This window comes from Panthera onca, chromosome D1 (genome assembly GCF_046562875.1).
Source record: "Panthera onca isolate mPanOnc1 chromosome D1, mPanOnc1 haplotype 2, whole genome shotgun sequence".
NCBI lineage: Eukaryota > Metazoa > Chordata > Mammalia > Carnivora > Felidae > Panthera > Panthera onca.
The window spans coordinates 12,075,151-12,138,006 of NC_138348.1; the positions used below are offsets into that span (position 1 = coordinate 12,075,151).

Consider the following 62,856-nt stretch of genomic DNA (forward strand, 5'->3'; position numbering starts at 1 on the left):
TACTCGTTAAGTGGCAACTCCCCATTTCAACCCTTCCCCCCAGCCCCTGGCAACCACCATTCTACTCAATTTCTATGAGTTTTACTATTTTAGATACCGTATGTAAGTGGAATTATGCAGTATTTGTCTTGTGACTGGCTTATTTCACTTAACATAATGTCCTCCAAGTTCTTTCATGTTGTTATACATGGTAGGAATTTCATTCTTTTTTGAGGCTCAATAATACCCCCTTGTATGTATATACCGCATTTTCTTTTTTTTTAAACTAAATTCTAGTTAGTTAATGTATAGTGTAATGTTGGTTTCAGGAGTAGAATTGAATGATTCGTCACCTAAATATAACATCCAGTGCCCATCGAAACAAGTGCCCTCCTTAATACCCATCCCTCACCCACCTCCCTCCATCAACCCTCAGATTGTTCTCTATAGCTAAGACTCTCTTATGGTTGGCTTCCCTCTCTTTTTTCCCCCTTACTCTGTGTTCATCGATTTGTTTCTTAAATTCTACATATAAGTGAAATCATATGGTGTTTGTCTTTCTCTGACTTATTTTCTTAGCATAATATACTCTAGCTCCATCCAGTCATTATAAATGGCAAGATTTCATTCTTTTTTGATGGCTGAGTAATATTTCATTATATATATGTATATATATATATGTGTATATGTATATATGTGTATGTGTGTGTATATATATATATATATATATATACACACACACACAACTTTTTCTTCTTTGTCCATTCATCAGCTGATAGACATTTGGGCTGTTTCCATAATTTGGCTATCATAGATAATGCTGCTATAAACATCAGGGTACACGTGCCCCCCTCAAATCAGTACTTTTGTATCCTTTGGATAAATACCCAGTAAGACAATTACTGGGTTGTAGGGTAGTTCTGTTTTTAACTTTTTGGGGAAACCCAATACTCTTTTCCAGAGTGGCTGCACCAGTTTGCATTCCCACCAGCATTTTCTTTATCATTCATCTGTTGGTGGGCACTTATGTTTTTTCAGTATCTTGGCTACTGTGAGCAACGAGGAAATGAACATGGGAGTGTAGATATCTTGAGATCCTAGTTTCAATTCCTCTAATTATATACCCAGAAAAATGGATTGCTTGATCATATGGTAGTTTTAATTTTAATTTTTTTAAAAGAAATTCCATATAGTTTTCCATAGTGGCTGCACCATTCTATATTCCCACCAACAGTGTATTAGGATTCCAATTTCTCCACATCCTTACCAATACTTCGTATCGTGTGTGTGTGTGTGTGTGTGTGTGTGTGTGTTTTCTTTTTTAATCATCCTAACATATATGGTTTTGATCTGCATTTCCTTGCTGATTAGTGATGTTGCATAAAGCTGGTGGCCATTTGTATGTTTTCTTTGGAGGAAAGTCTATTCATGTCTTTGCCCATTTATAAATCTAGTTATTTGTGTGTGTTTTTGCTATGGTGTTGTAGGTTTTATATATTTTGGCTATTAACCTCTTTTTAGATGTTTGCAAATATTTTCTCCCATTCCATTGGATGCCTTTTCAATTTTTTTTTTATTGTTTCCTTTGCTGTGCAGGAGCTTTTTAGTTTGATACAGTCCCATGTGTCTATTTTTTCTTGTTTTGTTGCCTATGCTTTTGATGACAAATCCAAGAAATTATATCCCAGACTAATATCAAGAAGTTTTCCCTTTATGTTTTCTGCAAGGAATTTGGAAACTGGGAATAGAATAGTGATTACCAGTGACTGGGAGAAGGGCAGGTGGCAAATGGGAAATTTCTTTCTTTCTTTCTCTTTCTTTCTTTCTTTCTTTCTTTCTTTCATTTATTTATTTTGAGAGAGAGAGAGATAGAGAGAGAGAGAGTATGTGATCATGGGAGAGGCAGAGAGAGGGAGAGAATCCCAAGCAGGCTTCACGCTGTCAGCTCGGAGCCCAATGTGAGGTTCACACTCACAAACGGTGAGATCTTGACCTGAGCCGAAATCAAGAGTCATATGCTCAACTGACTGAGCCACCCAGGAGCCCCACAAATTGCTTTTCAATAGGTACAAAGTTTCTTTTATGCAAGATGAGTAAGTTCTAAAGATCTGCTCTACAACGTAGTACCTGTAGTTAGCAGGATGCTATTGTGCACCTTAAAATCTAAGAGAAAAGATCTCATCTTAAGTATTCTTCAAATGAAACAAAACAAGACAAACTACAAAAGAACACAAGAACATTTTTGGAAGTGATGAATGTATTTAGTACCTTAGCTGTAGTGAAGTTATCATGGGTGTTTGCAATGTTCAAACTCCTCAAGAGGTACACATTCAATGCGTACAGCATTCGTATCTCAATTCCATCTGATCTTAAAAAAGATCAGGGAAGGAACCTCACATTTGTCGAGTATTGCCTCCTACTAGGCATCACTCTTGGTGCTTTACATTTTTTGTTTCATTTGATTTTCAGAAAATCTCTATCAAACGTACGCTATAATTCCTATTGTATGAATGGGCAAAATAAGATTTAAAGGCACTAAATGACTTGCTAAGCAGCTGGTAGAGGCAGAGCCAGCATTCACACTAGCTGTCTGACCCCAAAGCTTGTGTTCCTTGAAAAGCATATTCTTCGTTTCTTCTGAATGGCCCCTGCCAGATGAAGGTGTATGTTCCTTGGCATTGGGGAGCTGTTCAATCTATCTCTGCAGCTCTAGCATCTAGCCCCGATGAAGGAGATGGTCGGGAAGTGCTGTAATGAATAGTGCAGTCACATGCCAGTCTGGAAAATATCCATTTTCTGTTGAAATGCTACGGAGCGTTCCCTTTGCCTGTTGTCCCGATCTGTAAATTTCTTCCAAGACATGTATTTGTGACTGTGTCTGCTGGCATATTTTTATAGTAGAAATAAACCTCAATTTAGAAAATGCCTGGGAGATGAAGAAAACTCCACCAGTATTTGTTAGCTGTTGGCTTTTTCTTCCTCTGGACGTCATGGATAAACTTCATGGGACTATCATAACTGCCCGGCTGAGTGGATCTTGTGTTAAGATATTTCTTTTCAGGTCTACTCTCTGACTTATGTTGGGCTGACTTAGTTCATTGTAGGGGGAAAAAAGTTGCTGCTTCTGCCTTTTCTGTCATCTGAGTTAGACTCTGCAAATCATTCCATCTTTTTTTTTTTTCTGAGAGAGACAGAAATGCTTTTTACTCAAAGAATTATATTGTGTGGGTGCTCGTGTATTAAGTGTCAAACATTGTGGTACAAAAGTACGCACTGAACAACTTTTGATGGTAAATATCACCATTGATTGCTTGTCTTTTTCACGTTCAGCAGCGTAATGACAATTCACAGATGAAGCTAATCTAGGAGACGGTGCAATTGAAGTGGTCTTCTACATGGGCTCCTTTTTTGTGGGAATGGGGGAAGTAGGTTCATAAATTTGAGTTAATCCTCCTCCCCAGTTCATCGCAATCTGTCTTAACTGGTCTTTGCAAATCCCTCTATCCTATTATTTTACTACCTTCCTCCTTAATTTCCACCTTTCCCCCCCATTATCTTTACAGCAAAGGCACTAACACTAATGTATTTAGATATACGCCTTTTCTTGAAAATGGTGTAATGTTATTGTACCCGTACGCTTTAACTATACAAAAGGGGTATGCTAGAGATCTCATTTTTCATAGTTAAAAAAATTGATATATCATTGGCATACAACATTGTGTAAGTTCAAGGTGTACAAAGTGCTGATTTGACATATGTACTTATTGCAATATTATTACAATTGTAGTGTTAGCCAATACCTCTATCACAGCACATAGTTATCATTTCCTTTTTTGTGATTAAAACAATTTAGACTTTGTCTCTTAGCAACTTTGATGTTTATAATATAGTACGAAGAAGAAGAAGGAGGAGGAGGAGGAGGAGGAGGAGGAGGGGGAGTTGACTGGGATTGGATTGGAGTACTTCTCTCCACCTGTTTGGTAACCTGTATGAGATTTCAGCCTCCCTTACAATCAGACTGATAAATGTTCTGATGCTTACTTTTGGATTGTGGCAGAGACCAAGTGCATGCTTGCTATATAATTGTTCTTTTCAGGCACAGAGAAATTCCCTTGCAAATACGCTAGGATGTATGGATTGGTTCCAACTGGTATGCACATCCCATGCTTTTATATCCACATCTCTTTTCTCACATACAGAAACCTTTGGAGTCACTTGTGGAAGAGGCCAGTATTACCAGGTGTAAGAAGTCTTGTTCTCTCTTTACTACTTAGGAATGAACAGCTTGGAAAGCCACACAGCCTACATGTAATTGTAAGAAGGCCAAGAAATAAAATTTCACTTGAAGTTGTGCAACATGCATAAAAGGAAATAAAGATTAGTATTTGTGGACAATAAAGTTGGGATACCAGCCATTTGCTAGATTTTTGTCCCAGTATGTGATGTGGCTTCAGAAGTCGAGTAGTGTAATAGACACAGGGATATTTACTGCCAAAGGGAAAGAGCGGAAGAAAAATCTCCACATGACTTATGGAAGCATGGTTATCAGAAGTCATGAGTGGTTGAGTGCCCCCAGCCTCTGTGTCTTTTCCTGCTCTGATGTCCACAACATCTGCCAAGAACGTTGATGGCCCCTTTTTCTTTATTTCCGAGAACAGATGAGTATATTAGAGAAGAAATAACAGCTCACACACCCATGACTTTCCTTAGCAAGTTCCCTCATATCTTGGTCCCTACAGGCAAGATTTTAATTAAAATGTTCAGTACCTGAGGCATGGACACGTGGGTATACTCACGGGAGAACTTGATCACTAGGGGCTCCACGTCGGTATAATCCCCTTCAACACATCAGTCACTAGATCCTTCAGTCCCAATCTGGCTTTGGAAGTCCCAATCTGCTCTTCTGGGGGTGTTGTCCCCTGGGGTTTCCATGAGTGTAGAACTCCTTCCTGGTTCCCAGCCTTAAATCCAGCAAGCCATGAAAACAGACGGAGGAATGCATTTGGAAAAAGCTACATACTGTCTGATTCTGGCTGTACGATCTTCTGGAAAAGGCACAGCTATGGCTACTACTATGTTTTCCAGGAGTTGGCTGGAGGGAGGGACGAGTAGATGGAGCACAGAGAATTTTAGGGCAATAAAAATGGGCCGTATGATATTACAATGATGGATTATAATGATGGATACATAACATTATACTTTTATCCAAATCCATAGAATGCATAACATCAAGAGTGAGTTCTTTACTTAAGTTTATTTTTGAAAGAGACAGAGACAGAGCAAGTAGGGGAAGGGCAGAGAGAGAGAGAGAGAGAGAGAGAGAGAATCCCAAGCAGGCTCCATGCTGCCAGTTCAGAGACTGATGTGGGGCTTGAATTCACAAAACTGCAAGATCATGACCTGAGCCGAAACCAGAGTCAGACGCTTAACCAACTGAGCCACCCAGGTGCCCCAATGTGAATCCTAATGTAAACTATGCACTTTGGGTGATCATGATGTGTCAGTGTAAGCTGATCATTTGTAACAAATGTACTACTCTGGCGAGGGACTTGATGGTGGGGGAAGCTATGCATGTGTGAGGCTGGGGGTAAGGGGAACTCTCTGTACCTTCCTCTTAATATTACTGTGAACCTAAAACTGCTCTAAAAAATAAAATCTATTAAAAAATTCAAGTCAGAGATACACAAAATGTTCATGTAACATATATGTTCCATGAATTTTATCTATATACACACATAAGGTTATATATATAACAATATACATATTAATTTGTAAGTTATGTATACTATCTCTGTGTATGTATATATGTATACTTTTGTGTATGTATGAAAAACCTTGTCTATAAATTCATAAGCATGTATATAGCCTATATGTGTATATATAGTCTCTATAAATGTGTATATATATATATATATATATAGTCTCTCTCTCTCTCTCTCTCTCTATATATATATATATATAGTCTTTATGTGTGTGTGTGTGTGTGTGTGTGTGTGTGTGTATGTAGAGAACTACCAGAAATAGAATGACAATAGTGCATTAATATCAAAACTCTCCCTGATTCCATCATGCTTCTTCACCATGAAGTAAATACTACTTATAATTACCTGCCTAGTCTATACATAATTACATATATGTCGCATTTCATTCTACATGCAGTTCTATGCTTCTTAGAGTGTTCACTCATTTAGTGTCTGTCTTCTTCATTAGACTTAAGCACCATGAGTGTAGGAATGATGCTTATTTTGCATAGGTCTGTATTCCCATGGCTCATCATTATGGCAGAAACACATTTGGGATCAATGAACAGTTGAATCCATTGATATTTCTTCTCAATGGTACAAATATTTATGGTGAATGGATTCCTGGGGTCCATTTTTCTTGTTTAGTGACATTGTCTCTATCCTCCAATATTTATGTAAATTGCAGCCTTGGAGGTCATGGTATGACTTGATTTCTGCATTATTGAAGAGAATTACTGAAAATAATGTGAATACACTGATGATCTCCCTCAGCAAGCAGAGCTGGGTCTCCGTAGATGCTTTAATCGCTTGTTCCCTAGTTAGGTGAGATAAAGAGTTTTGGAGCCTCAGAGGGTATTTTTTCCCTGAGAGTTCCATGATTATATAACTCCTTCCTGGTTCTCATTATTTAAACTTTCAAGTTCCCACATGACTCCATCTGGCTTCGTTTCAAAGGGAGCAGCCCCAGATCCAGACTTACTTTGGCCCTTCATTTCTTCATCTGATTTCTTTTTTTTTTTAATTTTTTTTTAACGTTTATTTATTTTTGAGACAGAGAGAGACAGAGCATGAGCAGGGGAGGGTCAGAGAGAGAGGGAGACACAGAATCTGAAACAGGCTCCAGGCTCTGAGCTGTCAGCACAGAGCCCGACGCGGGGCTCGAACTCACGGACCGTGAGATCATGACCTGAGCCGAAGTGGGCCGCTCAACCGACTGAGCCACCCAGGCGCCCCTCTTCATCTGATTTCTTGATAGTTGTCTAGCAGCAACAGTGACCTTGCCCCGGACTGGTCTTACTAACAGCATGTGGCAACGTCCAGGGAAAACAAACCCAGATAATAATGATGTTCGCTGTGATTGTGATGATCACCCCTTAAAAGTATAAGGCATTTTGGAGATTGTCTTATTTTCTTATCATAGCAGAAGTCTTCAGGGAGAATGGCATTGGGGCTACCACCATGTAATAAGTGAAGATATCAAAGCTCAAAGAGGTTAAGTGATTTATTTATCTAAGAAGTGTGAGCATCAGATCCAGAACTAGAATTCTTGCCAGCTTATTCCAAGGCCAGTAGCATTTTTGTCTTCACTGGTTCTCCCTGCCTGTAGACAAATTTAAACATTTTGGCCAAACATTAAAGAAAAATATTGCAAGAAGGTGTTCACTCAGCCCGAGTTTCTGATTTGAGATCCACTCACATACGAAGGCTCCGGACTCGCATGTTCAGGGAATAAGGTAAACCTATAAATCTACTAGATCAAATCTACTGTCTGCACAAATTTGCATGCATAGAAGTAAACAGGAAAATGCATAAAGGAAGTGATTTCTCCTTTGATTTATTCAGAGCTTGGGCTTGAATGTTGCGAATATTTCTTGTATCTGCTTCGCACCATCAGGGATTATATGTCTAAACACTACAGAGGTCCTATTGAACACGTATATTTATCATGTGACAAGAAGACTAATCATAAGCTTGTTCAACTTTGAACACATTATTTAAAGTATTTTAATCTTAGTTTTCTCTTTCAGGAAATATAATATTAGTTACTTCGACTAATTTCAGAGTTGTTAAGAGGATCAAATGAGTATCAATATAAAATGTTATTGTCTTCTGGGAGCTCATATGATATCTAAGAAGAGAAAGAGAATGAATGTAGGATAATAATGAAGGAAAAATCAGGGTTATTACCAGCCACAAAATCCACCAAAACGGAGATGTGTAAAATCACGCAAGACATATTATGGACATAAATAGATCTAATCTCAAATTCTAATTCTGCCACTAAAGACTTCTCTGGTGTTGGGCACTCAGTGTGTTAACTGTTACATGGATTGACTGATGACTGTAGTGTAAACAAGGTCAGCCACCATCACAGAGTTCTGAGCAAATGAGAAAACAGTGCTCCTTCTTGGGGTGGAGAAAGAGAACAGCCCATCATATTCATCAGTTTATATATGTGTCTCAGAGCACTAGGTATCCTGAGGTCAGGGAATGTGTCTTGTTCATCACTGGAAGCCTGGAAATTAGCACACACCCTGGTGCACCATATGGGCTTGTATAGAGAATGAAGGAATGAATAGCATCCAGCACTCCATGTGGCTTATTGGTTGGTATTAGTAAAGAGTCACGCTCCTTCTTAGTGATGTGAGTTCTTGAGGGGTTGAAGTAGGTCGCAAACATTTGTGGGTCCATTTCTTGTTATTCAGTTAAGATCCAGAAAGGCAGGGTATTTGCCCAAAGTTCACACAAACTGGTAGATATATTTGATTCCCAAGTTTGTGCTTTTTAATGATCCCCATTGACTTCCAATGATAGACTTAATCACTCAACCAGCCAGTCATCAGCCAGTCAACTCAATGTGTCACTTTGTGCCCAGTTTGGGTTAAGTGTTAAAAAATTAAAAGACTATCTCATCATGATAAAGAGCTAAAATTTTGATTCAGAATAACTTGGCTCCAAGTCCCAGCCCTGCTAACTTTCTCCAGCTGCAAGCAAATAACTGGATGTTAGAATTCTTCAGCTTCCACGCCTGTGGAGTGGGGATAATCTCTCCATGATGTGTGAGCATTAAATGAGGTAAAAAGTAGCACTTGGTGATGGGAACATAGCAGATGATCGATAAACCATATCTGTAACAGTGTAAGTCATTATGAATCATGACTTCCACTTATACAAAATGATAAATTATGATAAAAATAAAAATATTTTTAGGGTAACAAAGTAATGAATTCTGATCATAGTGACATAGTCGTGTCTGAAGAGGAAGGAGCTGGGGAACACTTCAGCGAAGCTTTGGAACTTGTGTTATTCTTTAAAGACTACATGAGATTTTATATTGGGGGTGGGACGCTTTGTCAGGATGATTGCATTCTTTCAGTTTGTACTGAGCACCAGCTATATAATGATCCATTCCATCAGAAGTTTCCATCTGTGGAGCAAAGAATGACAATAGGTCAACAAACGCCTCAAAGAAGCATTGTAGTTCTTAATTTCTTTCCAATACAATACAACCAGGTTTAGCTTTCTTTTTCCTCCAGAAATATGTTGGATTAAAACCTAAAATTTCACATGTAGAAAAGAACGTTAGTAAAAAGTTTTGAAATGATTCCTTAGCATACTGTTGTTTTTCCAGAATTTGGGAAATCTGTATCTGCGCTAATGATTCAAGTGAGTGTTTTTTTTAATGTTTTATTTATTTTTGAGAGACTACAAGTGGGGGAGGGGGAGAGAGAGAGGGGGGGACAGAGGATCTGAAGTGGGCTCTTCACTGACAGCAGTGAGCCTGATGTGGGGCTGGAACTCATGGACCACGAGATCATGACCTGAGCTGAAGTCAGACGCTCAACTGACTGAGCCACCCAGGTGCCCCCAAGTGAGCAGTTTTTTAAGGAACCAAGAAGATATCCTGTTACCCTGCTCTGTATAAGTGGCCCTGTCACCATTAGTAGCGGGAGCGAACTCTGCCTGTCTTGACTCTGACCTGTCAAAATCACCTTTTTGGGGGTGCCTGGGTGGCTTAGTGGGTTGAGTGTCCAACTTTGGTTTCAGCTTAGGTCATGGGATTGAGCCCTGCATCGGGCTCATGCTGACAGTGTGGAGTCTGCTTGGGATTCTCTCTGACCTCTCTCTGTTCCTTCCTTACTTGCACCTGCTCTCTCTCTCAAAATAAATAAATAAGCTTAAAAAAAAAGTCTTCCCAACCCCTTCCCTACCTGGAGAACCATCGGACGAATCTCATTATTTTATTTAGCCATGTCACTGATCACAAAGCTGAGGATTGTCATATAAGCCCTCAATTCCTACAAAATAATGTCCATACATCTCTGCATATCCCCTTGGCTCACACTCCTGCCCAACTCCTGAAATCATTACACTGTGCCCTCTGGCATTTATAGTCAGTCTTCAACACAACTCAATACATTCTTAACCTCTCTCCTGAAAGTCTCTTTGCCTACTTGGTCTGACCAAAACCAGTGTCCCGGGGCAGTTGTTTTCTCTCCCATATCCCCTTTACCACTGAATCTCACAATCTTTTCAACCTTGTAAACATTATAACACTCTAATTTCTGTCTGTCTAGACTCTTTTCTTTGATGGTGTGCACTTAACATCTGCGTGTTGAACCATTACAGATTATCAGCATCGTTCAAATTAATATAATCTGAGACAGCCAGTCTCTCCTCTAAGCTCGGATTACATATCCAATTATTTATGCAACACTCTACTTGGATGGCCAAAAGTATTTCAGACTCAATGAAATTATCTATTTCCCTCTTTCCCCAAACACGCGTTTCCTTTACCCTATTTTGTGTATCACTATACAAAACTTGGGAGTCAACGTTGACCCCTCTCTTTCTCTCATGTCCCTTTCTCAATTTATCAGGAAATTCAGTCAGCTGTACTTTTGAAATATAGGCCAAAGTGGATAATTTCTCATTATCTCTTTCACTACCATCTTGGTCCAGACAAATCATCATCTTTTACCTATGATATTACAATGGCCTCCTAATTTTTCCAGCACCTTTCATCCTTATCCTGCTAAATTCAATTACCAACAGGTCTACTAGAGTGACCTTTTTAAAAAAGAAGTCAGATTATGCCTCCCGTTTCTCTAAATCCTGTAATGTTTTCCAATCTCACTCAAAATAAAAGCTTAATAACTTAATGCATTGTATGAGGTCATTATGGCTCCTCCCCACTGTACTTCTCTCACCCCAAATTTCCTTCCCACTGCAACCTTATTGGTTTTGTTGCTGCCCCTGGAACAATCTTGGCATGTTCAATTCTTCATACATGTATTTGCAACAGCAAATGTTAATGCTTTTTCCCCAAATATACTCAGGACTTGCTCCCCCGCTTCCTTCAATGTATTTGCTCAAAGATATCATTTTATGGGTGAGGATCTCTCAGACCATCATATTTAAAATTGTACCCTCCTATTTCTAACTTTACCTATCCTCTACTCCATTTTTTTGATTCCACACCTATATATTTTCCCCTATTCATTTTATTTTTTATCTGCCTCACTTTCCAAAATAGAAATTGCTATTTTCACATTTATTTCCAGTATTTTTGACAGTCTCTTGCTTACAGAAGCCATTCAACAAAAATTATTGAATAAAATGTATCACTGGATCAAATATCTAATTGCTGCAATAAGAATTAATCTCTTAAGGATTTTTCATCTCTAAACTCTTTCGCTGAAATTTTTGAATGGGTGAAATTTTCAGACTCCATTTTGGAAGGATTCTGGATTTAGAAAAATAAGCGGAGATTCAAGTATTAGATTTTATGTGGGCTTCAGAATGCACTTTCACAGTTCATAAAGGTGACAATGTATCAAGATTTGTATTGTTCTTATTGGTGATGGCTGCCTCCAAGCGTTTTCAGGTGGTGAGAAGGGAACAAAAGGAAAATTCACCTACACCTTGAATTTTCCAAGAATGGCTACATTTATTGAATGCTTATTAAGTGGCAGGCAATATTAGCCCTATTTTATAGATGGGGAAACTAAGACCTGGACACATTAGTTAATACTCAAGGTGACTCAGGAAATAAGTAGATTCTTACTGGAACAGCTGGAATGGCCACTCGTAAATAGAGAGATATCTTGGCGTGAAAAATTGGAGGTGGGTATATGACAGGAGAATAGAAGGAGTTTGGGAGGAAAACAAATGACCTAAGTAATTATATCAAGCTTTTGATTTCACCCTTCTGTGTAAGCCCCATATTATATTATCTACCTCTCCATACAGACATAAGATCAAGCACTCTGTCCAAATCAGAATATCTAACAACTTACATTGTTCCATTTTGCATTATCAGCCCATTTTGATAACCAATATCCAGTGATGTTGTACACTATCCAAGTCCATAAATTCTCCACATGGTAGAGGTGGGATTTGCAACCTTTTAGCATGGTCTTAACATGGCCCCATATCAGGGATATCTGAACACAAAAGTTAAAAACATTATTAATGTAACGAAAGTTAAAAACTTATTTTCTAGATGTTTTTAATGCTATTTATTTATTTATTTATTTATTTTAGAGACAGAGAGAGAGAGAGCGTGAGCAGGAAAGGGGCTGAGGGAGAGAAAATCTTAAGTAGGCTCTATGCCCAGCACAGAGCTTGATGCGGTGCTTGATCTCACTACCACGAGATCATGACCTGAGCCAAAATCAAGAATTGGACACTCAACCGATTGAGCCACCCAGGTGCTCCTAGATGTTTTTAATTCCTTGTACATAAATTTTGACTCTCTTTCCACCACGTGGTGAATTATACATAATGTGTACTATACTGTACGAAGACCATTTTCGACTAAGGGTATGTTTTATTGAACTATCTTTTACTATCATATCACAGTGTTCTTGACCCAATGGACAAGACAAAAAAAGTTATTTGAAGTAAAATTAACTCAATTTCACATTAATTTTCTTAAGCTATTCTAGTTTAATACAAAGAATAATTTGTGTTTGTTTTGTAAGCTTTGACTTGGGAGTCTGTGTTGTTCCATTTAGCAATAAATCCGGTGGCATTGTATATGCCCTTTCTTTTCTTCTTTTTACCTTAATTCAGTTCTCTACGAAGAGAATGGGATGCGTTATCTCCAAATCCTTTCTCTGACATCTTGTATAATAATTTAAGATTGCATTTTGGGGGCGCCTGGGTGGCTCAGTTGGTTAAGCGACCGATTTCAGCTCAGGTCATGATGTCACGGTTTGTGGGTTCGAGCCCCACATAGGGCTCTGTGCTGACAGCTCAGAGCCTGGAGCCTGCTTCTGATTCTGTGTCTCCCTCGCTCTCTCTGCCCCTCCCCCGCTCATGCGCTCTCTCTCTCTCTCTCTCTCTCTCTCTCTCTCAAAAATAAATGTTAAAAAATTGAAAAAAAAAGATTGCATTTTGTTGTCACAACCACGCTTTAGTTTTAGAGAGTCTTGGAAGCAAGTTCTTGCAATACTGAAATAAGGCACAGAGTGAACATGCTGACTGATTTCATCGGAGTCCTCTCCATTTATAATTCTGATTCGATTTTTCTCCTTGCTACAGGGCAGCCATATAATTCCCAACTGATCCCCATGGAGAACAGCACTGAGGTGACTGAGTTCATTCTTGTGGGGTTAACCAATGACCCGAAACTGCAGATTCCTCTCTTCTTAATCTTCGCCCTCATTTATCTTGTCACTCTGATCGGGAACCTGGGGATGATGGTGCTGATTCTCTTGGACTCTCGTCTCCACACTCCCATGTACCTTTTCCTCAGTCACCTGTCTCTGGTGGACTTTGGTTACTCTACTGCTATCACTCCCAAGGTCATGGCTGGATCACTTACAGGAGACGGGGTCATCTCCTATGATGCTTGTGTCACCCAGTTCTTTTTCTTTGTAGCCTTTATCACTGTAGAAAGTTTCCTCTTGGCCTCAATGGCCTATGACCGCTACGTAGCAGTGTGCAGACCCCTGCATTACACCACCACCATGACGACAGTTATGTGTGCTAGTCTGGTCATGGGCTGCTACATTTGTGGTTTCCTGAATGCGTCCATCCACACTGGGAATATTTTCAGGCTCTCCTTCTGTAGAGCCAGGGTGGTTGATCACTTTTTCTGTGATGCTCCTCCTCTTCTGGCTCTCTCATGTTCAGACAACTACATCAGTGAGATGGTTATTTTTTTGGTGGTGGGCATGAATAATCTCTTTTCTGTTTTGGTCATCTTGATCTCCTACCTGTTTATATTTATCACTATTCTGAGGATGCGCTCATCTGAAGGACGCCAGAAGGCCTTTTCCACCTGCGCCTCCCACCTCACCACAGTGTCCATCTTCTACGGGACCGGCACCTTCATGTACTTACAGCCCAGCGCCAACCATTCCATGGACACAGACAAAGTGGCATCCGTGTTCTATACCATGGTCATCCCCATGCTAAATCCTGTGGTCTACAGCTTGAGGAACAAAGAGGTCAAGAGTGCCTTTAAAAAGGCCATAGGGAAGGCAAAGTCTTCTGTAGGATTCATATTTTAATTATAAAGAATCAACAATAAGGCACTTTCATCCACCTCAGATCTATTTAGAGAAAATGCTTGTCCAGCCCACAAATTTCTAATTTGTTATAGTAATTTTCCAAGCTATCGATTGAGTTTACAAAGCCAAAGTCTTAAAAAATATGATACCTAAGAATAGGTTAAGAAGAATTACCAATAAATGTTATTATTTTAAAAATTCTTCTTTTTTTTCTTTTTTAAAAATTTATTTTGAGAGAGAGAGAGAGAGCAAGCTGGGAAGGGGCAGAGAGAGAGGGAGAGAGAGAATCCCAAGCAGGTTCCACACTGTCAGTGCAGAGCCCAATGCAGGGCTTGAACTTACAGACTGTGAGATCATGACCTGACCTGAAGTCAAGAGTCAGACACTTAACCACCCAGGCACCCCTAAAAATTCTTCTTAATAAGCATATTCATCCACACTCCCACATGAACATGTATACTCACATGTATGTATAAGCACAGGCATACACATAAATAATTCATGAGAAACTCATGAAATCCACACACCCACAGAAGGAGAAATTATTTAAGACATTCATGAGATAAGTCTATTGGCATAGTAGAATTTAAAGCAATTATTTTGGTGTCTCAGAACACATTCTTAACATAAATAGTTCACTTAATGGAAATATGGGTGTGTGTGTGTGTGTACATGTATGTATATGCTTGGTTTTTAAAAATTATTTTTACTTTATCTTTCTACACATGAAAAAGCAGTATGTTTTATATTTGAAAAAAGTAAACTGTATGAAAATACTTCCAAAGTTCCTTGAATGTAGAAGTATTATCAATTCTTTGTTTGTTCTTGTTTCTATGAAAATATATACCTTCACATGGGCATTTATTTTCCTAGCCAAATTTCCATATTAATGAGTCCTATCTAAAAATAATACATTTTTATGGTGGTTTAATAGAGAAAACACATAACAATACAGGAAAAAGAAAACGATGACAAGGCATATTTTTATTCACTTAAATAAAAATATAACATTTGATATTTAAAATTTAAGCACCAAGAATTACAATAGTATTAATAACTTATTTGTGTGTAATGCTATGAATGTGTTAATATACAAATCTGCTAAAATTTTGAGTCTCACTATGTCAAAAATTCTGGATCTATATGTACGTCCATTCCTTTCCACAGATTTGGGGAGTTTTGGCTCATTGTTTTTTCAAATATTCTTTCTGCTCCTGTCTCTCCTTTTGAGTGTCTCAGTTGGCGTATGTTGGTACACTTGCAGTATCCCACTGTTCTTTGGGACTGTTTATTTTTTCTTCATTAAAAAAAATTTCTAGGGGTGCTTGTGTGGCTCTATTGCTTGGGCGTCTGGCTTTGGCTCAGGTCATGATCTTGCGGTCTGTGGGTTCAAGCCCGCACTGGGCTCTGTGCTGATGGCTCAGAGCCTGGAGCCTGCTTCAGATTCTGTGTCTCTTTCTCTCTATGCCCGTCCCACTCATACTCTGTCTGTCTCTCTCTCAAAAATAAATAAACTTAAGAAAAAAATGTTTTAAAAAATTTCTGTTTTTCAAGTTGGAGTGCTCAACTGATCTGTCTTAAAGTTTACTGATCTTTTTTTTTCTGCCAGTTCCCATCTGCTGCTGATCCATTTATTGAACTTTATAGTTTATTTATCTTTCTTTTCAACTCAAGAATTTCTATTTGTGTTATTAAAAGTAATTTCTATATCTGTATTGATACTCCCTATTTGGTGAGACATTGTTCTCATACTTTTTTAATTCTTTTAACGTGGTTTCCTTTAGTTCTTTGTCCACATAAATCTTTTTCTATTAAGTCCAACCTTGGTATTAGTCATGCTTCCTTCTTTGTGTGATACATTTTTTTTTTTTGCTATTAAAGTATGGGCATTTTAAGTACTAAAATGTAGAATGTTCTCAAAATCAGGTCTCCCCACTGCCACCCTCTAGGACTTACTGTTTTTGGTAATGCTGTTTGTTTGTTTAGTGATTTTCCTAGATTGCTTATGTTAATTCTGTACTTTTTGTTGTGCATAGCCACTGGAGTTTCTCCTCACTTAGCTGAGTGGTCAACTAATGATTGGACAGATTTTTCCATTAATTCTTCCAAGCCTCGAACAGGGGTTCTGTATGTTTGTGTTGGAGCATCTTTTCAATGCTCTGGTGATTTAAAAATCTGCCTTAATTTGCACTTCTTCCTGTGCAGAATTTCCAGTGAAAGATTATGTCTTTCTCAGGTCTTTCTGTGCCTGCAAACAGTCTTGCACATGTACACGATATTTTGTGATCCCCACACATATACTGGAGTATTTCAAAGCCCACTATGGATTTCTCATTTCCCCAAAAATCACTATTCTTTTTTAATGTTTATTTTTGAGAGGGTGCAAGTGGGGGAGGGGCAGAGAGAGAGGGAGACAGGATCTGAAGCCGGCTCAGTGCTGACAGCAGAGAGCCCGGTGTGGGGCTGGAACGCATGAACTACAAGATCATGACTGAGCCAAAGTCAGACTCTTAACCAATTGAGCCACCCAGGCCCCCCTCCCTAAAAATCTGCTTTAAGAGTATGGTCAGGTGATTGCTTGGCCTCAAACGGTGCTGCCATCTTAGGAAATTATATTGGTGAACAATCGCTTCTCAATGTTTTTACAAACGCTCTAGGAATAAGGCTTTTCTTACAGGGTGAACTGTGTCAGGTGAAATAAAGATTAAAATTGGGAATGGAGGGGCGCCTGGGTGGCTCAGTCGGTTAAGTGCCCGACCTCGGCTCAGGTCATGATCTCGCGGTCCCTGAGTTCGAGCCCCGCGTCGGGCTCTGTGCTGACAGCTCGGAGCCTGGAGCCTGTTTCGGATTCTGTGTCTTCCTCTCTCTGACCCTCCCCTGTTCATGCTCTGTCTCTCCCTGTCTCAAAAATAAATAAAACGTTAAAAAATTTTTTAAAAAAAATTGTGAATGGAGCTTTTCTAGAAAGCTGCCAGACAGGTGGAATAGTGACATTTCTTGAGTTTGGGGGCCACTGTAATTTAATAGTGACATTTCTTGGGGTTTGGGGCCATTTAAGGGACTCCAGACACATTCTTCTTTCTCCAGTTGCTGTCAGGCTGACGTTTTTCTCAGCTCCTGTGGTTCTGCTGGTTTTCAAAGCTAACACAGAATCGGGAAGTAGGGCAGTGAAGATGCCAGAAAGCTCGCTATTATTATCTAGACTCAGCCATTCTTCTTGAGTAAACACGCTTTGGATTGTTGCAAGCCTTTGGTTTATTTCTAGAGCTTTGAAAGTTTGGGGAAACCTCTTGCCTGTGTTGTCTTTGCTTTTATGAAGGGGCAGATTTTCAGAGGCCCTCCCTCTACCATTCTGGAAGTGTTTCTCCAGCCCTATTTAACATCAGCTTCCTTTCTTATGCCCTCTCTGTGTACATTGGTCTATATTTCAGAATACATACTAAAATCTGTAATTATATATTTCTCTGTGAGTTTGATGTCTCTCCCCCATCCAACCAAAATGTACTCATGCAGAAACCATATCTCTTTTGTTCTTCTGTGTATAATCAGAATCTAACGCAGAGGCTGAGTTGTGTCTTATTGAGTTGGAACTCAATAAATACTTTGTTGACTTAATATATTCATTAACAGATGAATGAATATGAATGAATATGTCTTTTCAATATCATTATAATTGAGAATAATTGTTGAAAGCAATGTTGCGTGAGACTTCTTGAAGGCTTTATTGAAGGATTTCTTGAAGGATTTATTGTTCTTTCTGTATTGGTGACCATGTAGAATTACTAAGGAAGGTAATGCCAAGTTTTGATTATTCTTAAAGATGTCCTACATTATCAAGAAGTGAATTTTGAGCACTGACCTAGAATGCATCAATCTGGAATCAGCATTAGTACCATCCTTACAAAAAATAACCAGGCTTTCTGCAATTTTATGCTTTTTATTAAACTCATTAGAGAGCTGAGCTCACAAGGCAGCTATCTAACGCCAAATATAATAAAAGATAGGCAAAGAGATGGGATGAGAGTGCTAGCCTACCTGTGACAGATGCTCTTAGGTTCTATGGTTACTGATAGAAGGATCCATCAAAAATTTAAAATTAATAACTAAAGATTTGCACTCATGTACATGCTCTGCTCTACAGACCTCTCTCAGTGTTTACAAGAAGGACTGGGGGCAGGGTGAGATTTCTGAGAGCACTGCTCTCTTGGGGCTGGCCCAGGAGAAAGGAAAGCAGCCATCACAGAAAAAAGTCCACCCAGATTCCTCTTCCTTACCTTTCCACAGAATAACAGCTTAAGTCACTGCTGTCCTTAGATGCTGATAAAATTCACGGGAACTGATATAAGAAAAGAGAATAAAACCCTCTACTCATGGGAGTGGATCAGGACAATGTCCTGGGATGAGATCACAAGGGGTATACTATACCTAGTGTAGGTCAGGATCGCCACAAAGGGTGCCGTCTCTGAGAACTAGGGACAATGTTTCTGTGTAAAATAAAGGCTGTGTCAGCACAGTAAAGAAGGGCAGTAATATCCACAGCAACACTAACAAACATTGAGTAAGAGGTAAACATTCTCTCCTGCTAGGAGGGGAACCAAGAGCATGGAGATCCTTTCTGAGGTACAAGTGCATGGCAGTGGGGGTCGGCCGCAGGGGTCTAGTCTGGTGTCTCTCACTCTTGCAGATGCACAGACCTGGGCTGGCTGCTGATGTGGATCCCAGACTTGAGCACAGGGCAGGGGTAGAGGGAAGAGGGAAGAGGGAAGGATTTAGGCAGCTGGCGTATATGAACACAAATACCTGTGGGGTAGAACTGGTGAAATCTGTAGAAGGTCCACCGCAACTCTGCTGGCAGTTGGTTTCTGCCTCATCGTGGTTTTTTGCATTTCCCTGTTGATGAGTGATGTTGAACATATTTTCATGTGTCTGTTGGCCATCTGGATGTCTTCTTTGGAAAAATGTCTGTTCATGTCTTCTGTTCGACGTCTTGACTGGATTATTTATTTTTTGGGTGTTGAGTTTGATAGGTTCTTTATAGATTTTGGATGCTAGCCCTTTATCAGATAAAAGTAATTTTTCTTAAATGGTTCCAGCAGAAGATACATCACCATCATCATAGATCTAGAGCCAGAAGGAAATGTTTATGTTCTAACACCCTGCCCATGCTAAGTGTCAGCATGACCATCTTAGCACATTCAAGTACAGTCTTACGCATACTGTGAGTATGAGTACCTCCAAATGTGTCGAGGCAGAAAAGGAAACAATGCACATTCCCACAGGGAATTTTGTTATAGAATTGATCTCTCCTAAGGATCAAAATAAAACACAAGAACACTGTGATGCTAGGATATTGAATGTAGATTGGGCTTACTATCCGTAAGTACTATTATGTTTCCATTCTCTATGGATAGTTAGAATCATTGGAATTGACTGCATAGCCAGTGTGTATAAAGTGATTTTCCAAACTGGATGAGATATTAAACTTTAAAATAGTTTTGTACTTTATGTCCTTTTATGATTTACTAAATAGAATCTATTTGATGTGCTATTTGCTAATCAGCGAGATGTCGTTCCTATGGAATGACAGTGTCGTTTCCAGAAAATCATTGTAACCATAAATGGGGATTAAAAGCACTGAGTGAGAATGTAAATAAAAATATTTCAGCAAAAAAGGACACTAGTCATGACTCTAAATGTTCTATAATTCTATGTAGATGGTTTATTTCATGAATGATGAATTATAAATATTCATGATCCAAGTATCCAATATATTGATATGATTGAACTTAAAGCTTCATTTATCATTCATTCATTTAACAAATATTTACTGATATTTCCTATGATCCAGAACCTCATTTAGCTATGGAGGGTAGAGTTATGAACAAAGCAGACAAAGCTACTGCTTACATGGAGTTTATGTTTTAATTTGGAGATACATATAATAAATGCTTTTTTTGTGTGTGTCCATAGGATTCCTGGAGCTGGGCTGTATATGCATGAAGGTGACTGTACCATTGAAGATGGACACTAGAGAGGTGGGAAACGTAGGTGGACAAAGCCTTTTGATACCCCAGAACTGATTGCATCTTCAAGATGGTGATAAATATAAACAGATAGAAAATAAAGATAACCATGAGAGAAAAAAAGGAAGCCAGTTATATAGACAAACACCAACTCACTGATGTACTTATCAGCGCAAGACAGAACTGTTGACTGCTGAAATATTGCAGAAAAAAATGACGAACCACATTGGACATATGGAAAGAGAGACTGGAGGTATCTCCAATATTTACAGAGGCATTTAGAACACCACAGACATAGCAGCCTGTGGCCAGACAAGCACTCACATCAGTGAGTAGTCATGGTGGTGATGTGATGGCAGGGATTTGCACACTGCGGCGTAGCGGTCATAGGCCATTGAAGCCAAGAGGTAACTTCCCACAGTGGCGAAGACTGCAAAAAAAGGACATCTGAGCAGCACATGCATTGTAGGAGATGACCTTGTTTCCTATAAGAAATCCTGCCATGATCTTGGGTCTGTAACAAAAATCCCTGAGAGACAGGTCACTGAGGAAAAAGCACATGAGAGTGTGGAGACAAGAGCCCAACAGAATCAGCACAGTCCCCCCCGCCCCCGATTTCCAACTAGAGTGAAGAGGTAGACGAGGGGGAATATCATAAAGACATTCTGGAGCATCTGTACATCCTAGAAGGATGAACTCAGTCACTTCTGTGTTGTGCCCCATGAACGTCGGTGGGGAATCACAGGATGCCCTGTAGTGATGAGAAGTAAAGGAACAGAGTGTTAAATGGAAAAGAGAGTAGAGTGAGGTGGAAATGTGTAAATGGCTCTGCGGATTGTTTCAATGATGGCAATCTTGTGTTCTTCAAACCTGAAGCGCACGCAAGACAAAACAATTAGCCTTCATGCTCATTTCTTTTATGAGGTAACTTAGGCTCAACAAGGTTGTGTAATTTGTCCAAGTTTACCCAAATGTTAACTGGCAGAGTCAAGCATCATCCCAGGCAGACTAATTCCGAAATCCCATGACAGTAACTGGAACTTGAATTGAATTGAGTTAATTCTATTCACAGTCAGCCCTCGAATCCATCGGACCCATCTTAATGGGTTGTTCGGAGTAACGAAATGGCTACGATACTATTCTTAGATGCGGGACTTCCAATGGGGTCATAGGGGCATACAGGGAAAGTAGAACTGTGGCTGCAGACATGCACCACCAGGAAGGCAATCCTGAAGAGAAGGAAATGCACTGGGTGGAAGACTCAAGCTCTGGGAAGAGGTGCATATGGTTCAGATTATACCCTAACACACACTATCTGGGAGACACTTTCCTAACCTAAGTTCTTTGAGCCTCATTCTTTTCATCTCTAAAACTGAAGATGTAATGCGAAGAGGCAATTGTGAGAGTTCATAAAATAATCATGAAAAACGGTTAAGTAGAGTTAGCTCTGATGTGATTCGTAGGATGAAATCCCGATCTCTATCTTGCCTTGGTAAAGGTGGGAAGCAATATTTAGTCTCTAGGTTACGGATTAGTTTTAACGTCTGATAGCCTCACTCTCTGATTTGTCTTTCCTCACATACTATGCCCACTCAGTTCTTCTGATCGCCCCGTGTGTCTCACTCTGCCTTTCCTCTGACCATATCATTGGCTGCACAAGCCATTCACTCAGTTTTTTCATTGAGATCCATATTTTACTTTGGGTTGGAACAGTTTTCTTATGTTCGGAACTCATTCTTACTCTCATTACTCAGGCCCTCTAAGCTTGGATGACAAAAATCCAGGGTTGAAATGTCATGTCCATGGGTTTTATTATGGCTTCCAGATCTGCCTTTGAGGTGAGCTCCATTCTGTAACTTTTCTTATTTAAATTGAGTACAGCCTATGCCACAGCTTTCACTCATTGGTAACTACTCTTCTCTACTGACTGAAGGGCTTCATGACTTCCCCTTTCACAACCCGGTTCCTAAGGACATTTGTGTTTGCTCACCTTTGACAAACATAAATTCTTTTTAGCATATACTGTGTTCTATAACCTCCACTAAGAGCATTCCGTGTGTGTGTGTGTGTGTGTGTGTGTGTATGTGTGTGTGCATTCTTTCTTCCTCCTCACAACTTTATATGGTAGGTAGTGTAATCTTTATGCTACAGCTTTATAAGGATAACTTATAAATTGACAACAATAATTTTAAAAGTTATAGCATCCCACAAGTTTACCCTATGATGTTATAAGATACAGAGTATTATCACCCACATTTTGTGGTTAAGGAATTGAGGGTTGGAGAGGTCATGTGACTTTACAGACGTCTACACGTACGTAGCAAGAAATAAACTCAAGATTCGTATCCAGATCAGACAGATTGTAAACCTGTGCCTTCAGCCACCAGACTTTCTGGCGTTTAAGTGAGCTAGTAGTAATATGGGGAAGATAAGAGGAAAAGAAGGTTGAAATAGAGTAAGGAGCTTTATAATTCATGCTGATCCTCTTGGAGTCTAAAGAAGTTTCATTTCACCCCATTATACTTACCTTTCCTTCCGTAACAGACCTACGGTTAGGAAGCAGAATGAAATTACTACCTAATCAATCAGAGCATAATCTAGCCTCTGTTTCTTATTGCTGTTGCTTTTATCCTCTTTAGGAAAACACTATGTTGCCTCCTAAGTATTACTAAACTGCCTATTTGTTGAATGATGATGTACATTTGGATATTTAAGACCAGCTCTACCTCACTGTTTCAGAAGAAACATTCACAGCATCCATTACTTTGCCAAAGTAAGTCACAGTACACACAGCCTCCCTACTGTTTTTGCATGAATTACACGTCTCACTAAAAATGTATAGAATATGTAGAACCTTACCTTGCTCCTTGACAAGAAGGGAAAGGCAGCCATAAATTGTGTCTCTGATACCAGAACCTCAACCAGAGTAGAATGAGTATATCCTACTGAAGAGGCTCTCTCCGGTACTGGTGAAAAGGCTTCAAGGTCTCTGAAGCACGGAGGAATGGAGGAAAAAAATCACTGACGTGGAGCTAGGAAGACAGTTCAGGTCCTACATCTCCTATGTATTCTTTATGATCCTTGGAAGAGTCATTTACCCCTGTCAAATTCAGTTTCCTGATTTGTGAAGTGGAAATAATAAAATTGCATCTCCCGCCCACCTTACAGAATTCTGTCTGTGAAGAACAAATGAGGGAAGGTCTATAAACCAACTTGGTAAGGGGATTCTCATATTAACCTGAATCAGTATAGTTCTTATTTCAGAGTGGGTTTTTTGGGCAGCTCCGAAGAAAATTCTTTTTGGAGGAAGATGGCATCTGTACCAGGAACAACTAACATTCGGATGAATAAACAGAGGAGCAGAAGGGTTCTGCACCCAGATGGGTCCTGTAAAATGATGTTAAATGGACTGATTTGGGGATTCCCAAGGCTAATGAGTGGGAACCAGGAGAAAGTTACAGGGACGCAGAGTTCTCAGGGGAGCCTGAGCCCTATGGGAATAGCCACAGTTCCCCTCCCTTATTTAGGAAAGAAGCAATTAAACTGTCAGCGGGGAGCTGAAGTGTCTGTTGAGTAAGGACACCTACCTATTTGGATTATTTGTCTTTTTTTTTTCCTTCTTCTAATTGAGGTATAATTTACATACAGTTATATCCACACTTTTCAATGTATTGTTCTAAGTGTTTGTACCAATGTAATTGGCCCTATAACCACCATCACATCAGGATATAGAACAGTTTATTACCCCCCCTAAATTTCCTACAACTCTTTGTAATTGACCCCTTTTTCCACCTCCTAGCAACCACTAATTTGTTTTCAGTCCCTATAGTTTTTGCTTGTAAGAATGTCATAAAAAAAGAATCATGCAGTAGGTTATCTCTTGAGTCATGCTTCTCTCCCTTAGCATAATGCATTTGAAATTTATGGAGTTGTACTTGTTCTGTAATTGGTTCCTTCTTATTACTAAGATGTATTCTATGTATTCAGATCGTTTATCCATTCTTCAGTTGAGGGAAACTTGGGTTGTTTCCAGTTTTAGCTAATACAAATAAAGATCCTATATACATTCACATACAGGATTTTATGTGGCCATGTGCTTTTATTTCACTTGCGTAGATTGTTAGAAGTGAGATTTCTAGGTCATGTGACAGTTTCCAACCTGTTTTCGACAATGGCGTACTACTTTGTATTCCCATCAGCAATGTATGAGAGTTCCAACTGCTTCACATCCTTGGTGGTATGCTATATTTAGAGGTGGGCTTTTTTTGGCATTAGTTATTCTAATAAGTTTGTAGTGTATCTCCTTATTGTTTTAGTTTGCATTTTTCTAACAACTAATGCTGTTGAGCATCTTTTTATGTGCTTATTTGCCATTCTAATTATCCTCTTTTGTGAAAAGTCTGTTAAAATCTTTTGCCCATTTTTGATACATGCACCCCGATGTTTATAGCAGCACAATCTATAATAGCCAAATTGTGGAAACAGCCGAAGTGTCCATCCACTGATGAATGGATAAAGAAGGTGTAGTACACACACACACACACACACACACACACACACACACACACACTGGAATACTACTCAGCCATCAAAAAGGATGGCGTCTTGCCATTTGCAATCACACGGATAGAGCTAGAGAGTACAGTGCTAAGCAAAATAAGGCAGCCAGAGAAAGACAAATACAAATACCATACGATTTAACTCATATGTGGAATTTAAGAAAAAATGAGCAAAGGGAAAAAAAAAAAAGAGAGAGAGAGAGAGAGGCAAACCAAGAGCCAGACTCTTGATTATAGAGAACAAACTGATGGCTACCAGAGGGGAGGTGGGTGGGAGGATGGGTCAAATAGGTCATGGGGATTTAGGAATGCACTTGTTGTGATGAACATTGGGTGTTGTACGAAAGTGTTGAATCACTACATTGTACACCTGAAACTAATATTACACTGTATGTTAACTTACTTGAATATAAAAATTTTTTAATAAAAATTTTGAAAAATTAAAAAGTACTTTTGATAAACGCTTTTGGAATACTTTCGGGCTTACAGAAAAAGTGCAAAGACAGGGTAAGTGTTCCCGTACACCCTTCGCCCAGTTTACCCCAGAGTTATCATCTTACAGTACCTTGGTACACGTGTAAGTACAAATCCAACATTCACACATTGCTATTAACTGAATCCCATACCTTATTCAGATTTCACTAGCTTTACCTTCTGATGTCCTGTTACAGTATCCTATCCATGATACCACATAAAGAAATAAAAAGGGCTATTGTTTGGGGCACCTGGGTGGCTCAGTCGGTTAAGCGTGACTTCAGCTCAGGTCGTGATCTCATGGTCTGTGAGTTGGAGTGACACATTGTGCTCTGACAGCTCAGAGCCTGGAGACTGCTTTGGACTCTGTGTCTCCCTCCCTCTCTGCCCCTTCCCTGCTTGCTCTTGCTCTCTCTCTCTCTCAAAAATAAACAAACATTAAACATTTTTTTAATGGTTATTGTTTTACCATTATGGTGAACCATTGGATACCATTGGAGATGGTGACCAATATTGGATCCAGTAGTAGAAATTGAAAACACATTATCAAGTTATTGAGGGAATCGCATTGGCAAGAAAGCCGTGAGCCGTGATTTTAACATTCTTTGGCTGAGCATTAAAACAACTCTAGAAATTTAAAATTGTGTGTGTGGAAATAAGCTGCAAAAGCTGAATATACCTCAAAGATCTCATAATCCCTAACACGCACTTAAAACTGCCTGATGTGGCCATCAGCGTCACATAAAAACATTACACAAAACAGCACTCAATATAAACCCACTTGTTCCTGGACATGGCCAGACACTAATATCCCATGTCCCTAGCGTTGAACAGTCCTTTCTTTTTTGAAATGTCCCAGAACTTTTCAGTTGAACCCTGCAACTAACTAAGACCCATCAAAAGTTCTTGAAAACCAATTAGAAAGTCTCTTCTAAAAATCCCATCTTAATAAAATGCTTGTCAATTTTATACCATCTCAGTGTTTCTTCTTTTTAATCTATAACATTTACTCTCCTTTACAACATCTTTAAACCCCTGCTAAAACACGAGTAATAGCAGATAGCTTCCCTTGCTAAGGCAAAGCAAAACAAAACAAAACAAAACCAGCCTCTGTTAATTTTGTCTCTGATTTCATTTTGTCTTTGATACACTTCAGAAATGATCTTAAGGAATAATGGATGAGGGGGAAAGCCCCACACATCTAACAGGACTAGGGGCCAGGAAAAACAATGGAAAATGGAGTTCTCCCAGAAAGAAAAACAGAATCTCATAAAGAAATATCTCCATGGTCAAGTTTGAGGGGCCTTCATAATGGTAACTCAGCAAGATTTCCAAAGTGACCCTTGTATCTCCATTCTTTACTTTCATAGAAGAGAATTTTTTTCCACTTCTCTTCATTCTGTTTGTATATCATACATTGAGTATGATGTGGGATAAGCTGTTTGTTTTTTGTCTGTTTGTTTATTTAGTTCATACGTTCCTGGACCACAAGGAACCATCTTTGGACTGAATGGAGGGCACCATTTAACCCCTTTGATTTGGATATTGAAACTTTAGGGGCACCTGGGTGGCTCAGTCGGTTGAGCATCCGGCTTCGGCTCAGGTCACGATCTCGCGGTCCGTGAGTTCGAGCCCCGCGTCGGGCTCTGTGCTGACTGCTCAGAGCCTGGAGCCTGTTTCACATGCTGTGTCTCCCTCTCTCTCTGACCCTCCCCCGTTCATGCTCTGTCTCTCTCTGTCTCAAAAATAAATAAACGGTAAAAAAAAAAAATTAAAAAAAAAGAAACTTTATAGGGATTAGTTGGAATTTAGGATGTCTCCCTAGCGACAGTAGATAACATGTTCCATGGGGGCGGAGGGAGTGAAATGGATATTTGATGATCGTAAACATTACAGTGGGAGAAACTTGTTCTTTCTGCGCCAAACCATTTTCTTTTTCCTCTTGAGCACATAACTGTACTAATTTCTCAACCCGCATGCAATTAGTTGAGGTCACGTCATTGTATTCTTGTCAATGAAAGTGAGCATAAGTCACATGTGTCAATTCCAAGTCTGGTCCGAGAAACCTCCCAGGTGACCGTCTGCTTATTCTCTCTTCCATCATCACCTGCTGGATAGAGGATCCAGGCCATAGGGGTGTGGAGCCATTAAATGGAAAGAGCTGGATTGCTGAATCACTGTATAAGATCCCATAGAACAACTAACTGAACAGAATACGAGCAAGAAAAATCTCTATGTTGAAGTCACTGTGAGTTCTGCAGTTTCCTTGTATAGCAGCGGCGTTATTTATACCAACCCATATAAAAAGATTCCCATAAGACAATCTGCAGGCTGTTTGGCGAGAAGAAGGGGGACATATGACAAGAAATACTGTCAAATGTCTACAATACAATTTAGTTCCACAAATATTTAACATTAATCCCCACTCAGCTTCTAAACATAACTACCGTGGCTAGGACAATTAACATTAGCATAAGTGTTGGAGAAAAAGAAAAAAGCCTGTTCCAACCAAATTTGCTGATCTAAGAAAACTTACTAAAATCCTCTGAGCTGCTCCTGAAGGTAAATAATGCCTATTTTGCTGGGTGAGAGAGCAGAGAGCACTTAGCACAGCGCATGACAGAGAATAGCTATTCAATAAATATGTTCTTTTTCTTCTCTTCCTCTTCCTGCTCCTTCTTCCTCTTCCTTCTCTGTATTGTCATCCTTCTTTATCTACCCAAACACGTATTAAGTATATAGTTAATATATAAACATATTTATCAGCTGCATCATTAACTATTAATAAATTGGAATATATCCAGTTATATATTTTTATAAATATTAATACTTGTTATGTATATTTAATATGTTATATATTATATAGATATACTTTTACATTTATAAGCATAGCTGTACTATTTAACTGTGAACTCTTTGAGGACAAAGGTGCTATCACATTTAGTTCTGTATTCTCAGAACCGGTCCGATGTCGGTGAAATAAAAGACAATTTTTCAGTTGTCACTGGAACAAAGGACGGTGGTGAGGAGCTGACGGGCCATCGACGTCCTGTGGCGGCTGGGCAGCAGTGTGTAAACCTCCACGTTGTACCCCGCCAGGACAGCCCACGTGCTTGGTCATCTGGCCACAGACTGTGGAAGTCTGTGGGTTTCCTGAAGGCCAGAATTCACCCTAAATCTTTCTTTTTGTGAGTCTGATATGGCTCATCACTTCTTCTGAGAAAGCAAGCAGTCAGTCATGGCCCCCTGTTGCTTTCATAAACCGACCAGTGAGCTGGTTCTTGCTTCTGTGCAGGCAAGGCTTCGATGTCTTTTTTTGTTCTGGTTACCTCGTTTTTCTGCCGGCTCAGAATTAGCACCTTTTTGAGTATGCTCTACTCTAGGGGGCGCCAGCACACCTTTTTCACCTGCGCTTCCCTCATCTCTGCAGTGTCATCTTCTTTTCATTTATATTTTTTACTTTATTTTTAAATTTTATTTATTTATTTATTTATTTATTTATTATTTTATTTAAATCCAAGGTAGTTAACGTATAGCGTAATAATGGTTTCAGGAGTAGAATTTAGTGATTCATCACTTACATGTAACACCTAGTGCTCATCTCAACAAGTGCCCTCCTTAAAGCCCATCACCCATTTAGCCCATTGCCCCAGCCAATATGCCTCCAGCAACCATCAGTTTGTTCTCTGTATTTGAGAGTCTCTTATGGTTTGCCTCCCTCTCTGTTTTTATCTTATTTTCCTTCTCTTCCCGTGTGTTCATCTGTTTTGTTTCTTAAATCCCACATATGAGTGAAGTCATATGATATTTGTCTTTTTATGATGGACTTATTTCACTCAGCATAATACACTCTAATCCATCCAAATTGTTATAAATGGCAAGATTTCATTCTTTTTGATGGCTGAGTAGTGTTCCATTGTACCTATATGCCACATCTTCTTTAGGCATTCATCAGTCGATGGACATTTGGGCTCTTTCCATACTTTGGCTATTGTTGATGGCGTTGCTATAAACATTGGGGGGTGCATGTGCCGCTTTGAAACAGCACACCTGTACCCTGTGGATTAATGCCTTGTAGTGCAATTGCTGGGTCATAGGGTAGCTCGATCTTTAAGTTTTGAGGAACCTCCATACTGTTTTCCAGAGTGGCTGCACCAGTTTGCATTCCCACCAACAGTGCAAAAGTATTCCTCTTTCTCCACATCCTCACCGACATCTGTTGTTTCCTGCGTTATTAATTTTAGCCATTCTAACAGGTGTGAGGTGGTAGCTCATTGTGGTTTTGATTTGTATTTCCCTGGTGATGAGTGATGCTGAGCATCTTTTCATGTGTCTGTTAGCCATTGGAATGTCTTCTTTTGCAAATGTCTGTTCCTGTCTTTTTCCTATTTCTTCACTGGATTACTTGATTTTTGGGTGTTGAGTTTGATAAGTTCTTTATAGATTTTGGATACTAATTGTTTATTTATTTTTTTTAGAAAGAGAGAGAAAGACAGACAGGAAGAGAGAGAGACTGAGAAAGAGCACGTGTGACAGGAGGGGCAGAGAGAGGGATATGAAGCGAGCTCCCCACTGACAGCAGAGAGCCTAATGCAGGACTTGAACTCCCAAACTGTGAGATCATGACCTGAGCTGAAGGCCCACACTTAGCCAGCTGAGCCACCCAGGCACCCCTGCAGTGTCATCTTCTACAGGACAGTCATCTTCACATAACTTACAGTCAACCTCCAGGCATCCCATAGACACAGACAAGACAAAACTGCCTCCAGTGTTAGTGTTTTAATGATGTAGGATCCACAATAACCCGGCTTAAGTTCCTTTTTTTTTTAAAGTAAATATTTATTTACTTTTGAAAGAGGGAGAGAGAGAAAGAGCGTGAGCAGAGGAGGGGCAGAGAGAGATGGAGACAGAGGATCTGAAGCAGGCTCTGTGCTGACAGCAGACAGCCTGATGCAGGGTTTGAATTCATGAACCATATGATCATGGCCTGAGCCAAAGTTTGATGCTTAACCTACTGACCCATCTAGGCGCCCCCATCCTCCCACCCTCCCTGCTAGTTTAACCTTCTTAGATCCTCCTGGCACAGTGTTCCCTGTCAGGGGCCACACAGTACTTTATTTCCTAGAATGATGTCTGCATCTCTTCAAAAGTATATTTTTGATTAAAGAGTAAATATTGTTAACATGAATGTAATAGCTTAACTGTAAGAGCTCACAGTGAACTTAGATATTTGGAAGACGTCATTTACAAATCAGTATTTTTTCTTTTTCAATAGTACTTTGGCTGTTCAGGGTCTCTTATGGTTTATATATACAATGGAATACTACTTGGCAACGAGAAAGGATGAATCATGCCATTTGCAGCAATGTGGATGGAACTGGAAGGTATTATGCTAAGTGAAGTAAGTCAGCCAGAGAAAGATATCAAATGTTTTCACTCATATGTGGATCTTGAGAAACTTAACAGAAGACCATGGGGGAAGGAAAGGGGGAAAAATAGTTTCAGAGAGGGAAGGAAGCAAACCATGAGACTCTTAAATACAGAGAAGAAACTGAGGGTTGATAGGGGGGTGGTGGAGGAGAAGGGAAAATGAATGATGGGCACTGAAGAGGGCACCTGTTGGGATGGGCACTGGATGTTGTATGTCAGTGATGAACCACGGGAATCTACCCCAAAAACCAAGAGCACGTTTTACACACTGTATGTTAGCCAATTCGGCAATAAATTACATTAAAATAAATAAATAAATAAATAAATAAATAAATAAATAAAATACATAAATAAATAAAAGTTACAAAACAGAAAAAAAATGAAAATCAATGAAACCGAAAGTAAAAAATAAATAAATGAAAATAAGTATTAAACAGATATGTCATCTGCAAATATCCTTTCCCATTCTGTAGGCTGCCTTTTAGTTTTGTTGATTGTTTCCTCCACTGTGCAGAAGCTTTTTATCTTGATGAGGTCCCAAGAGTTCACATTTGTTTTTGTGTCCTTGCCTCTGGCGATGTGTCTAATAAGGAGATGCTACAGCCAATGTCAAAGAGGTTGCTGCCTGTATTCTCCTCCAGGATTTTGATGGCTTCCTGTCTCACATTTAGGTCTTTCACCCATTTTGAATTTATTTTTGTGAATGGTGTAAGAAAGCGGTCTACTTTCATTCTTCTGCATGTTGCTGTCCAGTTTTCCCAACACCATTTGTTGAAGAGACTTTTTTTCCACTGGATATTCTTTCCTGCTTTGTTAAAGATGAGTTGACCATGTACTTGTGGGTCCATTTCTGGATTTTCTATCTGTTCCATTGATCAATGTGTCTGTTTATGTGCTAGTACCATCATGTCTTGATGACTACAGCTTTGCAGTATAACTTGAAGTCTGGAATTGTGATGCCTTCAGCTTTGCTTTTCTTTTTCCGGATTGCTTTGGCTATTCAGGGTCTTTCATGGTTCCATACAATTTTTAGAATTGTTTGTTCTAGATCTGTGAAATATGCTGGTGATATTTGATGGGGATTGCATTAAATGTGCAGATTTCTTTGAGTAATATAGACATTTTAACAATATTTCTTCTTCCAATCCATAAGCATGGAATGCTTTTCCATTTCTTTGTGTCTTCTTCAATTTCTTTCATAAGCTTTCTGTAGTTTTCAGTGTACAGATCTTTTACCTCTTTGGTTAGGTTTATTCCTCGGCATCTTATGGTTAATCACATTTGATTCATTCATATGTTCCATGTGCGTTATATAAACCTACATGCAACATAAACCTACATGAGAATGGGGGTGTACACAAGCCTGTGAATAAAAGTAACACAAGAGTTCCATTTACACACATGCATGTGGGAGGAGGAAATTTGTCAAAGAAGTATATATAGTGTGGCTAATGTTTGATGAAAAAAATAATCTAAAAAATCAATTGAGGTATCAGCATATAAATTTATGTCAAATCATATTATTTGTTGGCTTGAAAAATTGTTCTAAGAGTCCCAAATGCAGAAAAAAGTACTATAGTATTTTTTCAAATGAAGGTATGTATTTTTTAAGACATTACATTTTATGGAAAGCTACATAAGTATAGCATGTAAATGAATTGATATTTTCACCTTGACCGAGTCATTATGTAGAAACAGCATGTTCATATGATAATTTTCAAAAAGATAAATTGATCAGTGGAGAAGAACACTGAAGAGATAATACAGGTCTTGTTCCACTTATGTGTATATGACTACCAACTCCCCACATGTAATAAAAATAATGCACTAAGAATAACAAATCACACCTTCTCTGTCTGTAAATGCTTTGAAATGGTTATGGTCCCTCATTCATTTATACTTTAGTTGATCTGTACCATCTGGTATCACTCTCCCACTCATGGACTCCACATCATTAACACTGATTTTCTTGTTACTCCTTAACAACTCCACGCATGCTCCTACTTCAGGACCTTTGTGCTTGCTGTTTCCTTGCTTGGAAGATTCCCTTGCTTCCTTCAGGCCTCTCCTTAAATGTTACCTATCCCATGGGTATGACTCCCTTTATAAAATGGCCACTTGGCTCCTCATGGACCTCACCTCAGCCTGCTCTCTTCTTCATAGTTCTTATTAACACTAATTTTTATCTGTTTGCCTGTTCATCTATATCTGCTAACTAAACTGTAAACTCCCCAAGAGTTCTGGTTTCATCTGCTGTGTTCACAGCTCTATCCCCGGTACCTATTAATGTGTCTGGCTCAAGATATTTTTGTGAAATGGATGAACTAATTCTGTTGTGAGTACATTATGTCAATATGTTGGATCTTTGAGCCACTGATAATTATATCACATCACAAATAAATAATCATTCTAAGTATCATTTAGAACGCTTCAAGAGACATGGCTGCTTTCCTGCTGTGTGGAATATTTTTACCTATAATCTCACTCAGTGCTTGGACTCCCAATTTTGGATGAAAGGATGTTTTGGAACCCATTGCCATCCGAAACCGTCTCATATTTTTCCCTTAGGAATTGTCTTGTTAAGTGGCAGGTAACACAATAAAACAAATTCTATTTAGTAAACTGTAAAAACACCTAAAATAAGAAACTATTAAAATTTTAATATCTGATTTGATTTGGAAAATTACTTCACATATGCTGAATGTACAATTAACTCCAATGATTGTAAACATCTATTTTGAATGTAAACATAACCTGCATTCCATATCCCAGTGTGAAATGTAATTATTTGATTTTGGTTCTCCAGTTAGCTATAACAAAGTTACCCAAGGGTATTTGCATCTGTGTCTTCTCTTTCCATCTCTATGTAATCGGAAGCATTCAACATCTCAAGATTTATAAAACTGTGCTTGAATGCCTTAAGGTAATCATGCAGATAATAGTGGGATACTAATATACATTCCCGTCTGGCTCTGAGGGCTATGAAAACAGTAATGTGTCTCCTGCTGCAACCATTTTATTATTTTTTTTATTTTGAAATTTTTTTTGAATTCTAGAATATTCTAAATTTTCAAAAACTTAGACATATTCCTGTCAGTTCCTGTATACCCCATATATTCCTGCTTTAGTTTCACCTATTAATGTCTTGCTTTAGCCTGGTACTTTTTATCAAAACTAAGAGGCCAACTTGGGCATCACTGTTATCTAAACTTCAGATTTTACTTGGGTTTTACCATTTTTGTTTTTTCCAGTAACGTCCTTTTCTCTTCCAGGCTGTGATTCAGGATTGACATTGAATTGAGTTGTCATGGCTCCTTAGCTTCCTCTGGCCTGTGACAGCGTCTCAGTCTTCCCTCACCTCTCATGACTTGGACTGTTTTGAGGGGTACTAGTCAGATAATTTGTAGAGTGGCTTTCAATGTGCAGTTGTTTGGTTTTGGGTGTTTTGGGTCATGGTTAGGTAAGGAATATGGATTTTACGTCAAAATAGGGATTTCCCTTTCATCATGTTACGTCAGGGCTACGTGTTCACACCATGACTTGGCACACTGCCATTTATTACCTTCAATCACTTGGCCAAGAGAGTTTTGTCACATTGCCAGCGTGAAGCCACTTTCTCCCTTTTTTATATTCTATTTCTTGTAAGTCACGAAGACTACTTTAGACCCCAGCCAGTGGGGGGCTAAAGTTCACCTCCAGGAGTAGAGGGGAATATATAAATAAATTCTTTCAAACTCTTTGAAGGGAAAATCTGTCTCTCTTTTATAATTTATTACAATCATTTGTGTATGTCAGTATGGGATCACATCTTTATTGTATACTTTGGGTTATAATTCAATGTTATGTTATTTTTTTTTTTTTGCTCAAATTGTTCCCTGTTTGGTCACTAGGAGCTCTCCCATTTGTCTTCTTTCCTTTTGACATGCCCCCATCCTTTTAGTTTTGAATACCTCTTTGTGTTGGAGCATTACAAGATTCCTCTTGCATTGACCCTGATCCAGTCATAGAATCAGTTATTTCTCCAAAGAGCCCTGCTTCCATTTATTAGAGAATAATATTTAGAAAATAAGATCCAGGAGCTGGGTAGGCTCATTGCTACTGAGATATCTCTTCTAGGTAATCTTAGAAGACAAAACCAGGATATATATACACATACGAATTTAGGTTTATTTACATATCTATATCCATTTATACCTGTAAGAAGCTAAATATGTCTGACTCTAATTTGGTTCTTTCCGGTCTTTCCCACTTGCTATGCGTGATTTGTTTTTCTTTATTCCTAGTTCACTGACAATTTTCATCATGAATGGATGTTGGATTTTGTCAGCTGCTTTTTCTGCAGCAATTGATATGATCATGTTTAATTTTATTCATTGGCATATTGATACGGTTGATTACATCGATTGATTTTCAAATGTTGGCTCAGCCTTGCATACCTGAAGTAATCACCACTTAGTCATTGTGTATAATTCTTTTTATACACTGCTGGATTCAGCTTGGTAATATTTTGTTAAGGAATTTTGTATCTATGTTCATGAGAAATGTTTGTTTGTAGCGTTCCTTGCTGGTAATGAATTTATCTGGTGTTAGGATTAGGGTACTCTCCCTACCTCCGCTTATATTTTTTGTCATTTGCTGGTAAAATAACCTATTATAAGTTGTGTTTACATTTTGCTGAGTTGGCAAACCTGAGAACTGATCCAAATATGCTCCTCCTTCATGGCATTTATTTTTATTTTCACTCCCAGCCAAATGAGTTGGAATATTCCTCTGCTAGAATGAAGTTGATACAACACTGTTGAGTAAGTAGGCCAAGATAATAAGAGTAAGGAGAGACAAAGAAGCATGTCAGCTTTCCCCATTAGTTAACATATAACATCTGTAATTTAAGATTCTTGATGTTTGCCATGTTGTGTCAAGGGGTCTAGTCATGGTCCAGTTGGGAGTTAAAAGGTAAGACAATACAACTCAGGGGCTTGAACAAAAGTGGTAGTGGCTATCTGCTTTTCCTTGTTAGACTCCCTCCACGGTGACCATCCCGGCCTATCACATAGATATGGGTCGTATGTGGGGGAGAGAGATGATCTTGGATGTACACAATAGAAATCAACTCTGGTTCACTTAAGTATTAGAAAGATTTATTAGAAGAATAAAGGTGTGCTCACAAAACCAAGGGGAGTATTGGATAATTTAAGTCAAGAAAATCAGTGTTAAACATAGAAATCCAGAAGGCAGGAAACACAGGCAAGAGAAGACCCCTGGAACAGTCTCGTGAACATAGTTCCTCTCGTGCATCCATCCTTTCTGCCCTAGACACTACTCTCGATGGCTGCCATTATCACAACTGTTGAGCCCTTGCTAATGTCACATGCCACAACACCTACTGTAAATAAATTCTAACTATCCTAACTTCTTTCTGTACATTATTCATTGGATCCCTTTGGCTGAAATAAGTTCTTTTGCTACTGGCTGAGCTGTAAGCATGGTAAGTGCAATAACAATAACAGCTCTCAAATATACAGCTTCCGAGTACATTGGCAGTGCTCTTAGTGCTTGGCTTATCTTAACAAATTTAAACCTCACGGCAACTTGATAAATAGGTACTAGTGTTATTCTCATATTACTTATGAGGACACTGATGCTTAGGAACCTTACTTAACTTGCCCAAGTTCCAGGAAAATTCGGGCAGAACCAGGATTTGCACGCATACCACCCTTTGGAGTCTTCTCTAGAAAGTCTCGTGAACATAGTGCTGTATAGTTTCCCACCACGTTTCACATTGTGGGCAGTTACCAAAAAATAGGAAGGTTTTGGGTAAAGGGCATCCAGGAAAATATCATATCTCAGCTTCCAGTGGCCATGTTATAGTTTCTATGTAGAAAGAGATCTGGTATTTTTTTGTTGAGTCCCAGGCTATTCAACTTTGTCTGAAGTCAGTAGCCAAATTGAATATGCTACAGATGAATTCTTTGTTACCCTGCTTTGTCAGTTTAAGCAGCTATTTGAATTCCTCTATGTCTGACTTCTCAGTTTCCTAATTATTTACACACACTTCAATCCCACTGTGGTAGTGTCTTTGGAATGAACTCACAGTGACTCCTAAGGCCTGTAAGGGATAAATTATGTCTTTTAGAGACAACGGATACTTTCAGAAATGAATGGAGGCTCCCTCACAAAAAAGTAAGACTTTGCAATTATTTTTTATAGTGTTTGGTGACGGTTTACTATGTACCAGGCTTTGTTTTTAAAACATGTAAATATTAATTTATATGCTTCTCATAACAAGTGTACGAAGTAGGCACTATTATCTCCATTATTTTTTATATTTTTATTTTTGTTTTTTAAATACTTATTTACTTTTGAGAGAGAGAGAGTGTGTGTATGAGTGGGGGAGGGGCAGAGAGAGAGGGGGACAGAGGATCCAAAGTGGGTTCTGCGCTGACAGCAGTGAGCTGATACGTGGCTCCAACTCATCAACTGTGAGATCATGACCTGAGCCTAAGTTGGATGCTCAACCGACGGAGTCACCCAGGCGCCCCCATTGTCTCCATTTTATAAATGACGGAACTGAAGTGCAGAGGATTATATAACCTGTAATCCTCCTCACATGAATTTTAGGAAGTTGTGTGGCTCTGGGACAACACCAGCCCTGTAAGGCCCCACCCTGGTTTCCATGACCTCTCTCGTGAATCTGTCTGATTGCCATCAGGAAAGTTACTTCTGAATTCTCTTCTGAAGATGTTTACACTATCAAAAAGAAACAATCCCAAGTAATGTAAATACATATGCCTTAACAAAGTAGGCTGGGTCTCTAATTGCTTCTTATCCACATGAATTGAGTCAGAGGCTGTGTTTTCTCCCTTGGGTACCTATTCTCCTGAGAATTTCATGTATGTATAAATCCTTCTCGTTCTCCATCATTGACTTCTAACATCCCAACATTGCTCTATTGGCATCATTTTATTTTATTTTAAAAGCTTTTTTATTTATTTTGAGAGAGAGAGAGAGAGAGAGAGTACGTTCAGGGGAGGGACAGAGAGAGAAGGGGAGAGAGAATCCCAAGCTGGCTCCACACTCGCTGCTGAGCCCAATGTGGGGCTCGATCCTACAACGGTGAGATCATGACCTGAGCCAAAATCAAGAGTTGGCTGCTCAACCCACTGAGCTACCCAGGCATCCCAACACCATTTTAGAGGGAACCGTCTATGTGCAAAAGGCTCTTTGGTGCTCTTTTTATGAATCTGAATGTCAAAGATTGTCCAAGTAAACTAAGTGGCCTTACTTCTCGGTCATATCACTCTGAGCCTGCAACAATGAGCAAGGATAACCCCCAAGCTAAAATGTTGTCTACAGTGGGTATGATGATTCTTTCTTGGAGTTGCTCAGTACTTGGTAGAGTCTGTTCAGAGTCTTTTCCTATTTTTCCTCATGGCAGCCTCCCTGTGTGACAGGTTGGAGAATATTTTGTAATGCACCCCCCTCATAATTACCTGTTCTTTATATATCTCCCTGCCTCTAGAGAACTTCAATCTTTGTGACCAGACATTAAGAAAGGAGATCAACAAGATGCTTTCTTTCTTTTTGAGTGGCACTAGCAATGTGAAGATCATAAGTGAAGTTGTGTCACCTTCCTTGAAGGGCAAGGTAAATATTTAGCTCCATTCTTTGGTCTGCTTAGATTGTGGTATTAGAAGACTTGCTACGTAAAGTTACAAGGACAACACCTTCCCATGGATTTTTCAGAGTTTAACATCCCAGGTTTTAATATTCTCACACTTCCAGGCTGCTCATCTGGAGGCTAGATGTTACAACAACCTTCAGTGATTAGGAAAATGGCGATTTTTGCCAAATAGTAGCGGATGGTATTTTTCTCATCATTTAACATCCCTGCTTTTAGGAGAGCACTTAGACACTGGTGGACACTCAGTACGTGTTTGTTGAAGGGATAGGTGAAAAGATTAATAAATGAATACAAGGATGAATGAGTGAATCTCGGAATGAACTGTTTATTGAGGCAGTTAACTATGCACGTATGTGGTACCTAGTCCTGTGCTCTTAAAACACAGTCTCATGTGCAACTTTGCACAGGCTATTCAGAGACCCTTGATCGAAGGTTTTAGACTTTTGTGGGCAAGTAGTGGTAGTGCCTGGCTACTCATTATTGCTGACATTATTGTTGTTAGCATTAAAAAGACATGGCCTACAGGACACATTTGCTATCTAATTGAAAAGACAAAATTTCAGCATCCTTTAGTATCTACTTCTTGGATCTCATTGCCTTTCATCTCCTACATCTGCATCTCACCTCAGATTTCCTCTTCCTACCTTTCCCAGTGATCCACTGTGGGCCTGAGTTCTTAGCATGCATGAGCTAAATGATGGTGTGGCCTAGAGCAGGTACATGGGAGACAGTGACAAGCACATGAATTAGGGATATATTTTGAAGGTAGAGATAACCAGTTGTGCTCATGGTCTACATGTGGAGTGTGAGGGAAGAAGAGCCAGGGCTGAATAATTCTGGCATTAAGGGATTCTTTGTCGAAGACTTTATCAGGGTTGGCCAGATAGATAGCTTGGATTCTGAGCATTGTGGAGCCTGTTTTATGATGAAATTATCCAGTTGGCTGAAATAATTGGTACAACCTTCAGTAGATTCCTCTTGCAGAAGTCACGCCATGAAAGATGGCATCTCAACATTTGTACCTCTTATCATTCCTCATGGTCAGCCTCCAGTTTTTTGTTTTTAATATTTAAATTTTTTAATGTTTATTTATTTTGAGAGAGAGAGAGAGAGACAGAGCTTGAGAGGGGAAGGGCCAGAGAGAGAATGAGGCACAGAATCTGAAGCAGGCTCCAGGCTCCAAGCTGTCAGCACAGAGCCTGATGCGGGGCTCGAACTCACGAACCACGAGATCATGACCTGAGCTGAAGTCGGACGCTTAACAGACTGAGCCACCCAGGTACCCCTGTTTTTAATATTTAAAAAAAATGGTATGTTTGTTTAAATAGATTTGAATTTAAGATATGAGGTCACTCACCCACATGTTTCTTTAGTAGTGTGATTCCAATAGTTCTGTTATTTTTTCAACAATCTTATATACATATTGCTAATAATATTATTATTTATTTAATAATGGTAAAACTTATGATGTATTGCACACTAACTATTAGGCGGTATTTTGGGTAATTCAACCATGTCAACTTGTTCAATTGTCCAAACAGCCTTGTGAAGTACTGTTATTGTCACTCTTGTTTGAAACTGATGCACGGAAAGGCCATGACTTGCCCTGGGTTACCCGGCTGGCAAGTGGAAATGCCAGGATTTGAATACAAGACAGGTCACCCCAGAGACCACGTTCTTCACCAGCCCAATATGCTGCCTCTTGAAATACTTGCATTGTTTTCAAACTACCATTTTAAAAGAGTCTTGTAATATAGTACAAGTTGGAAACACCATGCCCACTTAACTTTTTCAGATGAAGAAAATGAAGCTCAGAAACATTGATGTTGCTTTTCCAAGGGGTAGAATGAGGGTCACAAAAGCCTTCAACCCACGTGAAAATAAGCAATGGCCATTTTGAAGATAACTGACTGGTTATTTGGAATATCTCAGTGGGGGTCAAGAGCTGATGAATATGTGTGTACCCTTACATATTGAAAGGTGGAGGTCAGAATATGCCAGTCTTGTGGTTGCTGGGAAGTCTGCACTGGTAATGGTATCATGGTCTGCTCATGTCATTTGGGTGACATGGGGGAGCTGTGAGCCATTTTCCATGCATAAGTATTTTATCCATCCTGCCTTCTTGTTTTCATAGGTGAACCACAATGTCAAAATAGTATCCATGGAGAACGGCACCAAGGTGAATGAGTTTAGACTCTTGGGACTGACCGACAACCCAGAACTGCAAATCTTTCTTTTCATAACATTTACTCTCATTTATCTCACCACTCTCATTGGAAATCTTGGGATGATCATGTTGATTCTGTTGGACTCCCGTCTCCACACTCCCATGTATATTTTTCTCAGTAACCTCTCTCTGGTAGACTGTGTTTACTCCTCAGCTGTTACTCCCAAGGTGATGGCTGGGTTTCTAACAGGGGATAAAATCATCTCCTATGGTGGATGTGCTGCTCAGATGTTCTTCTTTGTGGGTTTTGCTAGTGTAGACTGTTTCCTGCTAGCTGTCATGGCTTATGATCGGCATGCAGCGGTATGTAAGCCCTTACATTATACCACCACTGTGACCACCAGCTTGTGTGCTCAAATGGCAGTAGGCTGCTATGTCTGGGGTTTTATTGAATCTGCCATCCACACTGGATTCACCTTCAGCCTCTCCTTCTGCCATTCCAATGTGGTCCATCACTTTTTCTGTGATATCCCTCCAATCCTGGCGCTTTCTTGCTCTGATATCTACATAAATAAGATTGTGCTCTTTATCTTAGCAGCTTTCAATGTCTGTTTTGCCCTGATAGTAATCTTGACCTCCTATCTGTTAATATTCATTGCCATCCTGAGGATGTGCTCAGCCGAGGGACGGAAGAAAGCCTTCTCCACCTGTGCCTCACACCTCACTGCAGTCACCCTCTTCTATGGAGCTGTCACGTTCATGTACTTACAACCCAGTTCTAGTCATTCTATGGACAATGACCAAATGGCATCTGTGTTCTATACAATAATAGTCCCCATGTTGAACCCTATTGTCTACAGTCTAAGGAATAAAGAGGTAAATAATGCTTTCAGGAAAGTCACTAAGAAAATGAAGATTCTGTTCAACCCATAGACTAATTAGAAAGATTATAAAAATTGAATAGTTAATCAGTTATCTATTGTTGTGTAGCAAAATATTATAATGCCTAGTGGCTTAAAACAACAGTTTATTATTATGTCTCATAATGCTGGAGTTGGTGAGGCAGTTCTTTGCTGCTTTCACACAGGCTCATTTGTGAAGTTACAGGTCTTCTGGATGGTCAGCTGAGCTGAAATGTTCAAAGATGACCTTACTCAAACGTTTCTAACTGTTGATTCTGGTTACTTTCTTCTCCTCACGCTCTTTCAGGATGTGAAAGCAGGATGGACCAGCTTTCTTACATAATATTTTCAGTGTAAAAATAAAGCTGAGTGACTTCTTAAAGTTCAGACTCCTAATTCACTCATTTTCTCTACCACATTATCCTAATCAATGATGTCAAGGTTGGCCCCAATGCAAGCATGAAGAAAGACTCCACCTCTTGAAGAAAACAGCTGCAAAGAATTTGTGCCCAGAGTTAATCTACCACAACTAGAAATTAGGTTAAACTGTTACATCAAAATTTAGTGGCTTAAATACAATAGGAATTTATTCTCAAATAGTAATTTATTTGGAAGCTAATGTAGCAGGTTGAAAATGAATCATCTGGACATGTTGCGTCTGGCTCATCTGGGGCCAAGTTCAGTCCACATAACCCTACTGTCTTCTAGAGTGTTCAAAGTCTGCCCTCATCACAACTATTTTATCTGCAGGAAAGGGGGAAGATATAAGTTGAAGGAAAAATAATTTATTTTCAAGAAAGTGATATAGTAGGTGCCTGCATTATTTCTGAGTACATTCCATTTGCAACGATTCAGTCATGAGGCCACAAAAACGACCAGCGAAGCCAACTTCAAAATTTAATCTCTAGCTGAAACTTAATGTGCTTAGCTGAAATCCCAATACTCTGGAAGAAGAAAAATGTTTTTTGAGGAAAACCAACATTCCACCATGCACCTGTACCTGAATCTGAATGGCTAGTTTTATCTTCTTTAAGAGTCCCTTTCTTTTTTAAAAAATATATTTTTTTAACGTTTTATTTATTTTTGAGACAGAGAGAGACAGAGCATGAATGGGGGAGGGTCAGAGAGAGAGGGAGACACAGAATCTGAAACAGGCTCCAGGCTCTAAGCTGTTAGCACAGAGCCTGACGCGGGGCTTGAACTCGCAGACTATGAGATCATGACCTGAGACAAAGTCAGATGCTCAACCGACTGAGCCACCCAGGCGCTCCCTTAAGAGTCCCTTTCTTGACCATACCATCTAAAATAGTTTTTTATCTATTATCTGCTCTCGTCCTCTCCATAGATTTAAATAAATCTCTGACTGTTAAAAACTGAGAACAAACTGAGGGTTGATGGGGGGTGGGAGGGAGGGGAGGGTGGGTGATGGGTATTGAGGAGGGCACCTTTTGGGATGAGCACTGGGTGTTGTATGGAAACCAATTTGACAGTAAATTTCATATATTAAAAAAATAAAAATAAAAATAAATCTCTGAAATTATATTCTATTTGTTTAATTGCCTCTTTTGTTTCCTCCAAATCATACATTGTATCATATTCTTCCAAATTGGCCAGATTGTTTGTATTATGTTTGAAATAATGAGATGGCATGATATGATGATGTGTTGGATGTGGAGGGTGAGAAAAATGGTAGCCTAGCTGCCTAAGCAACTAGAAAGATAGGATGACTACTATGTAAGGTATGGAAAGTGTGATAGCAGGAGGTTTGGATGAGAAGAGAGCATGAATTTCACTTGGGGCATAGAAAGCTTGAGATGCCTCTCAGATGTCACCAGAAAGGCTTAGCACTGGAACGGAGATATAAATTTGAGTTTTTATCATGTGGATGGCATTTAGGCAGTAAGAATGAGAACATAGGTAAGAGAATGTAGGTTGAGAGAAACAAAGTGTTTCAAGGACCGACACCTGGAACTTTCTCAATGAAAGGCCAAAGAGATGAGGAGCCAACAAAGGTGAGTGGTGTCCTGGAAACTAAGTGATGAGAAATGCATCAGTAGGGAACAGACGTGTCAAATCTGCTGGTAGATTAAACAATGTCAAGACTTAGAACTGGCAATACGTCATAGTGATATGAAGTTGGTGGATGACTTTGAGTGGTTTTGGTTGGATGGTGGGGTGACAAATCTCATAACGGTGTACTCTACAATCTAGTCCATGATTTTTCTTTGCTTTACATAGTTTCTAAGTATTGTCCCAACCTGTATGATGGAGTAAATGCATATTGTCTTTTCCCAGAACAGCTAGACAGATAGGCCTTTGACCTCTCAAATTTGAGAAGACAGAAGATGGACAGAGCTTAACAAGATGGTGGGAAGCCAAGGTTTTAGGAGAGAGTTGACTGGGAGATGTTTGACAGTAGATGATGCTTTATGAACCGACTTCAGCTCAGGTCATGATCTCACAGTCTGTGAGTTCAAGCCCCCTGTCGGGCTCTGTGCTGACAGCTCAGAGCCTGGAGCCTGCCTCAGATTCTGTGGCTCCCTCTCCCTCTCTGCCCCTCCCCTGCTCATGCTCTGTCTCTCTCTGTCTCAAAAATAAATAAAAACATAAAAAAATTTTTTTTAAGTTACCACACGATCATACTTTTTTGTACCAAACGACTTATTCAAGACATAAATATTAGCACCTTTAGGATATCATATCGCTCTGAAAAAAATATGCCAAGAAAAACCAAATATCTTTATTCAAAAGCTTTTCTTTTTCTTTCCTTTAATGTTTTTCTTCATTTTGGACCTTTAGAATGTTTTTTAAACTAGAGAAATAAAAACATGTTAGACAACAATTTATATTCTGATCCACAATTATTTTACCTTTTAAGTTAAAAACTAGCCATGCTCTAGGTACCTCCTTCAACAGATTTCCTGCTCTTATGTATATGTACACACAGGGGACCCTTACATGCACTTCACGGGTTTGAGCCACGTTTTACGGACACACTTGCATTGGCGTATGGTGGAAAAAATGCGAACATATGAAAAAATCACATATAATTAATAGGGTTCACGGCATGCATGATCATTAAATATTTAATGTCCTCAGGGCTATTCTCATCCAGATATTATACAACTGAAGCAACTGGACATACTATCGTCTTTTTTAGTGACAGTTTTGAAGAGGAAAGTATCACAGCAGTAATTTACAGTGTGGGCTGCAAACTGTGAGTTAATGCTGGGAGAAGATCTGACAGGAGCGGATGACCATAGTATAGAGTGCAGATGTGATTTTGTCTGTGTCCATAGAGTGATTGGACGGTGGGCTGGGAGTACATGAAAGGTGACCATCCCACAGAAGATGGGGATGGTAGGGGCGCCTGGGTGGCTCAGTTGGTTAAGCGACCAGCTCTTGATTTTGACTCAGGTCATGATCTTGTGGTCTGTGGGATCGTGCCCTGTATCAGGCTCTGTGCGGACAGCTTGGAGCCTGTTTGAGATTCTCTCTCTCCCTCTCTCTCTGCCCCTCCCCCACTCATGCGCGCGCACTCTCACTCTCTCTCCTTCTCTCTCAAAATAAATAAACTTTAAAAAAAGAAGACCGAGACTGTAGTGAGATGAGAAGCACAGGTGGATACAGCCTTCAGGTGTCCCTCTGTTGAGGGGATCTTCAGGATAGTGATAAATATGAACAGCTAAGAAATCAAGAAAACCAGGAGAGCAAAAAGGAGGTTGAAGCTTACTACAAAGATAAGAGTCAACTCATCGACGTGTCTATCAGAGCAAGAGAGAGTCATGGCTACAGGAATAGCACAGAAAAAGTGATGGATCAGAGGGCGCACTTACAGACAGAAAATAGAACATGCCTCCAACGTCAAAAGAAGTATTCATAAAACTACAGATGTAGTAGTTATGGCCAGAAAAGCACACACACCTGTTATCAAGGTGGTGATGTAATGGAGGGTTCGTACACTGCTGTATAGGGGTCATAGGCCATTGAGGCCAAGAGGTCATTTTACACAGTAGGAAAGACTGCAAAAAAGAACATCTGGGCAGCACACCCATCACAGAGGACCTTGTCTTCCATAGGAGCCTAGCCATGACCTTGGGAGTGACTGTGGAGGGGTAACAAAAGTCCACCAGAGGCAGGTTACTGAGGAAAAAGTACATGGGAGTGTGGAGACAAGAGTCCAACAGGATCAATATGATCATCCCCAGATCCCAGTCAGAGTGATGAGGTAAACGAGGGTTAACACAAAGAGAGGAACCTGCAGTACTGGGTTATTGGTTAGTCCCAGGTGGATGAAATGAGTCACCTCTGTATTATTCTTCATGGATGTGATTTGAGAATCATGAACTGCTCTGCGGCAACAAGAGATTTACGAACAGAACGATCAACAAAGATAAGTTGCACAGAAATTGAAATGCATAAACATCATTTTATTAGAACTGTAACTTATTTTTGAATATTGTCCATTTCTTAGCATGGGAATGACAATGCAATTTAGTGATAACTTATCCGTACAAGAATAAACTTTTGTACAGGAAGGTTTATCACAGATCATCTTCCCGACTTCTTATTTTTGTATATGAGTACATTGAGTCACAGGAAGTGGTAAAGAGCTGTCCAAGGTCACATGCCAGAAATGGACTGAACTCCCAAATCAGACCTTTTGGGTCCACTAATAACTTCCACTTCAATAGTGTTTATGTGTATTCAATCCTCATTGATTGGTTGTTTTATCCATATATATCACAGGTATTTTGGCAACAAAGAGATTGAGTGTTCAAGTTTACATGGTTATTGACAGAGTCATGTTTAGACACATGCAGAATGGCTCCTCAGCTAAATGTCATCAATGAATTTGAATTTATTTTAATCTCATTCAATATACAGTTAATCATGGTGTCCATTCTTCCAAGCTTAATGCTTGGGGTTGCACAGTAGAGCAATCCACAAATACACGTGTATATATGCAGGGAGATTAATGCAATATTAGAGACACATACAATAAACAAAGGCGAGAGAAGATACAGAATTGGGTGTAAAATATTGGGTTCTGGGCTCATGTGTATACATGCATTCACACAGAACTCCCACTTACCACCTGGGAGACGTTGGCCCTAAACCAAGTTTCCCGAGCCTCATTTTATCCACCAGTAAAGGTGGTATTGGAACCTACCTCTGTGCTCCTGTGAGTGTTAGATGAAATAATCAGGACAAACAGTTCACGCGATATGGGTTCACACGATATCAGCACCATCCTGATGAGTTCTATCCATAATATTACAATTAAGATGGAACAATGGGTATCTGTCGGTTTAGGAAGTTTGGTGGCAACGTGTGGGGCTTCAAAGTGCAAGTGGGTTTTGACAGCTGACAGATTTACTCTGATTTGTATTTTGTCACGCGCTATATCTACTCAGATCTTTTGTTTCTTCCAGTTCTTCTCACTCTGTCCTACGTCTCTCATAGAGGTGGCTTTCTCACCCATTCTGTGTGAGAACACTTACACAGATCTCTTTTGCTTAATTCCTTCCTTTCAATCCACATTTTAGCTTGGGTCAAAAGATTCCTATTTTATCTTAGACTCATTCTTATTGTCATTATTGTCAGCTGTAGCTGGGTCGTAAATACTGAAGATCGAAAACCCATGTCTTGCGGGGTTGACACTAGTCTGTAGATTGTATTTGAGGAAGCTCAATGTTTTAAATCTTTTTGTTTATATTTGAAGTCTTTGGAGGAATATCCACCATCTTCCTCTTGGGCCCTCCACACATTGTCATGTCTGGAGTTTATAATATTTTTGCTTGCAAACCCACAACTCGACAATAGTATAAGCCATAATTTCTTGTTTAGCATTTGTTATGTTTTGTGATGACTGGAATGTTCTTACTGGGCCCATGTAGATAATCCAGTATAAAATTGTTATCTCAAAATCCTTAACTTAGTACATACACAATACTTTTTACTATGTAAAAGAACATAATCCCAAATTCCAGGATGAGGATGTGGACGTACTGGGGAGCATTATTTTGACTGCCACAATGGGGATTAAAATAATATATAACAGGTAAATTGTCTAGAAAGTTAAAGATCGTTGAATCTGAGGGACCTTCACGTATCTCGTGGCCAATTTTCTGATTAAGTATAATGATCAGCAGAAGAGCAGAAAGAGTCATTACCTTGTCCAAGGTCACATATCTGGAATAAATCCATTTCCAAATCAGATTTCCAGGGTATAGCGACAGCCATAACACAGTGCTAAGGTGCTAGTTTATCTCATACATAGAGAGAAATCAGAAAAGACAACAGACAAAAAGGCAGGCAGACAGACACCACAGACAGAAAGATAGAAGATAGATGGATAACGAATGGAAGGAGGAATGAATGGGTGGATGGATAGATATAGTTAGGCAGACAGATATATATCAGAGGGTAGAGGAAGAGAGAGTATGTATACTCACGAGCACACACACACACACACACACACACACACACAAATACCAGTTACAGTTAAGAAAATAGAGAATTCAAGAGGTTGTATGCTTTCCTCTTATTGTACATCTAGCATGGGATCGATTCAGATTCAAACCCATGTCTAACTTATCCCAATATCTATGGCTTTAGTCACCGCACTTGTCAGATTTTCCAGATGAGCAAGTCATGAGAGGGTAGGTTGTGGGAAAGTGATAGTGAAAATGGACTAGGAATCTTGGTAGCTTTGTAAAGATCCTTCTAGAATCTAAAGAAGTATCATTTCACCCTGTTTGGTTAGCTATCCCTTAAAGAACAAGTAAACACATAGTAAACAGGAGGAATTTACCACCTCCTCAATGAGAGTATCATCTATCATCAGGGTACTGTAAGCTCTGACAGTTGGTCTTTCTTTTTTTGTAACGCAAGGGCCTGATTTAGGCTTTGAGGCATCCACTTCAAAGACAGCTATCTCAATAAGCACATTGCCAGCCACTAGATAAAGAGCCAGCCTTCACCACCTCCCTGGCTCCTTGTTTTAAACATCTTGGTTGATTTAGATAAGCTACCAGTTGGAATTGGAAAAATAATTGTATTTTTCTCTTCCCATGCTCTAAATTCCCTCTCTCATAGTTTAAAAGAGTGAACGTGGAGAGGTGCCTAGGTGCCTCAGTCAGTTAAGCATCCGGCTGTTGACTTTGGCTCAGGTTATGATCTCAGGTTCATGGGTTTGAGCCCCACATCGGGCTTTGTGCTGGCAGTGCAGAGTCTGCGAGGGATTCTCCCCCTCCCTCTCTCCCTGCTCCTCTCCTGCTCACATGCTCTGTCTCTGAAAATAAATAAATAAACTTTAAAAAAATTATAGAAGAGTGAGTGAATCCAGGAAACCCAGGTTTCTACCCTCAACCACAATAAAAGCAGAACCCAGGTCTGCTCTCTCATTGTCTGTGACCCTGCTGTGTGGCCCCAGGTGTGCCATGTGATTTCTAGGACTTGTGAGTAATAAACCTTGTTTTTCATAGTTTCCTGAAGGTTACTGCTGAGCACATCTTGCAATCATTTGAAGAACCACAAGGGTCCATCCAGCCACAACATTTGGTTATCAATAGCCTGCAACCAGCACAAAACAATGGATTTTTGCTGTCCTTTTAGGGAAAGCAGCATGACATTTTATACATACTATACTCTCTGCTGACTAAAATCTTTTTGCATTTGAATCCTATACTTAAGCCAATGTTTCAGAAAAATTGTCCAAATAACTAGATACTCATGGAAGAGGTAGCTGCCATGCTGCTTCGGCATCAATTACGGTTTTCAGTAAAAGTATATATTAAATAGAGAAGCCTATCTTGTTCTTGAAAGGGAAGATACGACGATCCTGAACTGTGAATCTGAAATCAAAAATTCAGACCTAGAAGAATGTGTAAACAATTTTGGAGCATATCTCAAGTATCGGTCAAATGTTCCAAGGTACATGGAGAGATGAAGAAGGATCATGAACATGGAGCTAGGAAGCCTAAGTTCAAGTCCTACATCTACCATGGATTTTTCTGTGTTTATAGGAGTCATTTACCTTACCCTGAGCTCAGATTCCTTATTTGTGTATAGATAATGATAAAATTATTTCTCCCACAACTTCACGGAATTTTGTCTGTAAATAGTAAATGGAGATGGGTCTACAAAGACCTTAGTAAGGGTTATCCTTTCAACATAAAATAACATAATTATTATCTTAGGGTGCTTCCCCTGACTGTGGTTGCAGGGTCACTGCCAACACTCAGTTTGGGGAAAGACTGGTGTGTGTACTAAAAAACATTAGCATTCATTTTGCTAAATAGTGACCAAATCAGGGTCCGGTTCCTTTTACAATATTGTCATGTGGAGTCATGATATGATTTCAGATCCTAATTAATGGGAACCAGGAGAAAATTTGTAGGTGTGAAATTCCTAGGGGACAGGCCCGTATGAGGGCAATCACTTCTATCTAGGGAAGAAGCAATTAAACACAACATATAGTTTCTTCTGTTGAGTAACAAATAGTGCATTTGTGGTGATTTTTTTCTTCCCTCAACTTTATTAAGTTGTTATTCAGTACATGAGTAGTGGGTTCAATGCATTTATGTTTTCATATTATTTATACTTGTAATATATTCTAAAAACATTTTCTTTTCTGTCTGCTATGATTATGCTCATTTCACTTTTCTCTTTTCTGTTTTTTTATTTCTGATAGTTAATTTAAGGCTACTGGATTTTTAGAGATTGATAAATAAAATCCTTGTTTTTCCTTCTTGTGCTTACAACAAACTGACAGTATGACACATAGGTCAGAAATATGGAGAGTAAAACGGACTTATTACTAACAACTTAATTCAAAAATTTGATTCTGATCTGTAGGCAGAGAGACCTTTTTTCTAACCTAAATTACTCTTTTCTGGCAACTATTATTGGTGCTCTATCCACATCCCCTTGGCACTCATCATCTATGTTCAGGCCAATCCTTATTATGAAAAAAATCAACATCTCTTAGACTAAAGGCTTTTACTGCAAAAGCATGTTCAGCCTGTGTGGGGAACATTTAATTTTTCTAGTGTCAGTGATCAATAACTGACACAGAAACAGAGTGATAAATACTCGATTCCTCATCTTTCATGTAGTATAACTCTGATGTAAGCTGTTTACAGTCTTCCAGTGGTTTCTAGTAGATCAAGCCTCTTCCACAGGTATCACCTATTGACTAATGAAGGTCTCTTCTTTCATCCATCCTTGACTCACTTTCCTACTACTTTATCAGTGCTTTCTGCTATTAACTCCCAAATAAACTATTTGAACTTAAATCACTGATTGTGGATCTTCTTCTGGGGAAGTTAATCTCATATGCATCTCAAGATTATAGGTATTTCTTACGAATGCTATTGCATTGTCTTTACCACATAAACAGAGCAGGAGAGGACAGAAGGTATCTGTCATGCAGATAAGCCAGTTCAAAAGAGAAAGCAAAAAGAACAAAATATGTTCTATTCCATTTTCCAAATTCCTTAATCAAGATAAATACTGCTGAAATGCTTTCACTATACAACTGCACATATATTTTTGTATATATACCAATGTCTGATTTTGCCATTAAACTCAAATCATAGTTCATCTAGGTATAAAAATCTGGACTCATATTTTTCCCTTGGAGTTTTGAAGCTATTAGTCCACTGTTTGCTAACTTTTGTTTCTTTCTGATGAGAAAATTGATATCAATATTATTATTACTTTGTATGTTTATCTCTCTGGCATCTGAAATGTTTTTCTTGTCCTTGTTTTTCTGCATAATAAAAGAATCAACAAAATGAAAAAGGAGCCTATAGAATGGGACAAACCATTTGCAAACTACATATCTGATAATGAGTTGGTATCCAAAATATATAAAGAACTCATACAACTCAATAGGAAAAAAATATAATTTTCCAATTAAAAGATGGTAAAGGAGCTAGACAACATTTTTCTAAAGAAAACATTAGAATGGTCAGTAGGTACACAAAAGTGTGGTCAACACAACTAATATAAAGAAAATGCAAATAAAAAACTCATTAGATATCACTTCACACCTGTCAGGATGGCTATTACGAAAAAGAAAAGAGATGACAAATATTGATGAGGACCTAAACAAAAAGGGAACACTTGTGCACTATTGCTGGTAATGTATTGGTACAGCCACAGTGGAAAACACTGTGGAAGTTTCTCAAAAAATTAAAAATAAAACTATCACATGATCCAATAATTCCCACTCTGGGTATATACTGAGAGGAAATGGATTCACTGCCTCATAGAGATGTCTGCATCGCCATGCTCACTCAGTATTATTTACAACAGCCAAAAAATGGGGTCATGGAAACAACCTAAGTGTCCTATGATGGATGAATGGATAAAGAAAATGTAGTATATATTTACTCAGTGGAATAGTATTCAGCCATAAAAAAGAAAAGAAATCCTGCCATTTGCAACAACATGCATGAAACTGGAGGGCATGATGTTAAGTGAAATATGTCACATAGAGAAAAACAAATACTGTATATCTGATTTATATGTGGAATCCAAGAAAACGGAACTCATAGATTGGTGGTTCCAGAGGTGGAGGTTGGGGAAGTCAGATGAATCCATGAAGGTTGTCAAAGGTACAAATATCCAGTTATAAGATAAATAAGTACTAGGGATGTCATTTTCACTATGATAACTACAATTAACAATACTGTATTGAAGATTTGAAGGTTTCTAAGACATTAGAACTTCAAAGTTCTCATCACACAAAAAGAAATTTGTAACTATTTAAGGTGGTGGTTGTTAACCAAAATTATTGTGGCAATCATGCCCAATAATTATGTTGTACACTATAAACTTATATAATATAATATGTCAATTGTATCTAAATAAACTGGAAAAAACTGAAATCAGTCAAGGTAGTTAATCACTTTAATAGAACAGAGGGAAAAAACCACACAATTATCTGATTTATTAATTCAGAAAAAGTATTTGACAAAAATATCCAATGCCATCACCATAAAAACAACCAGAAATCTAATAATAGAAGTGAATGTCCTCAAAATTATAAAGAGAATTAATGAAAAACCCACTGCTAACATCTTGTGCAAATGTGAAACAGTGAAATCTTTCCCTGTAAGATCACATACTAGACAGGTATGCCTGCTTTCACCACTTGTATTAAAAGTTGTACTGAAAGTTCTATCTAAAGCAATTACATAAGAATAAAAGAATTACATGATAAATGAATTGGAAAGGAAGAAGTAAAACCATGTAATTTTCAGATGTCATGATCTTACATAGAGAAAATCCTAAAAAATGTACAAGAAATTATTAGTCAATAAACTTATTCACTAAACAAGAATAAGTTGTGCTTACATACACTAGCAATAAATAATACCAGAAGAAAATTAAGGACAAAATTCCACTTACAATAGCATCCTTATGTTAAAATAAAAAGAAATTTAACCAAGGGTGAAACTGTTGTACACTGAAACTATGAAATGAATTGCTAAAATTCAAGGAGCCCTAAATAAATGGAAAGACATTCTGTGTTCATGAATTGGGTGATATGATACAGTTTACTGGCAATGCTTTCCAAAGTGATCTATAGCTTTGATGCAATCCCTGTCATACTTCTAATGAACACAAAGAGAAAGGCTATTATGAAAATTCAAATGGAATTTTAAGGGACCATCAACAGCCAAAACAATATTGAGAAGAAAGAACAAAGTGGGAGGACTCACCCTTCTGGATTTCAAAACAAATACAAATCTAAATTAATCAAAACAATTTGATACCGCCTCAAGGACGGAGACATAGATCAACTGAATAGAATTGAAAGACAAGATATAAACCCATATATCTATTGCTAATTGATTTTTAACAAAGGTGTTAAGTTCATTCAATGGGAAAAGAAATCTTCAACAAATGGGCTGGGACAGCTGGTTATCCACATGCAAGACTGAAGTTGAACTTCTTCTCACAGCATATATGAAACTCAACACAAAATGGTTGATGACTGAAATATGAGCGTTAACAACATAAAACCATTAGAAAATGTGAGAAAATTCCAGACCTTGGATTGGGCAATGGTTTCTTATGTATTACATCAAACACAAGCAACAAAAGAAAAAAGAGATGAGTTGAACTTCTTTCAAATTACAAATTTTTGTATATCAAAGTACACTTTCAAGAAAATGAAAAGAAAAGCTTAAGAATGGGAGAAAAATATTTGCAAATCACATTTCTGATAAAGGCGTAATATGCAGGCTATATAAAGGACTCTTACAACTCAACAACAGAGAAACCCATAGACTCGTTGAAAAATGGGTAAAGTACTTGAACAGACATTTCTCCAAAGACGATTTACTCAAAATCAATAAGCACATGGAAGTATGCTCAAAATCATTAGGCATTAGGGAAAAATAAATCAAAACCATGAGATACCATTTCACACCCATTAGGATGGTGAAAACTAACAAATTGTGGCTAGAATGTGGATAAACGGGAACCCTTGTACATTACTGGTGGGAATGAAAAATGGAACATTTATGAAAAACAGTTTGATGTTCTTTGGGGTGCCTGGGTGGCTCAGTCGGTTAAGCGGCCTACTTTGGCTCAGGTCATGAACTCACAGTTCCTGGTTTCAAGCCCCACGTCGGGCTCTGTATTGACGGCCTTTGTCCTGACAGCTCAGAGCCTGGAGGCTGCTTCAGATTCTGTGTTTCCCTCTCTCTCTGCCCCTCTCCCACTCATGATCTCTCTCTCTCTCTCTCTCTCTCTCTCTCTCTCTCTCTCAAAAATAAGTAAAAACATAAGAAAAATTTAAAAAAGAAGTCAGACATAAAAGATCACTTACCATATGATTCTATTTACATGAGATATCCATAATAGGTAAATTCATAGGTTATTGGTTCCTGGGGAGAGGGATCCTTCATGGGTACAGGATCTTCTTTGCAAATAAAAAAAAAAATTCTTTTGGAATTAAATCGAGGTGATGGTTGCAGAATATTGTTAATGTGCTAAATACTACTGAGTTGCACAACTTAAAACACTAGATTTTGTTATGCTAATCTCACATACGTTAAAAAAGGCCAGGCAGAGGGAAATTAAACAGACAATAGGAGGAGAAAATAATGTGATCACAAAGGCAGAAACTGATGGAAATACCACTGAGGAATGCTGGCGGTCACCTGCAGATGAAATACACCAGGGACGGAGTCTCCCCTAGAGACTCCCAAGACTGAGATCTTTGTTTCATCCCAGTGAAACTGATTTCCAACAACTGGCCTTCAGAACTGAGAGAAAACAAATGTGTGTGGTTTTAAGGCCCCAGAGTGTGGTCATTTGTTACAGCAACCATAGGAAACTAATATAAAATCTTTATTATCTTTGCTGTGTTCAACCACTGGGTTTTCAATTTAACGTGTTCCTGCAGCATGAGCTAGCATGCTTTGTTGTCTGTGTTCTGTTTTTACAAACAGATGATGAGTTTTTCTGTTCGGTGTCAGTTCCTCTTCTCATGCAGTTGTTCATTCCTTAAAATCTTTTACTGAGCCTCAGCTCTGAACTCTCAAGAGTCTTTGTTAGTGAACAAATCAGAAATTGTTCCCGGCTGCATAGAACTTTTATTCTAATAGAGAAAACAAATAAAATGAGTAAACACATAAAAATGAATAAACAATATTTTGACCACTGTTATGAAGAAGATGATAGAGATAAATATTGGTGCCCTTTTTTTCCCATGTAAATTTGTTCCTATACAGAATCACATTTCATTAGCTACTCTTGAGCTCTGTGGAATAAACATTAGTCTAGACTCTGAGAATACATATCTAGGTGAGATAACATCTGTGGGCTCAAAAGTCTTGCAATTCAGTGCTACAACTAAACCTATAAAAACAAAGCAATATAATTCGTAACTGTTTTAGTAGTTCTATGGAGAAGGTTGGCATTATAGATGATTGAAAGAGAGATAAGAAAAGGAGCAGAAGGGAAAGGATGCTGACATGTTTTGAGCAGCTACTCTGTTCCAGGCACTGTGCTACAGTCTGGCTCATTCAGTGCCCGTTTAATAGAAGTCTGTGGGAGAGGCAGTAGTTTCCCCATTAGAAACTCAGAACACTTACATAACTTGCCCTACATCACAAAGTTTGGTTTGGAACGGAATTCACATTGGATTTGTTCTCTCTCCGAAACGTATGCTAAGTTGGCACTAGCCATTTTGGTTATGATTTGGAGGCTGGTGAGTTTTCAAAAGAAATCATTGTAGAATCAAGTTATGTTGGAGAAATTTGATAGTTTTCTCAGCATAAATCCTCCCCACCCCCACAACATCCTCCAGATGATCTTATGGGAAGCTCTCTGAATCTGTTAGGGTCAATAATACTAGCTGCCTAGCAAGCAAACTGCAAACAGCAGTGACATGACCATAGACGTCTTTCGTGCTTGCATATTGTTCCATTAGTTGTTCTGGGGGAACAGAGATTCAATTGACCTAGATTCTTTCCATTAGTGGTTTTGTCATTCTTGTGGTCTGAATCCTCTCCATCCAACTGGTAACAAAGAAAAAGAATGAACAGGACACAACCTGGGAAGTTTCATAGTCCAAACTTGGAATTAGCATATATGACCTGTACTCACATTCTGTAGTTAAGAACACAAGCACATGGTCACTACTAATTGTATGAAGGCAGAGGAATAAAGCCTATGCATTTTTCCAGGAGTAAAAAGGAAATAGTTTGGAAAAATAACTAACCAGTCTTTTCCACTGTAATGCTTATGATCATCAAATATCCATCTTATACTTCCTTCCACACAGGAAATTTATTATTCACCTCCACTAGGGAGATAACCTAATCCCAACCAACCAATATAGAAACACAATGTCCAAGAAGTTCATTCATTTTCTCCATCCAGTCCATGTGTGGCTCCTTGTTGCCTAGCAACTTATGCACTAAAAAGAAAACTTAGCTTGTTCCACATTCATACCCAATAAATAATGTTGGGTCTGAGTAAAGATAACCGGAGGAAAAGAAGCCTCCATTCAGAACATACAGTAATGGAAGACAAATAGGATTTCAGTTTAGAAACCTTATGGAATTGACATTATCAAGGCCCCTGATCCTGGTGATGGGATTTATTTCTCTGTGAGACCCTGATTTTTTTTTCCTGGAGGAAACTCCATTATCCACTGTTTTCCTCAATATCTGGTCCAATATCTTAAATGTTTTTTTTTCCCATTATTTTTTCTTACCATTTCTGAAGTACATCAAGGAAAAAAAACTATGTCCAATGCAATACTAACAAAGAAGTTTTCTTCATAAACTGCTTTGGTTAAAAAGAATTATCATATTTTTTCTGTATTTTGGATACCTGGATCTGTTACAAAATTAAAGAAATAAATAATATTAGAGTAAATTTTATGTTTTAATACCCTATATGGCCATGAACATTGAGTTATGGCATAGAGTAGATCTAAGTGGGATAAAGTAACTTTTGTGGATTCTACATCACTAAAAGACTAAACCTAGAGAATATTTTGCCCTCTCAACAACCTTCTTGATAGCATCTTGACCTCTTTGTTCCTCAAGCTGTAGACCACAAGGTTCAGCATGGGGATGACCATAGTATAGAACACAGATGCGATTTTGTCTGTATCCATGGAATGACTTGAACTTGGCTGTACATACATGATGATGACTGTCCCATAAAATATGGAAGCTGCAACAAGATGAGAAGCACAGGTAGATAAAGCCTTTTGGTATCCCTCACCTGACTGTATCTTCAAAACGGTAATAAATATGAACATGTAGGAAATCAAGATAACTAGAACTGCAAAAAAGATATTAAAGCTTGAAATAAGAACAAGAATCAGCTCATTAGTGTCTTTATCTGAGCAAGTCAGGGTCATGACTGCTGGAATATCACAGAAAAAGTGATGGACTACATTGGACATACAGAAAGAGAGATAGAATGTGTCTCCAATGTCAATAGCAGCAGTTAGAAAAGCAAAGACATAGGAGCCTATGGCCAGACGAGCACACACACTCGTTGTCATGGTGGTGGTGTAATGCAGGGGTTTGCACACTGCTGCGTAGCGGTCATAGGCCATTGAAGCTAAGAGGTAACTTTCCACAGTCGCAAAGAGAACAAAAAAGAACATCTGGGCGGCACACGCATTGTAGGAGATGACCTTGTCTCCTATAAGTAATCCAGCCATGACCTTAGGAGTGATTGTTGAGGAGTAACAAAAGTCTACCAGGGACAGGTTACTGAGAAAGAAGTACATGGGAATGTGGAGACGAGAGTCAAACAGGATCAGCACGATCACCCCCAGCTTCCCAATCAGAGTGACAAGGTAGATGAGGATGAACATTAGAAAGAGAGAACTTGCAGTTCCGTGTTATTGGTTAGTCCCAGCAGGACAAATCCTTTCACCTCTGTATTATTCTTCATGGATGTGATTTGCATATCACAAGATGCTCTGTGGCTCTGTGGCAAAGAAAAGGAACACAGTGATGAACAAAAACCAGTTGCACAATAATCGAAATGTACAAGCATTTTTTTTATTAGAGCAATATTTTTGTTCTTCAATATTCTTCATTTCTAAAGCATGGGCATGGCAACACAATTTAGTGATAACTTATCTCTAGACTAATACACTTTTGGATAGGATGGGTCCTTACAGATCATCTCCAACTTCTAGATTTTATAGATGAGTAAACTAAGTTACAGGAAAGGCTAACGAGTTGTCAAAGTTCATATGCCTGGAATCTCCTATTTCATATCTTTTAAAAAAATGTTTAATGTTTATTCAATTTTGAGAGAGAATGAGAGAGAGCAAGTGGGGGAGGGACAGAGAGAGGGGGACAGAGGATCCAAAGTGGGCTCTGTGCTGACAGCAGCAAACCTGACCTGGGGCTCGAACTCACAAACCACGAGATCATGACCTGAGCTGAAGTTGCATAATTCACAAATAAATACATAGTAGACACAGTGGACTAAATACAGCATTAGAAGCATGTACAGTCAACAAAGCCAATTCTGAACAGAAGGTATAGCATTGGATGTAAAGTATTCGACTCTGAGAAGCATGTGTGTGCAATCACATATCACCCCTACCATTTACTGGGAGACATTTATCCTAACTTAACTTCTCTAAATCTCTGTCCACCAGCAAAATGGCATTGGTAACTGCCTCAAGGGATTATCGTAAGAGTTAAAAGAAATGATGTATAAACAGAGTTAGCACAATGTGGGTGCTCAAGCCTGATGAGTACTAGCTATAATATTAGCATAGAACAATCATCTCCATGTTGATTTAGGAAAGTCAAGTGGCAGATGTCGGGGCTGGGTTTTAAAATCTGGTGGCCTTAACCTTTGATTTGCCATTTTTGCACATTCTGTCTATGAAAATATTTTGTTTCCCCACATTTCTCACTCCGTGCTCATGGCTGGGTCAATCATTTTGTGTGAGAACCTGGGGATCTTCAAGTTTTCTTTTTCTTAATGTCTTTCTTGAGATCCACGTTTTACCTTGTGGTGGAGTACTCCCCTTTAACTTAGACTCATTCTTACCATCATTCCTATCAACACTTAGCTGGATCACAGACACTGAAGGGTGAAATTTCGTGGCACGGGGGTTAATACTAATCTGTAGATCTATTCATGAGGAAGCACAAATCTTTGTATTTTTAGTTGAAGCTTTGTGAAAGACATTCATTCTTTGGTAACCACTATTCTCTACCATCTTCCTCGTGGCTCCTAAACATATTCTTTTACAGATCTTCACCTTAAAGTATTTGTGTTTGTCAATACCTCATCCACATAGTAATATAATAGATTGTCATGATATCACACCTATATCTGTGGTCTATGATGACTAATAGTTCTCCTGAGGTTAGTAACAGCTTAAATTTCCTGCTTACATGTAGTGTATCTCATAGATCAAGAGACAAATATATGGATAATAGATTATACTGATGATGATGATGATGATGATGATGATAGGAAAATAGAAATAGAATAAGAGGAAGGGATATAATTGTGTAGGCATACTCATACACCATATACCTATAACTTTACATTTAAGAAAATGGAAGATTCGAGAAGTTATGTGTCTTCTTAAAATTCTACAGCTAGTATGAGATATTTAAGATACAGACCCATGTCTAACTGATCTTAATGCCTGTAGCTTTCATCACTGCCTTGTCAGATTTTCTAGATGAACAAATAGTAACAGAGTAAGTTGTAGGGAAATAATAGTGAAGAGTGTGTAAGGGTTTTGGTAGCTTCCTGATGATCTTTCTGGAGTCTAAAGAAGTATCATTTCACCTTGTCTGGTTAGTTATCCCTTCAGTGACAAGTCAACACATTACCACCTACTCAATCAGAATACCATCTATCACAGTTTTTTGCTATCCTCTTAAGAAATTACAATGCTGATGACAATGTTTTGCCTTTGACTCCTACACTTATGCCAATGTTCAGAAATAGTATCCAAGCAACCAGATAAGAGATCAATAACTCACAGAAGGTGTAGCCACCCTGCTGTTTCTGCATCAATCACATATTTCACTGCAAATGTATATTGAATCTAGAAGCTTACCTTGCTCTTGAAAAGAAGGGAAAGACAGTTCTGAATTGTGAGTCTGCAATCAGGAATTCAGCCCTAGAAGAATGTTATAAATAATGTAGGAGAAATTCTGTCTCATGTTCTGGTGAAGACATTCCAAGTTTCCTGAAGCATGAAGACATGCAGAAAGGAGCATTAACATGAGTCTCCTAGGAAGCCTGCATTTAACAATTGCATCTACCATGGATTTCTCTGGGTACGTGGAAATTATTTACCTTCTGCTCATCTCAGTTTCCTTCTTTGTGATAAAGAGATAATAAAGTGATCTCTCCCACATACTTTACAGAATTGTATCTGTGACCAGCAAGTGAGGGTGGGTGCATGAAAGACCTTAGTAAAGGCTTAACTTTTCAACATGTATCAATTTTGTTTTTATTTCAGGGTGTTCTCCCTGTCTGTCATTGCAGACTCACTGAAACTACCCAGTTGGGGCAGAAGCTGGTATCACCAACAGTTGTAGCTTTCAGTTCAATAAATTATGACCAAGTAGGCTGTGCTCAGAATCTGGTCCTTTTGAATAAGGGCTGGCAGAATCATGATGGGATTCCAGCATCTAATGAACAAGAACAAGTAGAAAATTATACAGGGATGGAACTCTTGGGCGAACCGAATCCCCATGAGGGCAATCACTTCTTTTCATTGTACTTACTAAGGAGGAAACAACTGAACTGTGTGTAGGGACATAATTTGATATGTTGAGTAGCATATACGTTTATTGGCAGTCTTGCTGCCTTTTCTTCCTCTACCCCATTTAAACAATTCAAGTGCCTTTTACACACGTCAAGAGTAGCTTTGTCTAATCCATTTATAATTATTTTGATTTTTGATGTTTGACATGTATTTTTTTATTGAAGTATAATTGATAGACAATGTTAATTAGTTTCAGGTATACAACATAATGATTAACAACCCTACACATTATACTATGCTCACCACAAGTGTAGCTACAATGTGTCACCATACAACTATTACGATACCATCAACTACATTCCCTCTGATGTACCTTTTATCCCCATTTCTGAAAATTACTTTTGTTTTTTATCTGCCACATTTTGTATTATGTTTTTCGTCTTTCTGTTTTGGAGATGTGACCACTAAGTCTTAGAAATTGTAAATATTGATAAATAGCATCCAGGTTTTTTCCTTCTTGAGTTTACAAGGAACCAATATGGCACATGGGTCAAAGAGATGGAGATTAAATTCTGCCTTAATTCTGGGTGGTCAATTTGAAAGTTTGGTTCAAACCTGTAGGAAGATGGGTTGCTCTTCTCCAATTTACCCTTCTGTAGTCAGTGCTGATGGTGCTCTGTCCACATACCCTTGGTGCTCCTCACCGCTGTACAGGCCAACACTTACTGTGGGAAAAAAATGAATCTGACACTTGTATCTTTTTAAAGATTTATTTATTTAAATTCAAGTTAGTTAACATACAATGTAGTATTGCTTTGAGGAGTAGAACCCAATGATTCATACTTACATATAACACCGAGTGCTCATCCCAACAAGTGCCCTCCTTAATGCCCATCACCCAGTTAGCCCGTAACCCTACTCATCTGCCCTCCAGAAACCCTCAGTTTGTTCTCTGTATTTAAGAGTCTCTTATGGTTTGCCTCCCTCTCTGTTTTTATCTTATTTTTCATTCCCTTCCCCCATGTTCATCTGTTTTATTTCTTAAATTCCACATATGAGTAAATTCATTTGATATTTGTGTTTCCCTGACTGACTTATTTTGCTTAGTATAATACACTCTAGTTCCATCCACATTGTTGTCAATTGTAAGATTTCATTCCTTTAGATTGCTAAGTAGCATTCCACAGTATATATACACCACATCTTCTTTGTTCACTTGTCAGTCAATGGACATTTGGGCTTTTTCCATAATTTAGCTATCATCATAGCTCTGCTATAAACATTGGGGTGCAGGGGGCACCTGGGTGGCTCAGTTGGTTGAGCACCCTGCTTTGGTTCAGGTCATGATCTCGTGGTTCACGAGTTCGAGCCCCACATCTGGCTCACTGCTGTCAGCCTGTCAGTGCAGAGCCCACTTCAGATCCTCTGTCTTCCTCTCTCTGCCCCCCCCCCCACTTGCACTTGCCCCAAAATAAGTAAATAAATACAAATTTAAGAAAAACATTGGGGTGCATGTGCCCCTTCAAATCAGCGGTTTTGTATTCTTTGGATAAAAACCTACTAGTGCAATTGCTGGGTCATAGGGTAGTTCTATTTTTAATTTTTTGAGATCATCCATAACTGTTTTCCAGAGTAGTTGCACCAGTTTGTATTCCCACCAGCAGTGCAGAAGGGTCTTTTTCTGCATCCTCACCAACATCTATTGTTGCCTGAGTTGTTAATTTTAGCCATTCTGACAGGTGTGAGGTGATATCTCATTTTGGTTTTGATTTGTATTTCCCTGATAAGGAGTGAAGTTGGGCATTTTTGCATGTGTCAGTTAGCCATCTGGATGTCTTCTTTGGAGAAGTGTCTATTCATGTCTTTTGCCCATTTCTTCACTGGATTATTTGTTTTTTGGGTGTTGAGTTTGATAAGGTCTTTATAGATTTTGGATACTAACCCTTTATCTGAAATGTCACTTGCAAATATCTTCTCCCATTCTGTCAGTCATCCTGCGACTTTGCTGAATTCCCATATCAGTTCTAGCAGTTTTCTGGTCGAGTCTTTCCAGTTTTCCATGTAGAGTATCATATCATCCGTGAAGAGTGAAAGTTTGACTTCTTTGCCAATTT

The 62,856-nt window shown here is 38.9% G+C and overlaps 3 protein-coding genes and 2 pseudogenes across 3 annotated transcripts; 2 read left to right on the forward strand and 3 right to left on the reverse strand.

Moving 5' to 3' along the window:
• Positions 1-13,297: 13,297 nt before the first annotated feature.
• On the forward strand, positions 13,298-14,245 carry LOC132662562 (olfactory receptor 5B12-like). Its single transcript, XM_060608020.2, has one exon. It carries the CDS (start codon positions 13,301-13,303, stop codon positions 14,243-14,245), a length of 945 nt encoding a protein of 314 aa, XP_060464003.2. The 5' UTR covers positions 13,298-13,300.
• A 5,914-nt stretch (positions 14,246-20,159) lies between these two features.
• LOC144612879 (olfactory receptor 5B2-like) lies at positions 20,160-20,991 on the reverse strand (annotated as a pseudogene).
• A 19,579-nt stretch (positions 20,992-40,570) lies between these two features.
• Positions 40,571-41,512, forward strand: LOC132662561 (olfactory receptor 5B2-like). Its single transcript, XM_060608019.3, has one exon. It carries the CDS (start codon positions 40,574-40,576, stop codon positions 41,510-41,512), a length of 939 nt encoding a protein of 312 aa, XP_060464002.3. The 5' UTR covers positions 40,571-40,573.
• Positions 41,513-45,058: 3,546 nt separating this feature from the next.
• On the reverse strand, positions 45,059-45,805 carry LOC132662231 (olfactory receptor 5B2-like; annotated as a pseudogene).
• Positions 45,806-56,990: 11,185 nt separating this feature from the next.
• LOC132674894 (olfactory receptor 5B3-like) lies at positions 56,991-57,954 on the reverse strand. Its single transcript, XM_078434071.2, is given in 3 exon segments — positions 56,991-57,046; positions 57,049-57,864; positions 57,867-57,954. Coding segments are annotated over 3 exon segments (954 nt in total). The 5' UTR covers positions 57,949-57,954.
• Between the last annotated feature and the right edge of the window lie 4,902 nt (positions 57,955-62,856).

Bases quoted from the DNA above. Each gene is read 5' to 3' on its own strand.
- LOC132662562 (XM_060608020.2), top strand. From the start codon at position 13,301: ATGGAGAACAGCACTGAGGTGACTGAGTTCATTCTTGTGGGGTTAACC.
- LOC132662561 (XM_060608019.3), top strand. From the start codon at position 40,574: ATGGAGAACGGCACCAAGGTGAATGAGTTTAGACTCTTGGGACTGACC.